Genomic DNA, 72,089 nt, shown 5'->3' on the forward strand with positions numbered 1-72,089 from the left:
AACAACCACCTGGGCCCTCCAAGGGCTTGTGCTCGGCTCAATGATCCCCTCCCTGAGCAGCCGCTGCACCTCCGACCGAATGAAGGCCCGGTCCCCCGCGCTGTACCTCCTGCTTTTGGTTGCCACAGGTTTACAGTCGGGGGTCAGGTTGGCGAACAGCGGTGGGGGAGGGATCTTGAGAGTGGAGAGGCTGCAAGTGTCGGTAGCGCAGCTGTTGGCCTGGTTCTGGATGGGATGTGTGTGTCCGTGTGTGTGTGTGGTCAGTAGCGGGGTATGTGAAGAAGTCCCACAAAACTGAGGATTCTTGACAGTGAGTGGTGGGAGGGGCCCGTCGTATACCATAGTCACACTTTCGAGATGGCTCTGGAAGTCCAGCCCCAATAGCACAGGTGCACACAGATTAGGCATGACCAGCAGTTCAAAGTCCCAATATACTGTGCCTTGCACCACCAAAGTCGCTACACAACCCGCCCGGATGTCTGCGGACTGCGACCCAGAGGCCAAATGGAACCTCCGACTGACCGGCCGCGTTGCAAGTCCGCAGCGTTGCACCGTGTCCGGGTGAATAAAACTCCCAGTGCTGCCCGTGTCAAACAGGCATCCAGTCCAATGCCCCTCCACCTGGATGTCCATCATGGATCTTGCAAGCTGGTGTGGGGCGCTTTGGTCGAGAGTCACAGTGGCCAGAGTTGGATCGCCGTCGGGGTACCCGGTCAGCATCGGAGGGTCGGGGGCGGGGCGTGCTGACGCCGACAAAGATGGCCGCTCACATCCGGGGTACCCGGTCAGCATCCGAGGATCGGGGGCGGGGCGTGCTGACGTCGACAAAGATGGCCGCCCACATCCCGGCATGCAAGATGGCGGCCCCCACGTTTCACCCGCAGTGCTGCACTCCGCTCGAGGTTGAGACTTACAGACCTTGGCGAAGTGGCCCCGCTTTCCGCAGCTGGAGCAGGTCGCTTCTCGCGCTGGACAGCGTTGTCGAGGATGTTTCTTTTGGCCACAGAAATAACAAGGCACGAGTTTCTTACGGGCCACAGCTGTGGTCTGGGTCGGGGAGCTCGTGGAATGGCGACTGGCGGCGGCGTTGGCGAATTCGCTCCTGGGAGCCGGCGGTGGCGGGGTCTGAGGCGTCCACGAAACCGGCGGGGAATCGCGCGACTGGACAGCGTCGGCGTTATGCCGCGCAGCTTCTAGAGCGTTGGCCTTCTCTATCGCCGAGCTTAAGGTAAGATCCGAGTTCTCCAGCAGTCGCTGGCGCATGTACACTGACCTCAGTCCCGTCACAAAGGCGTCTCGCACCAGCAGCTCCGCATGCTGTTCTGCCGTGAGCGTCTTGCAGTCACAAGCTCGGACTAGTGTCTGTAGTGCTCGGAGAAACTCAGCGCACGATTCGCCAGGCCGCTGTTGCCGGGTAGCTAAGCGATGTCTTGCGTAGACGGTGTTCACCGGCCGCAGGTACTGTCGTTTGAGGGCGTCCAGTGCCCCTTCGTAGGTCGGCAGGTCCCGGATAATGGAGTAAACTTTGGGGGTGACCCTCGAGAGTAGGATTCTGTGCATAACGGCGGGTTCAGCCGCACGAAGCTCCGCCAAGTACGATTGGAAGCATGCAAGCCAGTGTTCAAAAGCGAGAGCTGCGTCAGGGTCTTGAGGGTCCAAATCCAACCGGTCCGGACGCAAAACGGGTTCCATGTTTTAAAACTTCCAGTCAATAAAATTGATGCACCATCAATAACTCACACTGAGACGTAGGCGAGATATCGGCTTTTATTGACTGGAAGAAGGAACCAGGAGTGAGTGTCTATCATACAAGGTCCTGGAGACTGAGGCCGATCTTCAGGCCGCAGGTCTCCTTTATACAGGGGCCTGTGGGAGGAGCCACAGGAGCAGTCAGCAGGGGCGTGTCCCGACAGGCACATAGTTCACCACACTAATATGATCAGGTGTGTTGGCGCGTGGCCTTGTGGATAAGGCATCAGTCTAGTGATCTGAAGGTCACAAGTTCGAGCCTCAGCTGAGGCAGCACATTGTGTCCTTGAGCAAGGCACTTAACAACACATTGCTCTGCGACGACACCGGTGCCAAGCTGCTCGGGTCCTAGTTCCCTTCCCTTGGACAACATCGGTGACGTGGAAAGGGGAAGGCTTGCAGCTTGGGCAACTGCCAGGCTCCCATACAACCCTGCCCAGGCCTACGCCCTGAAAACCTTTCAAGGCGCAAATCCAAGGTCTCACGAGATTAACGGATGCCGATCATATCATATCAATATGATCAGGCCCTTCTGAAGGAGACAACATGAAGTCTTGATGAAGTCAGGCCACAGAGTACGGTTTCAGGGCTCTAAAGCTGGGCATACAAGGTTGTCCAAGCTCAGCACATTGTAGCTGTTCACATGAAGACAGTAGCCAGAGCCTACCTGTACTAGCTTGGTGTTGATCAGAACATTGAAATTCTGATAAAGTTCTGCATGGTGTGTCAAAGCTACAGGCCACTACCCGCTAATATGATGAACTGAGAAGTGAGGCTTTGGGCCTACTCTAGGCTGCTCTGGGCCTCGAATCTCAGGACTGAGTTTTGGGTTTAGAATGCTGTTGTTTGCTTCAATTGTTTGCATGATTTGTATTTTTTTTTCTTTCTCTTGCACATTGAGTGTGATCTTTTATTTTTTTTTTCTTTAATTGGGTTCTTTTGGGTTTTTTACTTTGTGGCTACCTGTGAGCAAACAAATCTCAAGGTTGAATAATTTATACATTCTTTGATAATAAATGCACTTTGAATTTTGAATCTTGAATATAGACATTGACCTTATTTCCATTAAGATCAGAATACTTCCTTCATCTGGTTTGTAGTCACTCAGATGCTTTCAGTGGAGCAGACCACAGAAGCACCAGATAGCTTTTGTCACCCATGTCCACACTAAGGAAACATTATTTGTAATATTTCCAATATTAGTCCACACTTCAGGTCTATGGGACAGTTTTTCACACTCTTCCCCTCCAGTGCAATCTTGCACAAGCTAACATCCAACTGCTATTGGGGAGATCGAACAATTACACAAGGAAGAAAGCAGTGAAGAGACTACTGTTGATTAATGACTCTAAGTGATCTGTTAATCACAGTTTTGTATTTCTTCTTCTTGTGCAACAGATCGTTCCTCATTCTAACAGTCCTCACTCTCTGCCCAAGGTGGGTTGGGAATGCAGCCTAATTTGCAGAGACGGATGGAGGGAAAAGAGGATGGCCCAGAATAGGTGGCACAGGATGTCTTCAGTGCGAGACCTGGTGAGAGTAGAATTCTATTCGGGAGTCAGGGCTTTGCACTTTGGCTCTTGGTAGGGTCACCAATGCCAAACATGTTAAAGGGTAAAGGCCAGACGAAGAGTGGAACCCTCCAGGTTTGGGGGGGGGGGGTCAGCTCAGGGCTAACAATCCTGACCGCTAAAACAAAATTGTTATGGAAACAGCAACGAAGGATCCTTCTACAACTGAGTGTGATGGTATCCCTGAGTCTCCAGCTGGGACCTACATGACTGAAAGTAGTGAAAACTGAGAGGAAGCTACTGACATGATGAAGGGAGCCCTGACACCGGCAGCAGCTACACTAAACGGCGGCAGCAAAACGGGCAGTAAGCCATGTTCAGATAAAGTGCTTCTGTTCTCAGTAATTCTCTGAGAATATTTCTTCTCATTTCCCCTCCAGCTCTTTTGTGAATTAGTTCACATCAGAGATCTTTGTTTATCCATACAGCTGCCAGAGGAATTGATTTTTCAATATTTTCAAAATACCTCTGTTACATCAGAGAAGGTTAGGGGGTTCATGACACCCAGAGAGATGGTGCTGGGGAGCATGAGGTACAAGATAAATAATGTTTTAAGGTAGAAGAGTTATTACAATGCAGAAGCAGTTGGACAGGAACTGGGTCATGAGGTACGTAAAGCCCATGACAAAAAAATTAGAGTTGCAAGATGATGTCAGAGCAGATATGCAACTGAGGAGATTTAATTCTTAAGAAACTGAATATATTAATTACTGAATGTATTATTAATTGAATACACATTTTCTTAAGTGTAGATAGTTCAGTTGATTGTACAAACTTCACAGTTCAAAGTATATTTAAATTAAATTTATTATCGAAGTATGTATAGCATATACAATCTTGAGATTCAGTATCTTGCAGGCATCCACAGGAAAATAAAAGAATACTTGAAAAAACACACGTAACAAAGACCGCCAAAAATCCAATTGCAAAAGAGGACAAATTGTGCAAAGAATAAGTAAACAAATCATATTGAGAACTTGAGTTGCAGAATCTCCAAATGTGAGACCACAGGCTGCGAAGTTAGTTCAGTGCTGAAGTGAGTGAAGACACCTATGCTGGTCAAAGAGTCCAAAGATTGTACTTTCTCTTTAAGGGAAGTGCTGTAAATTAGTGGATATGTGTATCTTACATTTAAGAGCTGATGTACCACGTGGTATGACTGAGATAATACTGCATCCTTGTTCAATAAAATATTTACTGCCTTCAGTAAAAGATGTTTTGTTTTCAGTGTGTGTTTGCAGCACCATAAAAGCAAACAACAAATACTACTTCCACTATATCCTTAATACCACAGATACTGCCTAAGAAACTAGGTACTGCAATTGGCTGAGACAGCTGTCACTGACATTTGGCCTATGTTAATATTTTTATATACAGCTCTATAATTAACGCAGACTTACTGAGCCCGCGACGATGGCTGAAAATGGCATTTCTTACAAAACTTCTAAATATACTTGTTCTGAATTACTCTCACTGCAATCTGCAGCCTGTAGTTTCCTTTTAAGCAACGTACCTTTAAACTGTCTTAACAAATCAGTGATTTCATGATCTTCTGAAGGGCTCAGTAGACTTAAATCTCAACCTTTAAGAGGACAAATGTACTTCACCATGGCCGAAAGAGAAGGAGGCGAGGAGAACTTCAAGCCAGTCTGAAACAGTGAGGAATGAAACCTCACTTCAGGAAGTCTGATTACCTAGTTGTGTTTCTACTCCTTGAGTATAGGCAGAGGCTGAAGTCTGCAGCACCAGAAGTGAGGACCAAGAAGGTATGGACAAGGGAAGAACAGGAGCACCTACAGGACTGTTCTGAATCGGTAGACTATACTGTATTCAGGGATTCATCTTTGAATCTGGATGAGTATGCTGCAGTTGTTACCGACTTCATTAAAACCTGTGTTGGATGACAATGTGCCCTCAAAGACTTACTGTGCATTCCCAAACCAAAAGCCATGGATGAATCAGGAGGTACATCATCTGCTGAAGGTTAGATCTGTGGCATTCATGTCTGGCAACCCAGGCCTGTACCAGAAAACCAGGTATGATTTGCGGAGGGCTATTGCAAGGGCAAAGAGACAATTTTGAACAAGGTTGGAGGCGATATCAGATGCATGGCAACTCTGGCAGAGTCTGCAAGACATTACTTCCTACAAAGTGAAACTCAATAGCATGAATGGCAGCGATGCTTCACTATCAGATGAACTCAGCACTTTCTATGCACACTTTGAAAGGGAGAACACAACTACAGCTGTGAAGATCCCTGCTGCACCTGATGACCCTGTGATCTACATCTCAGAGGCTGATGTTAGGCTGTCTTTAAAGAGAGTGAACCCTCGCAAGATGAAAGATCCTGACGGAGTATCTGGGAAGGCTCTGATAACCTGTGCCAACCAACTAGCAGGAGTATTCAAGGACATTTTCAACATCTCACTGCTAAAGGGAGAAGTTCCCACTTGCTTCAAAAAGGCAACCATTGTTCATGAAGAATAATGTGACCTGCCTTAATAACTATTGCCTGGTAACATTCACATCAACAGTGATGAAATGCTTTGAGAGGTTGGTCGTGACTAGACTGAACTCCTGCCTCAACAAGGATCTGGACCCATTGCAATTTGCTAATCACCACAATAGGTCAATGGCAGATGCATTCTCAATGGCTCTCCATACGGCTTTAGACCACCTGGACAACACAAACACTTACATCAGAATGCTGTTCATCAACTGTACCTCAACATTTAATACCATCATTCCCACAATCCTGATTGAGAAGTTTCAGAACCTGGGCCTCTGTATCTCCCTTTGCAATTGGATCCTCGACTTCCTAACTGAAAGACCACAACCTGTGCGGATTGGTGATAACATATCCTCCTCGCTGGCGATAAACACTGGCACACCTCAGGGGTGTGTGCTTAGCCCACTGCTCTACCCTTTATACATCCATGACTGTATGGCTAGGCATAGCTCAAATACCATCTCTAATGGTTAACGATACAACCATTGTTGGTAGAATCTTAGCTGGTGATGAGAGGGCGTACAGGAGTGAGATAAGCCAACTCATGGAGTGGTGCCACAGCAACAATCTGGCACTCAACGTCAGTAAGACAAAAGAGTTGATTGTGGACTTCAGGAAAGGTAAAATGAAGGAACACACACTGATCCTCATCGAGAGATCAGAAGTGGAGAGAGTGAGCAGCTTCAAGCTCCTGGGTATCAGGATCTCTGAGGATCTAACCTGGACCCAACATATTGATATAGTCATAAAGAAGGCAAGACAGAGGCTATACTTTATTAGGAGTTTGAAGAGATTTGGCATGTCAACAAATATACTAAAAATTTCTATAGTTGTACCATGGAGAGCATTCTGACAGGCTGCATCACTGTCTGGTAATGGAGGGGCTACTGCACAGGATCAAAAGAAGCTGCAGAAGGTTATAAATTTAGTCAGCTCCATCTTGGGCACTAGCCTACAAAGTACCCAGGACATCTTCAGGGAGCGGTGTCTCAGAAAGGCAGCATCCATTATTAAAGACCTTCAGCACCCCGGGCATGTCCTTTTCTTGATGTTACAATCAGGTAGGAGGTACAGAAGCTTCAAGGCACACAATTAGCGATTCAGAAACAGCTTCTTCCCCTCTGCCATCCAATTCCTAAATGGACATTAAATCTAAGGACACTACCTCACTTTTTAAAAATATACAGTATTTCTGTTTTTTCATGTTTTTTTTAATTTATTCAATATATGTAATTGATTTACTTGTTCATTTATTATTATTTTTATTTTTTTTCTCTGCTAGATTATGTTGTATTGAACTGCTGCTGCTAAGTTAACAAATTTCATGTCACATGCCGGTGATAATAAACCTGATTCTGGTTCTGATTCTGACCCATTCCTCCACTTCCTCATCAAGGTAATTTATAAACATCAGGACGAGAAGGGGTCCCAGAACAGATCCCTGAGGCACACCACCTCCATGCAGAATATGACCCATCTACAACCACTCTTTGCCTTCCGTGGGCAAGCCAGTTCTGGATCTACAAACCAAGGTCCCCTTTGGATCCCATGCCTCCTTACTTTCTCAATAAGCCTGGCATGGGGTACCTTATCAAATGCCTTGCTGAAATCCATATACACTACATCTACTGTCCTTCCTTCATCAATGTGTTTAGTCACATCCTTAAAAAATTAAATCAGGCTCATAAGGCACGACCTGCCCTTGACAAAGCCATGCTGACTATTCCTAATCATATTATGCCTCTCCAAACGTTCATAAATCCTGCCACTCAGGATCTTCTCCATCAACTTACCAACCACTGAAGTAAGACTCACTGGTCTATAATTAAAAGTCTGTTGTGTTGCTTTTTCTGAGCTCTGCACCCAAAGAGTTGGCCCCAGGGCTCAGGTCTCTGGACACACAGCCCCCAGCAGTTAACTTGCTCCCAATCTTCCGTGTTCTCCCACAACACCTCAGTCAGGAGCACCAGCCTTGAATCAGCCTGTCCCAAGAGCCTCAAAAATCGGGCACCCTGAAGGTGCGCTAGTCTTCCAGGCCGTGTCCATGGGATATCAAAAAGTGACCGGTCATGAACCCCTGAGAGTGGGTTCCATTCCCACAAAGAACTGAAGTCAGAGTGTAACTCCAGGTCAGGGTCTTCAAAGGAATCTTGAAAAGGAAACAGAGATATCAAAGATAGAAATGGAGTTGCTTCTGAAGGTGCAAACAAAGGAGTCGCTGTTTAGCTGCCTGATTTCAAATAATCCACGTCATTGGCCTAAAAGGTTTCTTAATCTCTTCCATCACAATTCCAACCCTATTCCTCATCTCCAAGCTAATATTTGCCAAACTATCCCCACTGTGAGCACCTGCCATGTGTCAGAAGCCACTTCTCAACAAGCAAGAACTTCTTAACATAATGACATTCACTTTCACCTTCAGTGAATCACCACAATTCTTGGCAGTCTAAGGAAAAGAACTTCTGAAGATCAAGAGCCCAAACTCAGTATGAATGCCCATGACCACTGAGCTGCAGCAATTTCAATACTCTGCACACATTTAAAGCATTGACAATCCACAGCAGGTATCATGTATTAGGGAGATATATTAGCAATATAAACTCATCAAAAACTGCTGGCTTAAAGAGGGAAGCAACAGCAGAGACTTCTTCCAGGCCAACATTCCTAGCCTTGAAAGACTTACTCCACTCATTTGGCTCAATTAAGCTGCTCACATCACTTGCATGGCCAACAGCAGCTCCCAAATCAGTTACACCATACTGAATTCTGACATGGCAATCGTGAGGAGCAATGGAAAAGTTTCAGTGTGTTCCCAGAGCTTCGCTGAGGAAGTGCAACTGTACCCTCAACCCTTAGCAATGCATAATTGCTCAAAATGGAAAAAGGATATTTTATGATGGAGATTCTCCAGGAGCAGATAGAAGTCTGATGTATATCGTGGTGGGAACAGGTCAACTCCCTAATTACCCAGTCATCCACCCGATCAAGCACTGACGCTTCTCTCACCCGTATCTCCTCCACTTCCCAAACATTCGCTCTCACCCCATCTTCCCGTTGCCATAACAGGATAGAGTTCCTCTTGTCTTCACCTACCATTCCATGAGCCTCTGCATTCAACACATCATTCTCTGCAACTTCCACCCTCATCTACAGGATCTACCACCAAACACATCTTTATCTCCCCTCCCCCCACTACTCTTCTGCTTTCTGCAAGGATCACTCCCTCTATGATTTCCTTGTCCATTCATCCCTCCTCATGAATTCCATCATGGCACATAGCACTGTAAGTGACTGAAATGCTACATCTACCCATTCACCTCCTCCTTACGTCCATTCAGGGCCATAAACAGTCCTTCCAGGGGAAGCAACATTTCATCTGTGAATCTGTTGGGGTAGTCTATGGTATCTGGTTTTTGGGACTGCTTTTCCAAGCACCTCTGCTCCATCCTCCAAGAACAGAATTTACCAGTTGTCAACCACTTTCATTCCGAAAATGACAATTAAGGTGCTTGGATATAGGTACCAAGGGATTGTCAGGGGTAAATTTTCCACACAGAGAATGGTGTTTGCATGGAATGCACTGCTGGTGGCGGTGGTGGAAGCAGATACAATAGGGTCTATGTTCTTCCGCACTTGTGACAGAGCCAGCAAGTTCCACACTGACCTGATACTGTACATTTCCAAAAAAATTAACTAAACTACAGTGGAAGCAAGTTATCTTTGACCTCAAGGGTTTGTCTACACAGAAGGAGCAATATTCTAACTTGTTTTTGCTATAAATGAGCATGTTGTTGGAGTATCTGATAATGTTGAGGAATAATTTTGTTAAATAGTGAAAAACTAAACTACACACATAGAAGCATGAAATGTTGAGGTAATTACATTTTTAATATATTCACATCAAAAGACAGGACTGAGCAACTGTTAAGAAATGTTGCTAATCACGTTTCTGCACTTTGATTATCAGCAGTTCAGTTTTTGGAATTTTCTAATGTCCAATTATTGCATAAGTTTCTTCATTCTGTCAATTTAAGACAATACTTGAAGTTCACTTCGTGTATTAGTTATCTTTCATTATTCAGCATCTGAACAGGTTAAATGTTAACAATTTTGGAAAGCCATAAAAATATTCAAACCTTTAGTTTTATTTTTGTCGTGAGGTTACAGAATGAACCAGCCTAATTGTTCTTTTCTTTAAGACCTACAACTTCAGTCTATATAACTCTTGGCATAGTATGACCACTATTTCATTAAGCACGGCAAAATTTACAGATTCCACAGAGGAAGGTCATTAGACAAATATGGTTTACCAGCTGAGAAAATACAATTCTTCATTCATCCTCAGATCAGCATTCCTTCCAAAATTGTGATAGAAGTGCTGCACACACACACACACACACGCACACACACACACACACACACACACACACACACACACACACACACACACACACACACACACACACACACACACACACACACACAATAATAGCTGGACCAACGCTATCTGTCGATGGCTAGAAAATAAAACTTGCCTGAATGGAATTTTAGAAGTCAATTATTCCATTAAAACATTTTTAAATTCCTTTATTAGTTTGTATTTATTCAAATGATCTTCAGTATGATGCATAATACAACTAGAACCGATATGATAGATAAAATGATGTAAGAAATTGTGAGAAATATGGAAAATAATTCATATGGAGTAAAAATCCAAATGCATTTGCATTGGCTCATTTAAAAGGAACATTGAAGGTTTGTTTGCTGAATAATTGAAAGACTGAAATACTTTTTCTTCACCTCAATTTATACATTCAAAGTATCTACTTGTATAATGTAGCATCTATGGTACCTCTGTCAGGCTTTTAATAATGCCACTTTGGGTTTTGTGTATCATTGAGGTCAATGATGAATTGCAATAAATTTCAGATGATGCAAGAAATGGGGATCTGCCTAGTAATGGAACTAGTTCTATCTAAGTTATTTATTGAGTGTGGACCATAACTTTACATGAGAAAATTACTAGTCAAAAGCATTGATCTTTGTTTGAATAAGAGATATTTAAAATGCATAAGGAATGATCCAGCAATATAAAAATAATTGCAAAAGATCACAAAGTCTAAATTGGCTCTTTAGTCATTGAAGTCATCATTAATTTTATTTACTGCTAAACTATTTACATATCATTTTGGAAATAACTTCTACATATAGCATATATATCATAACTTCTACATATTCTTGAGAAATGTTTCTAGCTTCATATTGTTTCCATGTTAAAGGAGATATGATCTCCTCTATGTCAAACAAAATGATTTAGGGGAAACCATATTTCCATTAACATGGAGACACTATGTAACAAGCATTAAAGTACCCTGCTGGCCAATGCAATATGAAGATTGGTAGAGGGGCAGGTGGTGTTGAGGAAACAGGTAGGATGCAGAACGACTTAGACAGATTAGGAGAATAAGCAAGAAAGTGGCAAATGAAATACAGTGCTGAAAAGTGCATGGTCATGTACTTTGGTAGTAGAAATAAATGTATGGACTATTTTCAAACAGGGAGAAAATCCTGAAATCTGAGATGCAAAGGGCCTTGGGAGTCCTTGTGCAGAACACCCTGAAGGTTATCTTGCAGTTTGAGTCGGTGGTGAGGAAGGCAAATGCCATGTTAGCATTCATTTCAAGGAGTCTAGAATACAAGAGCAAGGATGTGATGCTAAAGTTTTATAAGGCACTGGTGAGGCCTCACCTTGAGTATTGTGAAGAGTTTTGGGCCCTTCATTTTAGAAAAGATGGGCTGGAATTGGACAGGGTCCAGAGGAGGTTCACAAGGATGATTCCAGAAATGAAAGAGTTATCATACGAGGAATGTTTGATGGCTCTGGGTCTGCACTCACTGGAATTCAGAAGGATGAGGGGGGATCTCATTGAAACCTTTCAAATGTTGGAAAGCCTAGACAGAGTAGATGTGGAAAGGATGTTTCCCATGGTAGGAGAGTCTACGACGGGGGTCGGCAACCCGCGACTCCGGAGCCGCATGCGGATCTTTCATCTCTGTGCTGCGGCTCCCTGTGGCTTTGGAAAATAAATGATGAGTATTTAATTAAAATGTATTTTATGTTAGTTTGTTAGTTTTTGAAATGTAATTCTAAATTTGAAGATTATGGTGATCTTGTACAATCTAAATAAAACGTTGTGGCGACCCATTTCCTGACACATCCGAACCGGCTCACAATTAGCCAGCGTTCAGGCTAAGGGAAATAGCCTATGGGGGTTTGTGAGTACGTGTCTTTTGGAGCATCTGCGCCCATGGGGGGGCGGGTTGAGGGAGGCTTAAAAGCAAGTCTGTTTAGTTCGAATAAAGTTATCTTTGACTGCAGTTTACCGACTCTGTGTCGTTATTTTAGCACTGCATGTAGCACACCGCTACAATGTGTTTTTATCGCTATTAATATACGTCACCACTGCCAATGCCTGACACCCGCCAGTGTGCGATTTCTTTAATTTTTCGATCCAAGGTAGGCTAACTATGGAGAATTCTAAAAAAAGAAAAGTGACTGAAGAAAACAGAACGTTTAATGATACGTGGATAGATTCATTTGCTTTCACTGTTGACGAGACTGGTTTACCGGTATGCTTAATATGCAATGAGAAACTAGCAAACAACAAAAAGTCAAATGTCGCAAGACATTTCCAGAATAAACACCCAGCCTTTGCTCAAAAATATCCAGATGGAGATGAGAGAAAAAAAGCCATTTCGGAACTGATGCGGAAGGTTGATCTGAGCAAAAATCATTTCAAGAAGTGGATGAAGTCTGGAAAATCAACTACATACACTAGTTATGTTGCTGCTCAGGAAATAGTCAGGCACGGGAAGCAGTTTACAGATGGTGAATATATAAAAGAATCTTTCATTAAGATTTCAGAACATCTATTCACGGACTTTAAAAACAAGAGTGAAATTGTGCAGAAAATCAGGGATATGCCCCTCTCTGCAAAGACTGTCAAAGACAGAACCATAAAAATGGCAGAAGACATCACAAGACAGCAAATTAAAGACATCAATTCAGCTGTGGCCTACTCGATTTCCTGTGACGAGTCTAAAGACAAAGGTGATATTGAACAAATAGCGCTTTTCTGCCGGTATGTAAACTCTGCCAGGCCACGGGAAGAACTGATTTTGATACCTCTAAAAGACCAAACATGGGGGGAGGACATCTGTGAGGCTGTCTTGAATTGTTTAAGAGCCAATGGAATAAAGACCACCCACCTGGTGTCAGTAGCTACTGATGGGGCACCAAGTATGACAGGAGTGCACAAGGGATTTGTGGCTTTACTGCAGAAGTCGCTGGACAGAAAGCTGCTGACTTTTCACTGCATCTTGCACCAAGAGGCACTGTGCGCTCAAACATTTCCTCCGGATTGCACAGAAGTAATGGATGTTGTCATTCAGATTGTCAATAAAATAATGGCAAAAAGTTTAAATCACCGTCAATTCCGTTTGTTACTGGACGAGCTGGAAAGCGCATATTCTGATCTCCTGCTGCACAACAAAGTCCGGTGGCTGTCCAGAGGGGAGGTGCTCAAACGCTTTGTCGCATGTCTGGAAGAAGTGAAAACTTTCCTGGGCAGCAAAGGGCTCACCTTTCCTGAGCTGGAACAGCCAGAGTGGCTGGAAAAGCTACACTTCATGGTAGACATGACAGCGCACCTGAACACGCTGAACAAAGCTCTTCAGGGGAAAGGATGTACAGCCCTACACATGTTGGAGGATGTTTTGGCACTCGAGTGCAAGTTGACAGTGCTTGCCAGAGATTTACAGAAAGGCACATTGTCTCACTTCCCCAATTTGAGAGAGTTCAAACAAGGTCACAACATGATAAATTCGGAGTATTTACATTCTGCAATCATCGCAATGCAAACATCGTTTGGGAAACACTTCTGTGAGTTCAGAGAGGGAAAAAACACATTATCCTTCCTGGTCACTCCCCTAAGCATCAATCCATCCCTACTGAATACAACTGCATTGCCAGGTGTGAGTCAACCTGATCTTGAGATGGAACTGGCCGACATAGCCGACAAAGACATATGGGTGTCCAAATTTAGATGCTTGACAGCAGACCTTGAAGATGTTGCCCGTCAGAAGGCCGTTCTTGCTCAGAATCACAAATGGAGTGATATTGAAAACCTCCCCAAACTTGACAAACATGTGTTCGAAACATGGAATGCTATCCCCGACATTTATGTAAACATTAAAAAGTATGCGCTTGGAGTCCTGTCGATCTTTGTATCCACATATGTATGTAAGCAGGTGTTCTCCAACATGAACTTTATTAAAAACAAACATCGCGCACGCCTCACAGATGACAGCTTGAGATCCTGTGTAAAGATGAAGGTGACGTCATACAGCCCTAATGTGCAGACGCTGTGTGCTGAGGTCCAGGAGCAGAAATCCCATTAACCAAGTATGATAAATATTTTAATTGCCTATTATTTTATGTATATGCATATTTTTTCATTGTTCAGTGAAATAGTCCTTTTATTTTTCAGGTTGACAGCTGGCTGACGTTATTTTTGGTTTGCTGCTGACGGAAAATTTAAGTTCGGCGTTTTTCATAAATACAAGAAGGACTCAAATAGACATTGAGTATTTTACTTAAAAGTAACTTTCAACCCAACGTCTTTTTTTCGGAGTTCAAAATGTTTTTGTTGCATGCAGAAATGTAATTTTGTTTTCTCTGCAGGAGTTCATCGATTTCATAAGTGCAACACATTATAGTTTGTTTATAAATAGCATAAAAGCAAAAAAAATGTTGTATGCAGTGTTATTTCATTTTAAATGTCAAACGGGTTTTGTGGCTCCCAGTGTTTTCTTTTCTGTGGGAAACGGGTCCAAATGGCTCTTTCAGTGGTAAAGGTTGCTGACCCCGGTCGAGGACAAGAGGGCGCAGCTTCAGGATAGAGGGGTGCCCTTTCAAAACAGAGATGCGGAGTAATTTCTTTAGCCAAAGGGTGGTGAATTTGTGGAATTTGTTGCCACATACAGCTGTGGAGGTCAGGTCACTGGGTGTACTTAAGGCAAAGATTGATAGGTTCTTGATTGTACATGGCATCAAAGGTTATGGGGAGAAGGCTGGGAACAGGGGTTGAGGAGGAGATAAAAAATAAGGATCAACCATGATTGAATGGTGGAGCAGACTTGATGCGCAAGATGGCCTAATTCTGCTCCTATGTCTTAATACATTTTTAAAGGGCACATGACTCCTTCATTCTGTGGTAGATCACTGTGAAAATTTTATTCCAACCACAGATGGGACTAAAGCTTTTTGCCCACTGGCTCTGATATGTGCTGACAGGTGCAACTTCAATACGAGACAGAAACCACTAGGAAAGACGAGACAAAGACCTAGTCCTTTTACCGCAAGGTTCTCATAGTCACCGAAGACAGCCATTAGCCAACTCAATTCATTGCACGTGTATTCAAATGTTTGAGAGCACTGACTAATGACTGTGGGAGCAGGCAATATCCTTTCCGTAACATGCGAGCATACCTTTAGCTGCACAAACACAATTACTACACACACACTTAGCTAACAATGGGGAAAATTGCTCAGGTTTTCAAAGATCAGGACTTATTCAATCAACTAATTACCATTGCATCCTAATCTTACTCTTAATCAACATCAAGAAAAGAAGGAATAGTGACTACTGCTTCAAGGTTGTAATAACTTACAAGAACCTACTCATCAATGCTCAATTTGGTTTAGCTAGGACCGTCTGGTTCCAACCTCATCACAGCCTTGCTCAAAATGTGAGTCAATAAGCAAAATTACAGAGGAGAGAGTGATTGCTTTTGACAGCAAAGGGATGCCAACAGTCAAATCCATTGCCTCCTACTTAGAAGTCCTGTGTCACTGTTCTACTTAATATATAGTAGCCTTGAAATTGAATTGCAATGCTAGTTTTATATGCATGGTGGGAATTAGTGGGTAGCGGTGGGGGGTGGGGGGGGGGAGATCTGTCTCTACCAAAGGAGGTGTAAGACACTCCTTTCCTCTGCTAGCCCGCAGGTGACCCTTGGGCAAGGTGTAACACTTGCCTAAACACCCCCCTCCCACCGTGTGAATGAAGTCAGTGGAGAAAAGTACTGGTAGCTAGGAAGCAACTTCTTTATTCAACAAGACAAGATCCAGCAGGTATCATATAGAGATCCTTACAGTTGAAAGGTCTGGCTGGCCCATTGCGGGGCTTGATATTTTATGTGCTAAACATCAAAGGACAATTCCATATTTACTATGTATCTACAGCGCTTTAGTTGAAACTACACACCTCCTGATTCGCACCAACACCGCAGACATCTAGATGAATTTTAATCAGCATTGTGTGGTCTAGGATTCACAGCTTTTTGGAACCTGTGTTCAGAGTTGCACTCCAAATTATATCCACAATTTATACTCAGATGCAAAGACTGGTGGCCGAAGTCATTTACTAAATGTAAATGTGCTAAACCCAAAAATCGCTCTAACAGTTCTTCCTTTTGACCCACGAGGACAAAAATAAATTTGTACCAGGAAAGGCCAACCTCAAGGAGGACCTACTCAAACAGGGCAGCAAAACTGCCTTGCTGAGGAATTCCCCCCAATTACTTTATGTGCACCTACATCTACCCTATCATCCCTAATCCCTAATCCTCTGCTCCGTCTGTGGGGGCAACAAGAAGGTGAGTCGTACAGTTTAACCTGAGTTTCCACTGGCTGCCTCACCGAGTCTGCACACAGACATAAGTGTCACTTGTTAAAAGTACCACCTGTGGTCCTATCCATCTAGGAGCAAATCCTGCCTTCTCAGGTAGCACCCTCACCATGACTTGGTCATCCGACTTTGAGAGGACTGTCTCCACCCCCGGCTCTCTCTGATCAACAACGTGCTGCCATTATTTTGCTCGATCCTTCAACACTTTAAGATGATTTCAAATGTAACATTCGCTTTACCTAGTGGTATGATCGCAGGGTGATAACCCCCTGCCCGGTCAAACCTTAGCACTCTCGTTTCGGTGGATGCTGTGTGTGGTGTCCCCTGTGTAAAATCAGTACCCGGAAATAACCAGCAGTACACACACATATTTACAATCTATCTACAATGCTTTCTTTGAAGCTACACACAAACTTCACACCTCCTGATTCGCACCCACACCACAGACATCCAAATGAATTTTAATTAGCATTCTCCGGTCTGGGATTCACGGCTTTTAGGAACCGATTGTTCAGAGCTGCACTCCAAATTAAATCCACAATTTATACTCAGATCCAAAGACTGGCGGCTGAAGTCATTTGCTAAATGTAAATGTGCTAAACCCAAAAATTGCTCTAACATCCCAGTCAGGGCCATGTGAAGCCATGGGAGTAGGTGGTGGATGGTCATATGGGCAGCTGGTGTGTATCATGTCCTGGTGATGTGATCACTGATGCCAGGCAGACAATGTCTGAAGAGTGTTGGTAATGGCTGGGGTCAGCCATCTGGTAGAAATATTTGCCAAGACCAATCATGGACATGGATAGAGAGAAGACTATGATTGCCATGTCATACAATACGGCACAAAATTATGATGATGGTAGTTGGATTAAATTGCAGTGTAAATTGGTAATGAGATTTGAGGCTATATAGCACATGTTGTATTACACAATTCCCTGTACACATACACCTATGTGCAAGGATACAGACCATCTCACAGTGGCATTGACTGTGTAAAGCATAGTTAATACCCCATTTAAAACCTTGGACCACATGATCCTCCCTTTGGGTATCTCAAAGTGTGAGGCAGAGCTTTTGCTGCCGGTAACCACCAGGAATTCAAGAAATGCAGCTAGGAACTACGCAAAGTCATCAAGGCATCAAAACAACAATACAGGGACAAAATCCAGACAGAGCTCTCCACCAACTGCATACGCAGCTTATGGCAATGTCTACAATAGCCACAGCTCTACACACTGTCCTTACACACCTGGAGAAGAGGGGATGTTTATGTGAGAATGCTGCTCTTGGACTACAGTTCAACAGTCAACAGCATAATTCCCTGAAGGCTCAACAAGAAGCTCAGGGACCTCAGCCTTCACCTTGCCTTGTGCAGCTGGATCCTGGACTTGCAGTCAGATTGCCAGCAGGTGGTAAGAGTGGACTCCCTCACCTCAACACAGGTGCCCCTCAGGGCTGTGTCCTAAGCCCCCAACTTCACTCTCTATACACCCGTGACTGTATTGCCACCCACAGCTCCAATCTGCTAATTAAATTTGCAGATGATACTGCATTGATTGGCCTTATTTCAAATAATAATGAGGCAGCCTACAGAGAAGAAGTCATCACCCTGACGCAGTGGTGTCAAGAAAACAACCTCAATATCACTAAAACAAAGGAGCTGGTTGTGGATTACAGGAGGAATGGAGACAGGCTCACCCCTATTGACAGCAATGGATCTGGGGTTGAGAGGGTGAACTGCTTTAAGTTCTTTGGTATACACGTCACTGAGGACCTCACTTGGTCTGTACACACACAACTACGCTTCTTTCACCTTAGACGGTTGAAGAAATTCCATACGAGTCCTCAAATCCTAAGAACTTTCTACAGGGACACAATTCAGAGCATCCTGACTGGTTGCATCACTGCCTGGTGTGGGAACTGTACTTCCTTCAATCGCCAGACTCTGCTGAGAGTGGTGTGGACAGCCCAGCATATCTGTGGATATGAACTTCCCACTATTCAGGACATTTACAGTGACAGGTGTGTAAAAAGGGTCCGAAGGATCACTGGGGACCCAAGTCACACCAACCACAAAACTTTTCCAGCTGCTACCATCCTGGAAATGGTACCACAGCATTAAAACCAGGACCAACAGGCTCTGCGAAAGCTTCTTCTAACAGGCCATCAGACTGATCAATTCACACTGATACAATTGTATTTCTAACCATACATAATACTTATTGCAAATTACTATAATTTCCAAGTCAAGTCAAGTCACTTTTATTGTCATTTCGACCATAACTGCTGGTACAGTACATAGTAAAAATGAGACAATGTTTTTCAGGACCATGGTGTTATATGACACAGTACAAAAACTTGACTGAACTACGTAAAAAACAACAACAAAGAAAGCTACACTAGACTACACACCTACACAGGACTGCGTAAAGTGCAAAAAATAGTGCAGGCATTACAATAAATAATAAACAGGACAATAGGGCAAGGCGTCAGTCCAAGCTCTGGGTATTGAGGAGTCTGATAGCTTGGGGGAAGAAACTGTTACATAGCCTGGTTGTGAGAGCCAGAATGCTTCGGAGCCTTTTCCCAGACGGCAGGAGGGAGAAGAGTTTGTATGAGGGGTGCATGGGGTCCTTCATAATGCTGTTTCCTTTGTGGATGCAGCGTGTAGTGTAAATGTTCTTGCTGGCGGGAAGAGAGACCCCGATGATCTTCTCAGATGACCTCACTATCTGCTACAGGGTCTTGCGATCCGAGATGGTGCAATTCCCGAACCAGGCAGTGATGCAGCTGCTCAGGACGCTCTCAATACAACCCCTGTAAAATGTGATGAGGATGGGGGGCGGGAGATGGAATTTCCTCAGCCTTCGCAGAAAGTAGAGACGCTGCTGGGCTTTCTTTGCTATGGAGCTGGTGTTGAGGGACCAGGTGAGATTCTCCACCAGGTGAACACCAAGAAATTCGGTGCTCTTAATGATCTTTACCAAGGAGCCATCAAAGTTCATCAGGGAGTGGTCGCTCTGTGCCCTCCTGAAGTCAACAACCATCTCTTTTGTTTTGTTCACATTGTTGGCTCTGCACCAGTCCGTTACCCGCTGCCCCTCCTCTCTGTAAGCTGACTCGTCGTTCTTGCTGCTGAGACCCACCACAGTCGTGTCATCAGTGAACTTGATGATGTGGTTCGAGCTGTGTGTTGCAGCACAGTTGTGGGTCAGCAGAGTGAACAGCAGTGGACTGAGCACGCAACCCTGGGGAGCCCCCGTGCTCAGTGTGATGGTGTTGGAGATGCTGCTCCTGATCCAGACTGACTGAGGTCTCCCAGTCAGGAAGTCTAGGTTCCAGTTGCAGAGGGAGGTGTTCAGGCCCAGTAGGCTCAGCTTTCCAATCAGTTTCTGAGGGATGATTGTGTTGAATGCTGAACTGAAGTCTATGAACAGCATCTGAATGTCTGTGTCTTTTTTGTCCAGGTGGGTTAGGGCCAGGTGGAGGGTGATGGCAATGGTGTCGTCTGTTGGGCGGTTGGGATGGTACGCAAACTGCAGGAAGTCCAGTGAGGGGGGCAGCAGGGTCTTGATATGCCTTCATGACGAGCCTCTGAAAACACTTCATGCTGATGGATGTGAGTGCAACGGGACGGTAGTCATTTAGACATGACACTGAAGACTTCTTCGGCACAGGAATGATGGTGGCAGCCTTGAAGCACGTTGGAACGGTGGAGCTGCTCAGGGAGATGTTGAAGATGTCAGTGAGAACATCTGCTAGCTGGTCTGCACATCCTCTGAGCACTCTACCAGGGATGTTGTCTGGTCCAGCAGCCTTCCGTGGGTTGACCCTGCACAGGGTTCTTCTCACATCAGCCACGGTGAGACACAGCAACTGGTCATTTGTAGGAGGGGTGGACTTCCTTACCACCACATCATTTTCCGCCTCAAAATGGGCGTAGATGTTATTCAGCGCATCTGGGAGGGAGGCATCACCCGCACAGTCAGGTGATGTTGTCCTGTAATTGGTGATGTCCACATTGCACATTCAGACGTGATTAAAGATTTTATACTCCTCAGCTATGTGAAGGATGTAAGAAATAAAGTCAATTCAATTCAATGTCACCATGATCTTCTAATCGTCTGTAAAAACAGAACATGCCTATCTCCATTTTGTTGTTCTTTCAGTCACTTCACCCAAGTTATCCAGTGACATGCAGCCATGAAAGTATTTGTACCCTGCTGCTTTAAAGCAATCCAGCAATTAGATCACCAGAAATGATAATGGGGTTCCTGCATAACTTCCTCTATCTGATATTCACAGAAGCATAAACATCTAAAGGCGGAGCCCAGCAGGATTGGAAGCATCAATGGAGTAAACGGATAATTGATATAATGGGTAGAGAATGAAAGATCCCTCTGAGAAATGCTTCTTTATTGAGAATGATAGATAGGATAAACAGTGAGAGACTGCTTCCTCTAGCTGGAGAATTTGGAGTGATGGTGCATATTCTGGAGATGAGAGGTTTTCAGAGGGAGGGAGATAATTAACATGGTGTGTTGGTGTTCCTCTCCATACCTTGCGATGCAATGGGTGGCAACCTTACTGTTTCTTTAGCATCTGTGTGGTTTTTAAGATGCCGAGTTGCTAGCTCGGCACTCAACCCAGCACGGATGGATAGCGTACAAGGAGCCGGCTGGATTCGAACCTGGCACTACTCACCTTGAGGTCCACTACACCTTGGTGGGCTAACATGGTGTATAGTAAACATCTATTATGCAGTTTTCAGTGAATTGATTCAGCTTTCAATATAGTTTTGAACGCTAAGGGAATTGGAAAATATAGAGATTGGACAAAAATGTGAATAAGGCACAAGATCTAACTGAACAGGCTGGAGGGCTCACTGTGATACTCCACATTCTAACAGCATATAAATAAACTCACACAGGCCCTCTGGTCAATGCTTTTCCAGGTCACATCCTTTTTCATAACCTTTTCTACTGAGATTTTAAATGTATGCACATTAAATTGTACATGACACCCATTTGCACAGTTGCCTAACAGCCAACATTACATAGAATCAAATTGCACTGGTCTCATGATTCCCACTCTCTCCTATCTCTGCAGTATTTGAAAACCTGACTGCATCTAACCCATCATCTGAATTACTCTGCCTCGGGAAAGGTTCTTGTGGACTTTAATGAGTAAAGGAGATTTGGTATTATTACATTATCATACTATTGCTTCATCCATCACCTTTTAAGTAGACGAGATCTTATTTTTCCATATTGATGTATATATATATTTACGAACATTAATATCTGATATCAATCATTAAATCATTAATTGTTAATTTATAATTGCATAAATCATCAGGAAGAAGATCATAAGACCATAAGACTATAGGAGCAGAATTAGGCCATTTGGCCCATTGAGTCTGCCCTGCCAATTCATCATGGCTGATCCAATATTCCTCTCAGCTTGAATCTCCTGCCTTCCCCCTACATCCCTTCATGCCCTGGCCAATCAAGAATGTATCAAGCTCTGCGTTAAATATACGTGAAGACTTGGCCTCCATAGCTGCCTGTCGCAATGAATTCCACAGATTCACTATTCTCTGGCTAAAGAAATTCCTCCTCACCTCCATTAGAAAAGAAAGCCCCTCTATTCTGATGTTCTGTCCTCTGGTCTTAGACAGCCCCACTGTAAGAAGCATCCTCTCCACATCCACTCTAGCTAGGCCTGTCACCATTTGATAGTTTCATTGGGGTCACCACTCATTCTTCTGAATTCCAGTGAATACAAATTCAGAGTCATCAAAGTCTTTGTATGACAAGCCATTTAATCCTGGAATCCTGGAAGATAATATTCATTACATCAGTATGCAGTGAAGACTGCATGAACCAATTTTTGTAATGTATAAAAATTGGTTGTGACCTTGGCCCAGAAATACTACTTTGCAAAGCAATATTTTTGTGAGCTCTAGACTGGAATTCTGTACAAAACTAATATGCAATTTAGCAATTTCAGTCCTGTTCCTGCATACAAATGCTGCTCAGTCACAGCTGGGCATATGCAGTGATGCCAAAGAGCATGCATTGCTCAATTTGATTTCACTTATGCAAAATTGCAAAGCACAGACAGGGCTGAGAAGCACTATAGACCCTGGATGTTAAAGCAGATCCCAAGCAGTGGGTTGAGGTCTGTTTAACGTGAGGTATTCCTTTTTTTTGCTGAGGTACTCAGGTTTCCCAATCATTTTCCAAATCGATGTCCTCCCTACCTTCCTTCCCACCATCCACCAGGAAATTTTTCTTGCCTATTCCCAAAACCACTCATTTGACTCCACAGCAGGTTCTTCTCTCTATCCCCCAGTTATCCTGACTGACTCAACCTTCCCTTTCTTTCCACCACATTCCCAATCCAGTGCTCAGTTCATTTCAGCAAGTCAAGTCTTTATGTATATTTATGGCAGAGTTTGATAGATTCTTGATTAGTTAGGGCACGAAGCAAGATAGAGAGAAGACAGGAGGTTGGCGCTGAGAGGAAAAATGGATCAACCATGATGAAATGGTGGAGCAGACTTGATGGACCAAATGGCCTAATTCTGCTCTAATAGCTTGTGGTCTGATGGTGTTGTTTCCGTTTCTACTCTCTGTTTTGGTGGAGAAATGGCAGAAGAAAAGACCTTTTGTGCAAGTTTCTTTATGCTAGGTATCATTACATTATAGAACACTGCTGATTAAGGACCTCTCACAAAACTAGCACGAGCGATTTGTGCAATGTTACTTTAAAATTGCGCATTACAAAGTTGATGAACCAAGCTTTGCAAGCCAGTTTTTCGTGACCTATGATAATTTGATTAAAGTCTTCTTCTCCAACTGCCAGCTCTGTGATAGTCACTGCAATGAGACACTTAAAAGGGGATTATAAATAATGAGACATTTTACCATTTCAGACAGAACATTGCGCTTGATTGATCTACCTCTATACATTCTCTTACAAAGGACTGTAACATTCCTGCTGGCAAGCCTGACCTACTCAGATAGTAAGTGCATGGCTGGGATGTCTAACGGGGAATCCCTTTTGCAAAATACACATCCAATTTACACAGCATGTGATCATCCAGCGAGCTCTTTAACCAGACCTAACTTACTGTCATACAAATGTGTAAAAAATTTTTAAATTATGTTTCATTTAAATGTATGTGAATGGAGCATAGTGTGATTTCCCATCAGTTTAGGACAGACCGTGCTGTGCAGTCTGTTCATCCATCTGGATAGGAGGCAACTGAAGAATGTACTTGCAATTAAAGCTCTTAAAGGTGCAGAAAACTGTGATTTCTTTTCTACGACAATATTTTTTGTTGTGACAGGAAATTTGTATATCATAAAAGAAGAAAATGTCACCACAAATCAATTAAAATGTTACACAAATTTAAATGAAGAACACTTAGAAATACCAGCTATATAAAACAGTATGACCATGAGGGTTTTGTTGCAGTCATATCTTCTAGCATGAATTTGCTTTGGGGATTTGGAATAATCGAGCCATTTAGTAGGGCTCTTTAGTAGTCACCAAACTAAGTTTGTGCTACTAATTGGAGCACAGTAGATCTCAATTATAGCATTTCATGGTTGACTTGAAACAGGAGGAAAGGAGGTTTAATCAAGCAGACTAACTCAGCCTACAAACAATCACATCCACAGCTTCAGCACAACAAAATGCCAATGACTAAAGGCCGCACACAAAATGCTGGTGGAACACAGCAGGCCAGGCAGTATGTATAAGGAGAAGCACTGTTGACGTTTCGGGCCGAGACCCTTCCTCAGGACTTTTTTGTTGTGTCAGGACTTTATTTCCAGCATCTGCAGATTTCCTCGTGTAATGACTAAAGGCAATTGCTTGTCTGGTGTAAAGGTTGGCAAGTTAGTTGCAAAGCTGGGCCATCAACTGCAACCAGACTTGTAGTCAACTGGCAACTTAAACAGTGTTGAAATGATGCTTCAAGTCAGCTGCACGTTCCCTTCTCTCCCTCTCCCAGGCAGGTTAGCACAGGGATCAGCTTTGGTGCCATTTGCAGACATTTTGTTTAGCCTTCTTATCTTTTTCTATGACTTTTCAATCTCCAATCTTATTCTTTAGTTTTTCACTGTACTGGAGTCAGGACACATCCACACATTCAACAATAGGAAAGTTAAAAATGAAAATGTCCTTACCTCCTGCAATTTTAACTCTCTCAAACAATTTTCAGATCTTTAAGATCTAATGATGATTTTCTGATTTAACCAGCTGTCTTTGTTCAACTTTGGTTTCTTGCACTGTGAACTTCAGTCCTTTACCTGACACTCTGAATAATAAAATATACAATAAAGTATACAATAATAAGTATACAATAAGTATACAATAAAAGTATACAATAAGTATACAATTTTGCCAAAGCAGGAAAACACCCAGATAAAACATAATTCATTAACGTCCTACAAAATCTTTCCTTTTGAAAGTGCACTTTACAAGACAAGTAAATAATACCGTATCACATTCCTAATTAGGGAAAGAAAAATAAAGTGCATTAACAGTTTGTATGCATATCAGAAATATTACTTACTAATATTTTAGCTGGACAATTTTAGAAAACCTTTACTATTAGTTTTGACTTGATTTAACCTCATGTTTTATCCTGCAAAGTTTGTTGCAAATCATCAATGTGAACAGGAAGAAGAAAATCTCTCATTTCCATCAATCACAAATTAATTTCTGAAATGATGCCCAGATGTTTTTCAATCCATTTCAGACTGAATACACAGCCAAGGCACAAAGCTGCTTAAATTCAGTACAAATCTTATCTGATCATTATTAATCATGAACACCAAAAGTTTATTCATGCTCAGAAATTTAATGTCACCTTGCATGCTGTGGTAGCTCTACTACTTCAGACAACTCATTATGTCTGTATCAGAATGGGCATGGTCAACCACTTGTAATATTATCTGAGCTTTTCTCTCTTCATTAGCATAGCCTGATCTGCAGGGCACATTTGGCAGCCCTACGTTTGCAACGCCTGCATACTGCTGCATGTATTCTCATTCTCTCACCAAGCTTTATATCTCTAGCCAAGATAAGAGCACCCTCACTGATTGTCTTGATTAACTCACTAATCAGAGGATCTCACTGCAGCTTATCCCCAGGGCAACCAGAGCATCATGGAGCTTAGAAAAATAGAGGGCTATGGGTAACGCTAGGTAATTTCTAAAGTAAGTACATGTTCGGCCAGCATTGTGGACTGAAGGGCCTGTATTGTGCTGAAACATATCTGATCCTTTTTCCTACCCATCCCTCCCCCATCCTCATACATCTTGATACCTACTTGTTTTTTTTCTCTTTCCAGTTCTCATGAAGAGCCTTCAACCAGATACACTAACTCTGTCTCTTTTCATCGATGCTGCCTGACCTTCTGAGCATTTCCAGCATTTTTTTGTTCTGAAGCAAGAATCAGTAGCAGGGAAGCAACGGAAACACAAAATGCTGGAGGAGCTCAGCAGACTATAGAAAAGAGAGCAGTAAACGTTTCGCCGAGACCTTTTGGTAGGACTGGAGAAAAAAAAGCTGCAGAGTAGGTTTAAAAGGTGGGGGAGGAGAGAGAGAAACACACGGTGAAATCTGAAGGAGGATGGATGAAGTAAAGAGCTGGGAATTTGATTGGTGAGGGAGATACCAGGCAGAGAAGGGAGAGTCTGATAGATGGGGATAGAAGGCCATGGAAGAAAGAAAAGGGGGGAAGAGCCCCAGAGGGAGGCAATGGGCAGGCAAGGAGGTAAGGTGAGAGAGGGAAAAGGGATGGCGAAGGAGAAGGTGGGGGAGGGATGCATTACCAGAAATTCAAGAAATTGACATTCATGTCAACAGGTTGGAGGCTACCCAGATGGAATATAAGATGTTGTTCCTCCAACCTGAGTGTGGCCTCATCGTGAAAGTAGAATATTGGAATGGGGATGAAAAGTGGAATTAAAATGGGTGGCCACTGGGAGATCTCACTTGTTCTGGCAGATGGAGCTTAGGCGTTTGCAAAGCTGTCTCCCAATCTACTTTGGGTCTCACCGATATACAGGAGGCCACATCGGGAGCATTAGATGCAGTATATGACCCCAACAGATCCACAGGTGAAGTGTCGCCTCTCCTGGAAGGACTGTCTGGGGCCCTGAATGGTAGTGTAGTCCTGCTTGCAAGGGTAAGTACCAGGAGGAAGATCAGTGGGGAGGGATGAATGGACAAGGGAGTCATGTAGGGAGCGATCCCTGTGGAAAGCAGAAAGTAGGGGGGAGGGAAAGATGTGCTTGGTGGTGAGATCCTGTTGGAGATGATGGAAGTTCATGAGCATTATGTGCTGGATGCGGAGGCTGGTGGGGTGGTAGGTGAGGACAAGAGGAACTGTATCCTTGGTAGGGTGGCGGGAGGATGGGGTAAGAGCAGATGCCTGAAATGGAAGAGATGAAGTTGAGGGCAACGTTGATGGTGGAGGAAGGGACGCCCCTTTCTTTGAAGAAAGAGGACATCTCCATAGTTCTGAAATGAAAAGCCTCATCCTGAGAGGAAATGAAGCAGAGATTGAGGAATTGATAGAAGGAGATGGCGTTTTTACCAGTAGCAGGGTGGGACGAGGTATGGTCCAGGTAGCTGTGAGAATCCATTGGTTTATAATAGACTTTGGTGGATAAGCTGTCTCCAGAGATAGAGATAGTGAGACTGAGAAAAGGGAGTAGGTTATCAGAAAGGGACCAGGTAAATTTAAGGGCAGGGTGGTAGTTGGAGGCAAAGTGGATGAAGTCAATGAGTCCGGCATGGGTGCAGGAAGCAGCACTGATGCAGTCGTCAATGTCCTGTATGAAAAAGTGCAGGACAGTCATCAGTGTAGGCTTGCCACCCATTTTATTTCCAATTCCCATTCCCATTCCAATATGTCCATCCATGGCCTCCTCCATTGTTGTGATGAGGCCATACTCAGGTTGGAGGAACAACACCTTGTACTCTGTCTGGGTAGCCTCCAACCTGATGGCATGAACATTGATTTCTCAAACTTCCAGTAATCTGCCCCCACTCTCCTTCACCCTTCCCAATCCTCTTTTCCCTCTCTCTCCTTAGCTTCTTGCCTGCCCATTGCCTCCCTCTGGTGCTCCTTCCCCCTCCCACTTTTCTTTCTTCCATGGCTGTCTGTCCTCTCCTATCAGATTCCCTCTTCTCCGCCCAGTATCTCCTTCACCAATCAACATCCCAGCTCTTTACTTCATCCCTCCCCCTTCAGGTTTCACCTGTCACCTTGTGTTTCTCTCTCCCCTCCCCCCCCCGCCTTTTAAATCTACTCCTCAGCTTTTTTTCTCCAGTCCTGCTGGAGGGTGTCGGCCCAAAACGTCAACTGTACACTTTTCCATAGATGCTGCCTGGCCTGCTGAGTTCCTCCAGCATTTTGTGTGTGTTGCTTGGACTTCCAGCATCTGCAGATTTCCTCTTGTTTCTAATCAGTAGCATGGGTTAGTTGATCCTAAAGGGTTCTCTTTCTTATGATCTGTATTGCATTGTTACATTACAGTAATTGCTTCAACTTATAGATTAGTCAATCTCTCTTCATGTAAACTAAACAATCCCACTGTAATTTTAAAAAGGACAGGAAGCTGTATAACTGTTTATTTAATAAACCATATAACCAGAATAATGGCTGCTCCAATAATCCATCTAAGTTGTTGCGTATTAAATATTCATGCTGCACGTACAGGGCGGCACAGTGGTGTAGTGGTTAGCAAAATACTTTATAGTACTAATGGCCCGGGTTCAATTCCCACCGCTAACTGTGAGGATTTTATATTTTCTCCTCGTGGCCATGTGGAATTCCTCCGGTTTCTGGTTTCCTCCCGCACGCCAAAGACATATCTGTTGGTAGGTTAATTGGTCATTGTAATTTGTCCTGTGATTAGGCTAGGGTTAAATTGGTGGTTGCTGGGCTCAAAGAACCAGAAGGGCCTCTGTCAATAAAACAGAAAAAAATCAAGTGGTTACACTGAAGATGTGATAAAAAATGTATAAATGGAAATGATCTTTTACAAGGTAGGAGTTAGGAAATACATTTTTTAGATTTCAGCTATGAAACACATGAGATGACAATATCAAGAAAAAATGCCATTAACAAACGCTTATTGTTTTCTCTCTACAGATCCTGCTTATCCTGCTGAGCATCTTCAGCATTTGCTGTCTGTGTTTCCTTTCACAATTGTCCTGTTGAGAGTGGAGTTATTAATGTAATTTGCCAGAAAAATGGATAAAGCAGCAATTTTATAACTGCACCAGCAGAGAAAGCAATTTTATATGTGAATAATTGTTTGAGCAAGATAACCAAGATTGCCTTATATGGAGATACTGCTATTAGCTCTTTCATTCTGAATCCAGATATACGAAACTGCCTGATAGCAAAGGGAATATACTAGAATTTAAGCAAATTAAATAATGGAAATTGTCAATCTCTGCCTGCAATCTTGTCAGGCACAGACAAACCTAATAACCAGTGTCAGAATATAATGCTTCCATTGAAATTTTCCTTGTCATTTACTTCTGCTAATTTATCCAAAGAGGGTGCCCCAGTGACTGAAGATCAGCAGCAAACCCAGAATGTATTTATAATCAAGAGAGATATTTTTAGAAATTCCCATTTATATTGATGAGCGGAGCAGATATCAGTACTTCTGCAGGAATATTCTGACCTTGATAGACTGATATCTATAATAAATAATATCACCGCAACAAATCTATTGCAATGTTGGGATCTTATTACATAAGGTCAAATGCTGAAATAATATGATATATTTAATATGCCATCATCATCAGATAAATATACACAGTATCGTGCAGTGTCTACTTGAAGTGAACAGTAATTTGAAATGTCTGCCAGCTGCAGTGGAAATTGTCACCACTTAGTTGCTTGTCATCAACAGAAATCCTAGCCTGCAACATTGCATCTGGATATTCTATTTTAAATCAAACTTGATAAATGCATGAACGCATGAGGGCTGCTGTGCTCTGAAGCCACGTGACACCGCAGGTCGGCGTGGTGTGTAGTGTTCTATTTTCGGATACCCAGTGCTTTGACTGAGACTCTAATAGCTGTCTGAAATGTCAGTCTTTTACAAATGATACCCAATGGTATCATTCGGTATGGCACTAATAAGATCTGCTAGCAAATAGACTGTTACAAAGAAATAAATAATCTGCTAAAATGTCACCATTTTGTGGGGTATTTTGTTCAAACCTTTAACAGGTTAACAACATTGATGTATTGTTCCATTAAGGGAATGATTCTTATACAGGCATCACTCTGTGTGGAATATTTTACATAATTTGGACTATCTAGAGAAATGCCTCTTATTTGAGAAACTCATTACAGTTCCCACAGACAACTGCACAGCTTGAGTTACATTTTTTCTCATTCGTAAGCAGTACGCTGAACTAATTATCTTTGTTCTTTAGCTATAAATTCTGCAAATGTTCAGACATTCATGATGGCTTTTAATAACTACAATGCAAGTGAGGTAATACAGGTTATATTTTTAATTTATTGCAATTTTCCATGTTTAGTTCCATTATATAAGCGTGCATTTTTTTCTGAAGTAAGACCAAATTGAATCCAAATCACTGCTGAATTCCACTCATGTGAACCATATTGTATTTTATCTACTTTTTTTAGATTGCTATTACATGCAGTATTCTAAAACCAAATGCTAAGTCATGACCAGCCTAGTTTCTCTTGAGACAAATAACATCCCTTAGGCATCCATTAGTCTCGAGAGACCATGGATTTGCGCCTTGGAAAGTTTCCAGGGTGCAGGCCTGGGCAGGGTTGTATGGGAGACCGGCAGTTGCCCACGCTGCAAGTCTCCCCTCTCCATGCCACCGATGTTGTCCAAGGGAAGGGCAAGGGCTGATACAGCTTGGCGTCGCAGAGGAATGTGTGGTTAGGTGTCTTGCTCAAGGACACAACACGGTGCCTTAGCTGAGGCTTGAACTAGCGACCTTCAGATCACTAGACCAACGCCTTAACCACTTGGCCACCCGCCAACACTGGTGACATCTGTCAGTCTCAAGAGACTATGGATCTGCACCTGGAGTTTCCAGGGCGCAGGCCTGGGCAGGGTTGTATGGGAGACCGGCAGTTGCCCAAGCCATGCCACTGATGTTGTCCAAGGGAAGGGCACTAGGACCCATGCAGCTTGGCACCAGTGACATCGCAGAGCAATGTGTTGTTAAGTGCCTTGCTCAAGGATACAAACACGCTGCCTCAGCTGAGACTCGAACCAGTGACCTTCAGGTTACTAGTCTGATGCCTTGCCCACTAGGCCACACGCCAACACCCACCAACACTAACATTCCAATATATGTTTCCTATTTAATATACATATAATTATGATAAACTTTAGTCCTTTGGCAAGATAATTTATTTGAAATAATTTGTAGCCTTTATCATTTCAGGAGATTTTCTGAGCACAAATAACCACCAACTATTGGAATTGCTAAATCAAGCTATTGTTAAGACCAAATTTCTAAAATTTCTATTTCCCTTGTTTTCCTAAATTAATCCACGGTGATTTCTAGGTTAGTGAAAGAACTAGAGCCAACTGTGTAAGCATCATTAAATTCTTATCTAAGAATTATCTAAAATCCAACATCTCACTCTATCACACTGTGAGCAAACGTTTAAATCCAAAGAGCACTTGCTATGGAAACTGGTAGAATCTCTTTTGATAGAAAGAGGCTGGAGTATCCCAAGAGCCCTCCCTTGGTAAACTGCATGTAATGTTTATATAGATACTGCTGTGGCAAAACGGGAGAACCCTTCCTCTCTCCGAATTCCCACTCCCACCCTCCCACTATCCCATGGAAATTCACAACAATATTATCAGCAGCACACTCAGAACAGCAGAATGGATAGTGTCTTCCAAAGTTATCCAGGGACAAAGTGTCCAAGTTAATGGAAAAAGAGAGGATAGAGGAAAAATATCATTAACCTAATTTTTTCTTCTTTTTAAAAAATGGAATTGAAACTGGTTTATTATTATCACAAGTACTGAGATACAGTGAAAAGCTTGTCTTGCATACTTTTCACAGAGATCAAATCATTACACACTGTATTGAGGTAGTACAATGTAAAACCATAGCAGAATAAAGTGTAACAGGTGCAGAGAAAGTTCAGTGAATTGAATTGATTTTGTTACTTTCATCCTTCACATTGGTGAGGATTAAAAATCTTTATGTTATGTCTCCGTCTAAATCTGCAATGTGTAATTTATAGTAATTTGTAATAAAAAGTATGTACAACAGGACAGTCAATATAACATAGAAATACAATTGTATCAGCATGAACCATCAGTCTGATGGCTGGTGGAAGAAACTGCAGGTCCGGGGTTTTATGCTGTGGTAGCGTTTCCCAGATGATGGTGTTGGAATAGTTTGTGGCTGAGGTGACTTGGGTCCCCGGTGATCCTTCGGCCAATAAGGGAAATAAGTCAGAACCAGGTAGGTTATGAGGTTAAGGGTCCATCTTATCATACTAGGCAAATAGTCAATTAGAACAGTAGGGTAGAAGCTGCGCTTGAACTTGGTGCTATGTACCTTCAAGCTTTTGATTCTTCTGCCCAATGGGATAGAGAAGAAAAGAGAATGTTTGGGGTAGGTGGAGTCTTTGTTTATGCTGGTTGCTTTACTGACAGAGTGAGAGGTATGGATAGAATCCTTGGAGGGAAAGCTGGTTTCTGTGAACTGTGCTGAGCCATGTTCACAACTCTCTGCAGTTTCTTGTAGTCAAGGGTAGAGCTGTGGTGCATCCAGAAAGGATGCTTTCCATGGTCCATTTATAAAAATTGAGGAAGTAGAGGCATTGGTAAGCTTTCTCAGCTCTGGTGTCCACGTAGTTGGACCAGGACAGGCTATTAGTGATGTTCATTCTTAGGAACTTGAAGCTCTCACGCAGCACTGCTGATGTAGATTGGAGTATGTACACTGCCCCTGCCCCATGAAGTCAATGACAAGCTCAAGCCATTTATTTTGCTGTCATTGGGGAAAGGGTTGTAGCTATGACACCATGTTGCTAAGTTCTCTATGCTCTTCCTGTACTCGACTCATCATTATTTGAGATGCAGTCTACTATGGTGGTATTATCTACTAATTTAAAGGTGGAGTTAGAGCAGAACGCAGCCACACAATCATGAGTGTACAGGAGTAGAATAGAGTGCTATGAATAAAGACTTGTGGAACAATCATGGTGGGGGTGTTTCTGCCTATCCTTACTGATTGTAGTATTTTGGTCAAAAAGCCAACAATCATTTGCAGCGGGACATATTCACTCCCAGGTTTCAGAGTTTGGTGATGAATTTCCTTGGAGACAGACTGAAGTCAGTGAACAACCACCTAATGTACAGTAGGTATTTTTATAGTTCAGATGCATGAGAGATGAATGTAGGGCCAGGGAGATGGGGTCTGCTGTAGACCATCTCTTTAATACTATAAGATTTTTCAATGGTCTGTCCATCGTCAGCCCAAGTTTCTGACTCATAATCAGCATTCCCAAACTTTGAGTCTTGGCATGAAGGTTAGAAATATTCCCCCTTCCTCTCTGGAAACAGCTCTGACAATGCATATCCTGATTACTCTTTATAATGTTACCCTCATAGATAGAACAATGGCTGGACAAATTGAGTTTAGTCACTCAATTGCTGCTGATTTGCTAATTATTTGGAGATGGGGAACAAATTGCAGCCATCACAGAATCATAGAAGCTTGAAAGATGCTAAAGCAAAAGATCTGGGCTGATCTGTGCTTACAAGCCACATCAACAACAATGGTTACATACACAACGCTGGAAGAACTCAGCAGGTCAGGCAGCATCCGTGAGAAAAGAGTAGCCAACGTTTCGGGCCGAGACCCTTCATCAGGAATGGGGGGGGGGGGGGAAGAGAAGGCTGAAGCCCAGTAATAGAGATGGGGAGGGGCTAGGGCCTAGAGACACCAGGTGGAAAACCAATCAGAGGAAAGATAAAGTGGGGAGGGGGAGGGGATAAGCATGAAAGAACTGTAGAGATTAAGAAGCAGAAAGTTGGAAGGGGAGAGAGGCAGAGAGGGACCTGGGATAGGGGAAGGGGGAGGGAGAGGGTATTACTGGGAATTGGAGAATTCAATGTTCATACCACCAGGCTGGAGGCTACCGAGACAGTAGATGAGGTGTTGCTCCTCCAACCTGAGTTTAGCCTCATCATGGCAGTAGAGGAGGCCATGTATGGACATTTCTAGATGGGAATGAGAGGCAGAGTTGAAGTGGGTGGCAACCGGGAGGTCCTGTCTATTGTGATGGACAGAGCGTAGGTGCTCAATGACAATGGGTTGGTGGTTGGCAGATTACATTACATTTGCTGCGTGTTTGTGACGTTGAGGGTTGCAGAATTATAAAGAGGAAGAGTAAGGTTTTAAAAGTGTGGAATATTAAAAAATTGATTTTCATAAGGAAGGCAGCGAGTTGATCAATAGATCTCTCATCTATTGGGTCCTCTCTATTCAGAGTTGGAGAAAGGGCCATTAGCTAAGAGCATTTAAGAGTGCTTAAACCCCAGCCTATCAAGTCCTCTATGGCTGTGCTTCCATCAGTATGTTTTGAAAGCTATACCTACTGTGATCATCGATAAGATTAACCAAGTACCTTGAAAAGCCCCAGAACTTCCATTTGAACTTTTGTCCTCCTAACTGCCCAAATACTAATAAATGTGGATTCCATAGGGTGAAGAGGGAGTAATTATATAACATATGCACAACTTATTGCAATTTCTTAACACCCAATTCCACATGTAACCAACAATTTTTAATGCTTTTGCATTAAGTGAACGTCCTGCTAATCAGACATACAACTATTTGGAGGAATATTATTTCAAATTTTCAATTTTGCATAAACTCTTTTCAATATTAAACTCTCACCTTCAAGTTCTGTAGCCACTATTCAGACCCATAAGAACTACAAGATATTGATGTAGCAAAAATAGATATAGTGTTGGAGGTGTTTTCTTCATAACTCAAATTTTTAACATTTTTAACATCATCTCATTTCTCTAAGCCCTTCCCAATGATCTGACACCCTTTTAAAGGATATTTAAAATAAACTGCACTCATTGTCACCAATCAAGTCTCTAAGGCCTTTGCTAAGGTCACTGACCAAGAGGTATTGATGTGAGAGAAGGACAATTTGCTTGCTTTGTAGTCCTGGAGATACTCAGTTCTGCCTCCATAAGATACTCTAATATATGACATATTGCATTATTCATAAATAACAATAATAGAGCAGAAAGGCATGTCCACAACTATTCGATTCATGTGATTGCAATAGCCAACAGCTCCAAATAAATGTTGGATTTCATACTTCTTTTATATATATCGTGAATCACTTTTTTGAATACACTTAAAACAAACTGACAAAAAAGTATTCGTAAAAGTCAAATGGATGAGAAAACAGTGAATATATGGACAAAACTCATTGTAAGTGGTTTCTCATTCATTGATAACAAGCTACATTTATGTAGCATTTTCAAAGCAGTAAAGGTACAAAGGTACTTTATATCTATAACATCCAATAACTTTTGATGCTAAACAGACGAGAAGATATTAGATTGAATAAGCTTTGGCAAAGAGATAGTTCTGACAAGAAAAAAATTGAATTGAGAAGTAGTAACATGAATTCTAAAACTAAGCTTGGCCATTTATATTAGACCAATGATAACTGGGACTGCACAGGGTTACACATTTGGAAACTTGCTTCAAAACAAAAACAATCTTTTTGAGCGTTGAGTGTGAAGGAATCGGGACAACCACTACAGTACTTTCTGATGCTTTGAATGAAAACAATGCAATTATTCGTACACTTGCTTATATCACTTGGAATATAATCACCTGATCACAATGGCTTATCATTTTTTAATATCACCTAACATTCTCATTCTGCAGAAAGTGTTGCTTTTGTGGGAAGTGTGCAACTTATATAACTATTTTTTGTTGCATCTTGCGTCAACAAACCACGGCAAATTCCTAACACACTGTTATGGAGAATAATGGTGACACTGGATTTTTTTTTCACAAGAGCAGTTTGGTTTTCTATCCAAGATTTCTTTGCTGCCACCTTGTGGATTGAATTAAACTTAACCAGAACTTTTTCCAGCAATGGAGACATGAGAGACTGGTGATGCTGGAGCAAGAAAAATCTGAAGGAACTCAGCTGATCAGATGGCCCCTGTAGAGGGCAATGGACAGTCAAAGTTCCAGGTCATCTGGACTGAAAAGGGAGTGAAGATAGCCAGCATAAACAGATGAAGGGGAGAGGTGAGTCAAGAGCTGGCAAACAACAGGTGAGGAGGGGGAGGCTGGCAGATGGGGAATGGGTTACCTAAAATTGGAGAATTTACTGTTAATAATGTTGGGTTGTAGACTACCCAGGCAGTATAGCCAGATGTAGACTACCCAGTACTGTTCTTGTACGCTTCTTCCTGGCAGTGCAGTAAGCTAAGGACAGACACATTTTTGAGAGGATGGGAGGAGGAATTAAGGTGACTGCAAACCAGAAGCTCCAGGTAGCTCTTGTGGACTGGGTGCTGGACTTGTCAAGGCAGCTGCCTAGTCTGAACTTGGTGTCAACAATATAGAGGAGGTGGCCTTTACTGTCGGGATGAGGACAAGCACAAACTAAAAGAACAACACCTCAGACTTCTCTTGGCTAGTCCATAATTTGACAACATGAACAATGAATTTGAGTAACTCACTCTCCCAGTCTCCTTTTGGACTCTGCAGTGAATTACTCCAGAGGGTTTTTTAAAATGTTTTCAACTTTTCAACAACTTTGCAGTTTCAACAACTTAAAAATACTTTGTTGGTCTAAAATTTTTTTAAAGTATCCGTGCACAATGATTCAATTTCAATTTTCTAGATGAAGTAAAAAATAAACCAGCCCACTTCAGTTGCAATTAATAGACCGCAGAGGTCAGAAGTGCAGGAAATGACATTATTCACACCACAAACTCTTCTGCCCATAATATAAATTAGATCTGAAAACATCACACTGTAAACATTGAGCAATTAGTCAACCCAAGGATGCATTGTACTAGTTTGCTGCTTTCTCATTATTAAAAGGACCTTCTGCTAATAAGGTTATACCTGACTGGGTTGCTTCAGAAATGACTACAGATTATTGAATTGTCTTCTAAATTCCACCTAGTATGCTCCAACGAACAGTGGGCATTTCCAGCGGCATTTAGCTGCAGAGATGCTTATTCCATAGGTGGTGAAATAGTGATCATTCTCCATTGTGAGAGGAATAACAAGAGGTATGGCTGGCTATAGGCTGATCTGGGATACATTCTTCAGCAAAATGGCTATTCTCTGCTAATTTACAGAGACACCAGTCTAACTTTCCCCTTCTAAGAATATAGGGGCATCTTTTTAGAATGGAACGAGGAGGAATTTGTTTAGCCAGAGACTGGTGAATCTGTGGGATGCATGCTTTGCCACAGGCAGCTGTGGAGGCCAAGTTTTTAAGGCAGAGGTTGATAGGGCATGAAGGGATACAGGCAGAAGGCAGGAGATTCGGGCAGAGAGGAAAAATGGATCAGCCATGATGAAATGGTGGAGTAAACTCAATGGGACAAATGACCTAATTCTGCTCCCATATCCTACTGTCTTAGGTGTAGTTTATGTTGCTCATCACTGAAACAGATGGCGCTTTGTAGGAAAACTTCCAGCAAGCTTGTGTTTGAACTATATCTTCCCTGGAAGTTACAGTCATGTTGAATGTCTTTGTTGCTGGATCATTCCAAGCAGCCTCAGCAGACCTGGCTACTTATTCTAATGTGCTGTTCAATACAGTAGCAATCTATACTGTAAAGTCCCAAATGAACTGTCCTCATGAAAGAATGAATTTTGCTAGTGTGATTTAAATGAGGGAAAAGGGGCAGCCTAGCTGGCTTCTCATGGGTTCAAGCAACCATTAGTTGTGCACAAGTGCCCATATGGTTTCCTACAAATAGGTTGGACATTTTCATGAGTAGAAAACTTGTTCACAACTTCAATGTGCTGGTCGTTCAGAATTTTCTGCCAGCGAATGTGATGTTTGCTGTAAACACCCATGGCTTGTTCATCTTGAGGTAGTTCACATCTCCAGGAACTTTTAGTGACAGGTGCTTCCATGAGGGATGGATCCTGGGAGATCCACAGCCTCATTTCTAGTTAAATGTGTGAGGCTGATGTTGCCCAGATAGATTTCCTTTTTGTCTCATGCTCTGGTGTACTGAGGTAATCGCTTCCATTTGTAAGGCATCCCTCACCAAGCTTGAGGCAATCAAAATTAATTGGCAGGAAATCCATGATATCATCATACTTACCATTCCAGTAGCTGAAAGAACACTGAGCCTCTCTCTACAAAAATGTTAACATTTTATAAGCTTGACCTCTAAGGGATGAGGGAGAACAGCAGTGGTGAAAGTAGTACATTCCAGTAAAGAGGATCTGGATGAATAGGTTATTTTCTAATTTGTGTGTCTGGATCTAATTCTCAATTGCAGTGTGCTCAGTGGTACTTTATTAGGTACACCAGTTTGTTAATGTAATTATTTAATCAGCTAATCTTGTGGCAGCAACTTAATGAAAAAAGCATGCAGACATGGTCAGGAATTGTTGTTCAGACCAAACATCAGAATGGGGAAGAAATATGATGCAAGTTACTTTAACCATGGAATGATTGTTGGTGCCAAATCAGGTGGTTTGAGTATCTCAGAGGAAAATGGCCAGATTGGTTCAAGCTGACAGTAACTCAAATAACCACATATTACAAAAGTGGTGTGCAGAAGAACATTTCTGAATGCTCAACATGTCAAACCTTGAAATGCAAGGCCTACAGTGGAAGACCATGAACATACATACACTCAATATATTTTCCTTCATTACTCTACTGCATTTATTCTCTCACCTCTAGGAGATGATCTGAACCAACTCCTGTAAGGTTTTTCTTTTAAAGCCCAGTATGATACAGTCTTCATTCCTGACTTCTAGCTCTGGTGAAGCATTTGTGTGTGTCTTGGGGTAAATCTGGTATCTCTTTACCTCTCTGGTGGAGCTTCTCTCTGCTTCAAGGAAACAGTAAAATGTGATGCAACTGATTGATTGTGATGGGAAATGCACCTTTAAAAGGAGCAATGACCTTCCCTGATTGCTATTAAGTCTCAACTGAATGAGGTTCCTTTGAGAAATGCACAGGTTCCACATTAGCACATATTTCTGGGTATGAAATGCCCAGGTTAGATCTTCAGTGTTCTTTTTGGCCAAGATTACAATTTTTTGAAGGAAACTCATTAGGCATTAACATTATTTATTCATTTCCATAGATGTTGCCCGATTTGCTGAGTTCCTCCAGCATTTTGTATGTGTTGCTTTGGATTTCCAGCATCTGCAAACATTCTTGGGTTTATGATTAGCACAAAGTGTTTAGCACACCAGTGAAAAACATTTTAAGTTCCAGGCATGTTTATTTTCAAAGCAAAAGAAACACAATGTACTTGGAGGAATAAAGAATAAATGGTTAAGACATTAATGTATTTGTAGATGAACATTTTTAATGCTTAATATTATCATACCTAGCTTAATCTATCTGTTACATGACAATGTGTTAAGGTATTTCGAAGACAATGTTGGATGCATTACCCATTCAGAAAGGGGAAGAAAAGAGGTCAATGTCCAGATTAAAATAGCAATGAAAGGGATATCACATGGATGTGATAAGCATTCAAAGAGGCATGGATTTTTAGGTGTATATCACAATCTGAAGAATGCATTTCATCTTTAGTTATGTATCTGAACTCAATTCAGAAAATTCAAGTATGGTAACAAATCTAAATTTTATATGGGAAAACAGATATTTTAAAATGAATTAGTCATTTTTAAAATAGCTTACATGACCAGGAGTAAAAAAAACCCAGACTGAATTGCAGTAATAACCCAATAATGAAATGTTGATTTGTGTCTATTTTTGCTTGTTGATTTCACTTTATCTTTTAACATTTTGTGACACCATCATTTGTGATTTTGGGAATATGCAGAAGAATGAATGAATAAACTAATTAGCTCATCGACAACCTTTGTTCAAATTTCAATTAAGTTCCTTATTTATTCGGCATCTGAATATTGAAATCCTTAGCAACAGATTGCATTTTTCCCTCTTAAAATGATCAGCAATTTTCTCATTTAGATGAACCGACTTTAAATGCAGAGCTATTTCCAATAGAAATTTGGAAATAGAAGCCGTGCTAGTCAGTTGTATCAGCGCATTTGCCATACTATGGAAGATTAAATGTCGTAGCCAATAAACGAAATAGAGGGAATGCATCATCTATCATGAAATAAAAAAATGCATGAATTACAACTGACAGATTCTTAAATTTCAGCTATATTTGCAGTGTTAACAATACAAATGGAAGATAAATAGCCAAGAAATGCTGTTGTATGTAATATGTCTTTGAAGTTTAAATAACAGTATTATGATTAAGTTGATATATATTTTACTACTATTGTTTAAATTGATTAAAGAGATACCAGATACATTCTGGTGAAATTGAATGGTGACTCTATTTAGTACTCATCAATCTTACTATTCTTTCACTTTATGAAGCTTCACGATCTCTTCCAACCACTCTTTTACAATTATCAGTGGTTTTCTGAACAAACTATTCATTCCATTTCCAGAAATGTTACAAATGTCAGGAAAATAACTCTTTTAGAGTTGTGGTCAGAGATGTGAATACTTCAAACAGCTATCTTGAAGGCAGCCTTTTCTTCAATGGTGACATCCTGCATGTTTTAATTAATATTTTTGAATTGTTTTTGGGTTTTATGCAAATTTATGTTTCAAATTCTTTGGTTTTCTTCTTTTAAGAATGTAATTTAAGGTTTATATAATAGTTTCAATATTTTGGTAAGTTTACAATGTTTTTTGAATGATTGTCAGTATCTGTTGTTTGCTTGGCTTTCTTACATGAAAGTAGTGAAGTGTGAAAGGTTCAGCTGGTGCGTAGGAGTTTGCCATTGGGGTTTGCAGAGCAGGTTCATGTTGAGGGATCTGGATGTAGCTATTATGTTTAGATATACAGCAAATACAAACTCTGGGCCATATTACATTTATAAATACTGTATTTGCAAACTAATCACCTCAACCAGGAGTATTTTGCTCTACTAAATGAAAACTAAATAATGTTAAATGGGATATGTTAAATGATGTGGCTAGGAGAGTAATAAATAATAGCAACCCATGTTTTTTTTAGATGCCTTCTGCTGGTTTTTAAAAGCTTCTCAATACTCTAACTTGCAGCTAATTTTTGCTATATTATATGCACTATTGGTTTTCAGCTGTCTTTCTTTGACTTCTTTTGTCAGCTATAGTTGCCTCATTCTCCCTTTAGAATACTTCTTCATCTTTGGGATGTATCTCTCCCGCACCTTCTGAATTGCTCCCAGAAACTTCAGCCATTGCTGTTCAGCTGTTATCCATGCTAGTGCTCCTTCCAATCAACTTTGGCCAGCTCCTCTCTCATACCTCTGTAATTCATTTTACTCCACTCTAATACTGATACATCTGAATTTATTTTCTCCCTCTCCAACTATAGGGAGAATTCTACTATATTATGATCACTGGCTCCTAAGGGTTCCTTTACCTTAAGCTCTCTAATCAAATCTGGTTCATTACACAACACCCAGTGCAGAAATATCTTTCTCCTAGTGGGATCAACAACAAGCTGCTCTAAAAAGCCATCTTTTAGGCATTTTATAAATTCTCTCTTGGGATCCAGCACCAACCCGATTTTCCCCAATTTACTCACATATTGAAATTCTCATGACTACCGTAACATTGCCCTTTTGGCATGCATTTTCTAGTTCCTAATGTAATTTGTAGACTATATACTTACTGCTATTTGGGATTCTGTATATAACTCCCATCAGTGTCTTTTTACCCTTGTAGTTTGTTAGCTGTACCTATAATGATCCAACGCATTCTGATCCTAAGTCAGCTGTTTTTAATAATTTGATTTCTGTTTTTTTGAATCAACAGAGCTATGCCACCCCCTTTGCCTACCTCCCTGTCCTTTTGTATCCTTGGATATTAAGCTCCCAGCTATAATCTTTTTCAGCCATGATTCAGTGATGCCTACAACATCATACATACCAACCTGTAGCTCTGCTACAAGTTCATCCACCTTATTCTGAACATTGTGTGCATTTAAATACAACACCTTCAGCCCTGAATTTACCCTTTCCAATTCTGTCCATCTTTTACATTCCAATTCATCTCGGTGACTGCAATTTTGCCCTGTCATCTGCCATTCCTTGTCAGCAACCTCTCTACACACTGCCTGCTTGTAAACCAGCAACCTTATACTCAGCACTATGATGCTGGTCTGAACCCCTGCCCCCTGCTCGAGTTCCTCAGCCATGCATTCATCTGTTGAGTCATTCTACTCTTACCTTCATGCGCAGCAATCCAGGGGTCCTGCAATTCTGCTTTTTACCTGGCTCCCTAAAACCTTTCTTTATGACCTCAGAGTCTAAGCAGTGAATTTCTACCAACTGCCCCATCCATAGCCCTATCACTCCAGCTCTCATCCCCCTGCCAACTTTGTTTGAACCCCCCCCCCCCCACCCCCAACAATTCTAGTAAATCTGCCTGCAAGGATATTGGTCCCCTCAGATTCAGGTGGAACTTCTTTTGTGTGTGCAAGTCATACCTTCCCCAGAAGAGATCCAACTGATCCAGACATCTAAAACCCTGCACCCCAATCTATACATAGCCATTCATTCGTCTCTGCTATCATTCTATCTTTCTCTATTAGTGCATAGGTAGTGTGGTGACAATGGGTCCAGGGTCAGTGGTGTTTTCCTTCGTGTGAGATGTGGGAACTCTGAGAGGCATCCAGTCTCCCTGATAACTACATCTGCATGAGGTGCACCCAGTTGCAGCGCCCTGGAAACTGCTAGTGAACCGGAGCTGCAACAGTTTGACCTTCAGCTCGTACAGGGAGGTAGTCACCTCTCAGTTACAGGAGACAGGTAGCTGGGCGACTGTCAGAAATGAGCAATAGGCAGGTAATGTGGCTTTCCTCCTCAATAGCAAGTGTACTGCTTTGGAGAGCAATGTGGGGAGATGACCTACCAAGGGAAAGTCACAGCAGCCATGTCTCTGGCACTGAATCTGGCTCGATAGCCCAGAAGGAAAGGTGGGGGAGGAGGGAGAAGAATAGTTAGGAGTGATAAAGGATTTTGTAGTTAGAGGAGCAGACAGGAGTTTCTGTGTACATAGCAAGACATACGGATGGTATGTTGCCTTCCAAAAGGCAGGGTGAGGGGACTTCTTGGACCAGGTACATATCATTCTAAAGGGGAAGGATGAGCAGCCAGGTGTGCTAATATTGGTATCACAACATCAGTAGGAGAAGGGATGAGGTCCTGAAGGGGGTACATAGGGAGTAAGGTATAAAGCTGAAAGGCAGAATCTCAAGGGTAGCAATCTCTGGATTGCTGCTTGTGCCATGTGCCAGTGAGGGCAAGAATAAGATGACTTGGCTGATGAATGCATGACTGAGAAGTTGGTATGGGGGCAGCGTTTCAGATTTCTGGAGCATAGGGATCTCTTCTGGGGAAGGTATGATCTGTACAAGATGGACGGATTATACCTGAACTTGAAGGGGGCTATATCCTTGCTGGCAGGTTTGCTTGAGCTGTTAGGAAGGGTTTAGCCTAATTTGGTAGGGAGATTTGAACTGGATTGATAGGGCAGAGGATGGGGCAGTTAGTATACAAGTATATGCAGTGTAGAATTCAACTTCCAGTAATTGAATTGAATTGACTTTATTTCTTACATCCTTCATATACACGAGGAGTAAAAATCTTTATGTTACGTCTCCATCTAAATGTGGCATGTGCAATCATAGTAATTGTAAATAAATAGAACAGTCAATGTAATATAGAGTCCACGCAAACCAGCGTGAGTTCATTGGTCTGATGGCCTGGTGGAAGAAGCTGTTCCGGAGCCTGTTGGTCCTGTCTTTTATGCTATGGTACTGCTTCCCAGATGGTAGCAGCTGGAATAGATTGTGGTTGGGATGACTTGGGTCCCCAATGATCCTACGGGCTCTTTTCACACACCTGTCCTTGTATATGCCCTGAATCATGGGAAGTTCACAACTACAGATGCGCTGGGCTGTCCACACCACTCTCTGCTGAGTCCTGCGATTAAGGGAGGTACAGTTCCCACACCAGGCAGTGATGCAGCCAGTCAGGATGCTCTCAATTGTGCCCCTGTAGAAAGTTCTTAGGATTTGGGGGCCCAAACCAAACTTCCTCAACCATCTGTGTTCACCACACAGCTGGTGTGTACAGACCATGTGAGGCCCTTGGTGATGTGTATGCTGAGGAACTTGAAGTTGTTTACCCTCTCAACCCCAAATCCACTGATGTCAATAGGGATTAGCCCGTTTCCATTTCTCCTGCAGTCCACAACCAGCTCCTTTGTTTTTGCGACATTGAGAGAGAGATTGTTTTCTTGACACCACTGTGTCAGAGAGATTACATCTTCCCTGTAGGCTGCCTTATTATTGTTTGAGATAGGGCCAATCAATGTAGTGTCATCAGCAAATTTAATTAGCAGATCGGAGCCGTGGGTGGCAACGCAGTTATGGGTATACAGAGAGTAAAGGAGGGGACTCAGTACGCGGTCCTGAGCGGCTTCTGTATTGAGAGTCAGAGTATTGGAGGTGAGGGAGCCCACACTTACCACCTGCTGGCGATCTGACAGGAAGTCCAGGTTTCACCTGTACGAGTCAGGGTCAAAGCTGAGGTCTCTGAGCTTCTTGTCGAGCCTGGATGGAACTATGGTGTTGAATGCTTAACTGTAGTCCAAGAACAGCATTCTCACATAAGCATCCTTCTTCTCTAGGTAAAATTGAAAAGAGTGATGAATACAGGATTGCAGATATTATATTTGAATGCAAGCAGTATAGAGAATAAGGTAGATTATCTATTAGTGCTGTTAGAGATTGACATTGTGGGCATCACTGAGTCATGGCTGAAAGAAGGTCATAGCTGGGAGCTTAACATTCAAGGATATACATTGATTCAAAAAGACCATGCGGTAGGCAGAAGCGGTTGAGTGGCACAGTTGGTAAAAAAGTGAAATTAAATCCTGAGAAAGAGGTGACGGAGGAACAGAGAATCTAGAATCCTTGTGGGTAGAGTTAAGAAACTGCAAAGGACCCTGTTAGGAGCCACATACAGGCCTCTGAACAGTAATCGGGATGCAGGGTACAAATTACCAAGGGAAATTGAGAAGGCACATAAAGAGGACAATTTTACAATGGTCGTGGGGAATTTCAATATGCAGATAGATTGAATTAATCAGGTTGGTACTGGATTACAAAAGGGGGAATTTACAGATTGCTTTTTAGAGCAGCTTGTGGTTGAGCCCACTAGGGGAAAGGAAATATGAGACTGGGTGTTTTGAAATGAACCAAATTTGACTAGGGGGCTTAAACTTAGAAGGCAGTGATCATAATATGTTAAAATTCACCCTGTAGTTTGAGAGGGAGAAGTTAAAATCTGATGTTTTAGTATAACAATGGAGTAAAGGGAATTGCAGAGGCATGAGAGAGGAGCTGGCAAGGGTGATTGTAAGGGGGCACTAGCACGAATGATGGCAAAACAACAATGGTTGGAGCTTCTGGGAGCAATTCAGAAGATACAGGATAGATACATCCCCAAAGTAGTATTCTAAAGGGGAGATGAGGCAACCATGGCAGATGAGAGAAGCCAAGGACAGCATAAAAGATCAAAAAATACAGCAAAAATGAATGGGAAGCTAAAAGGATTAGGAAGCTTTTAAAAAGCAACAGAAGGCAACTAAAAAAGCAATAAGGAGAGAAATAAAATATGAAGGCAACATAGCTGGTAATATAAAAGAAGATACTAAAAGCTTTTTTCTTCCAGATATATAAATATTAAAAAGAGAGGCGAGTGTGGATATCAGAGTGCTGAAAAATGACCCTGGAGAGGTAGTGATGCAGGATAATGAAATGGCAGACAAACTTAATAAATATTTTGTGCCAGTCTTTACCATGAAATGCCAGCAGTATGCCAAAAATTTGAGTGTCGGGGACAGAAGCGGATGTAGCTGGTATTATCAAGGAGAAGCTGTACAGGGTACTGAAAGGACTCAAGGTAGATTAGTCACATGCAGCAGATGGACTACCCTTACAGGGTTCTGAAAGAGCTAGATGAAGAGATTTCAGCGATGTTCTTTCAAGAGTCAATGGATTTTGGAATAGTCTTGGAGGACTTGAAAATAGCTAATGTTACACCACTATTTAAGAAAGGAGGCAGACAAAAGACAGGAAATTATAGACCAGTTAGCCTGACTTCAATGATTGAGAAGAGGTTGGAGTCCATTATCAAGTCAAGTCAAGTGAAGTTTCTTGTCATTTAGCTACATACATGTACAGTATACAATGTATATAGAAATGAGAATTTTCTTTGAACCGGGGTGTAAAGCACATAACATGATAACTTATTAATATAAGGATACAATCTACAGATGCATCACACATAAATAGCAAACTGAAGTTCGTTAATATTAACATTAATATTAAATATTGTAAGGTATGGAACAGGTTAACCACTGATACTTCAAATATGATGCAGTTGGGAGTTCAGAAGCCTAATGGCTTGGGGGAAGAAACTGTTTCTCATCTTAACCGTTCTTGTTTCTATGAATCATAGTCTCCTGTCTGATGGTAGAAACTCAAAGAGGATGCTGGGTAGATGGGTGGGATCCTTAATAATACTAAGAACCCTGCATACCCAGTGCTACTGATAAATATCCCTGATGGTTGGTACAGAGACCCCTATGATCCTCTCAGCTGTTCTTATGGTCCTTTGTAGGGACTTCAGGCCCGATGCTCGACTGCTCTCATAGCAGATGGAGATGCAACTTGCCAGGATGCCCTCAATTGTGCTCCTCTAAAATGCAGTTAGGGGAGGGGGATGGTGGGAGCCTTGCTTGCCTCATTCTCCGTAGGAAGTGGAGGTGTTACTGTGCCTTCGTGTTCAGGGAGGTGATATTAAGGGACCAGGTGAGATCATGAGTGATGTGAACTCCCAGGAACATGGAACACTTAACCCTCTCTATGGAAGAGCCATATATTCGCAGGTGGGGATGGTTTGTCTGCACCTTCCTGAAATCCACAATGATTTCCTTTGTCTTCTCCACATTCAGAATTAAGTTGTTCTTCTCACGCTAATCCACCAGCTGCTCCACTTTCTCTCCATACTCCATCTCGTCATCGTTCTTGAAAAGGCCAACCACTATTGTGTCAACTGCAAACTTGATGACACAGTTTGAGCAGGATCCTGTGACACAGTCATGGGCCAGCAGTGTGAACAGCAGTGGGCAAAGCAAACAGCCTTGGGGCGCACCAGTGCTCAGCACAATGGGATGAGAGACATTGCTGTCCACATGGACTGACTGTGACCTTACTGTGAAGAAGTCCAATATCCAATTGCAGTAGGAGGTGTTGAGACCCAGCGAGGACAGTTTCCCCACCAGTTTCTGGCATATGATGGTGTTGAATGCTGAACTGAAGACTAAAAACAGCAGTCCAACATATGAGACCTCATTTTTCAGGTGGATAAGACATGGTAGAGGGCAGAGGCTATTGCATTATCAGTGGATCGATTTGAGTGATAAGAGAACTGGAAAGGATCCAGTGTAGCCAGGGGAAAGGCTTTAATGTGCTCCATTACCAGCTGCTCAAAGCATTTCACAACAGTTGATGTTAGTGTCACCAGACGATAGTCATTTAGGCAGGATACTGTCACTTTCTTTGGCACTGGAATGATGGTTGCCACCTTGAAAACTGAGGGGGCAATAGATTGCCCCAGAGAGATGTTAAATATATCTGTCAGCTGGGCTGTGCAGTCTTTCAGAACCTAGCATATTATCGGTATATTACCCCTGCAGTTTTGCGTGGGTTGACTCTGACCAGGGTCTTCCACACCTCAGCTTTAGCCACACAGAGTGTCTACTCTCCTGGGGGAAGGGGTACCTCCCTTGCCAGCACTTTGTTCTGTACATCGTACTTGGCGTAGAAGATATTCAGCCCCTCAGGGAGTGAAGCATCCTGGTCACTGCTGCACGGGTAGTCCAGGATCTTCTGAGTTCCCTGCCACATGTCTCTGCTATCACAGAAGTGACTGTAAATTCTGAGAATGCTCCCGTTTCACATTCCCAATGGAGCGGGAAAGCATAGTTTGTACTTCATTGAGAGATGTCACATCTCCTGATTTAAAAGCAGCTTTGCAATCCCTCAAACTGGCACAGACTTCTGCAGTAAGGCATGGCTTCTGATTTGCCCTCACCCATGTGATTCAAGATCGTTCTCTATGTAGCTGGTTACAGAATCCACAAATTCTTCAATGTTAACATGGTTGCCGTAGGTAGCATTCTCCAGTTCATATTATCAAAGCAGTCCTGCAGTGCAGAGATTGCACCCTCAGGCCAGGTTTTCACCAACTTTAGAACTGGGTAGATCAAGGATGATGTTTTGGGGTACCAGGAGGCACATGATAAAATAGGAATCATCAATATGGTTTCCATCAGGGGAAATCTTGCATGACAAATCTGTTGGAATTCTTTGAGCAAATAACAGGCAGAATAGGCAAAGCAGAATCAGTGGACATTGTTTGCTTGGATTTTCAGAAGGCCTTTGACAAGGTGCAGCTTATAATGCTGCTAAAGAAAGAAGCACATAGTATTACACAAAAACTCTAGCATGGATAGATGATTGGCTAACTAGCTAGCAGGAAGGAGTTTAAGAATGAAATTAGGAGAGCAGAAGGGGCCATGAGAAGGTCTTGGCAGTCAGGATTAAGGAAAACCCCAAAGGCAGTCTACAAGTATGTGAAGAGCAAGAGGATAAGACGTGAGAGAATAGGACCAAACAAGTGTGACAGTGGAAAAGTGTGTGTGGAACTGGAGGAGATAGCAGAGATACTTAATGAATATTTAGCTTCAGTATTCACTATGGGAAAGGATTTTGGTGACTGTAGGGATGTCTTGAGGTGGACTGAAAAGCTTGAGCACGTAGATATTAAAGAAGAGGATGTGCTGGGGCTTTTGGAAAGCATCAAGTTGGATAATTCACCAGGACTGGATGGGATGTACCCCAGGCTACTGTGGGAAGTGAGGGAGGAGATTGCTGAGTCTCTGGCAATGATCTTTGCATCATCAATGGGGACGGGAGAGGTTTTGGAGGATTGGAGGGTTGCAGATGTTGTTCCCTTATTCAAGAAAGGAAGTAGAGATAGCCCAGGAATTATTGAGAAAGTAAGGAGGCATGGGATCCAAGGGGAGCCTGCTTTGTGGATTCAGAACTGGCTTGCCCCTGGAAGGCAAACAGTGGTTGTAGATGGGTCATATTCTGAATGGAGGTCGGTGACCAGTGGTGTGCCTCAGAGATCTGTTCTGGGACTTCTTCTCTTTGTGATTTTTATAAATGACCTGGATGAGGAAGTGGAGGGATGGGTTAGTAAATTTGCTGCTGTCACTAAGGTTGGGGGTGTTCTGGATAGTGTGGAGGGCTGTCAGAGGTTACAGCAGGACATTGATAGGATGCAAAACTGGGCTGAGAGGTGACAGATGGAGTTCAACCCAGGTAAGTGTGAGGTTGTTCATTTTGGTAGATCAAATATGATGGCAGAATATAATATTAATAGTCAGTCTCTTGGCAATGTGGAGGATCAGAGGGATCTTGGGCTCCGAGTCTAAAGGACACTCAAAGCTGCTGCACAGGTTGACTCTGTGGTCAAGAAGGCATATGCTACATTGACCTTCATCAACTGTGGCATTGAGGTTAAGAGCCGAGAGGTAATGTTGCAGCTATATAGGACCCTGGTCAGTCCCCACTTGGAGTACTATGCTTAGTTCCGGTCACCGCATGACAGGAAGGATGTGGAAACCATAGAAAGGGTGCAGAGAAGATTTACAAGGATGTTGCCTAGATTGGGGAGCATGTCTTATGAGAATAGGTTGAGTGAACTCAGCCTTTTCTCCTTGGAGTGATGGAAGATGAGAGGTGACCTGTTAGAGGTGTATAAGATGAGAGGCATTGATCATGTGGATAGTCAGAAGCTTTTTCCCAGGGCTGAAATAGCTAGCAAGGGAGGGTATAGTTTTAAGGTGCTTGGAAGCAGGTACAGAAGAGATGTCAGGGGTAAGTTTTTTTTACACAGAGAGTGGTGAGTGTGTGGAATGGGCTGCCGGTGGCAGTGGTGGAGTTGGAAACAATAGGGTCTTTTAAGAGACTGCTGGATAGGTACGTGGAGCTTAGAAAAATCGAGGGCTATGTGTAACCCTAGGTAATTTCTAAGGTAAGGACATGTTTGGCACAGCTTTGTGGGCCGAAGGGCCTGTATTGCACTGTAGGTTTTCTATGTTTTCTGTCTCAATGAGACAAACCTATCCAGAACCCCATGCACATGATCCCTAAACAAACTGCATATTTCTATTGTACATTTCCCAGTACACCTGTTGCCAATTAATGCTCCAAAGTTCCTATCTAACAGCATCATAATTTTCCCTCCCCCATTTATTCTTTTTCCATCTTTTTATTATCATTATTAATAACAACAAAATAAAATTGGTACATAGATAATGGGATTACAAACGTACATATTTCAACTAACTATAAAAGATTCCAAGAACAATGATTACAGTATAAATGAGTACTCCCACATCGTAAATGATGCAATATACAAATAGACAAGGCAAACCTAGGTGTATCATAATATAGAATAAAAAGAAAAAAGATAAAGAAAAAAAGAAAAAAATCATTATGCAAAAAAACTAATCTAAAAATCTAATAACTAATAGAAGAAAAAAAAAGAGAAAAAAAGAAAAAATAAAAAAGAGAGAAAAAAAAGGGCTGTTTATAATATCTCACAAAATCAGCCCAAATGAAAAACCTAAAAAATAAACTGGTAAAAGAAATATAGAATTAGAAAAAAGACCACCCACCTCCCACTCAAGAGAGAGAAAAAAAAACCACAGCCAAAAATAGGCTGGGAAAAAGAAAGAATGAAACTAACTCTACCCCCATATCAGCGGAAGACCACTCCGTATATAAAGGATATATATTAAAAAAATCCACCCAAACTTTAAAAATTATAATTACTATACTAAAACCAAACTTCTTAATTTAATTGGTAGTAGAAAAAAAATGAAGAAAATATAATCACTAGAAACTTATAAATCGGGTTAAAACCCAAACAAATCAAAAAATATTTAAACTGTGATAAGCGATGCATTGTAGGAAGAAGACAAGAGAAAAAATAGCGCCATCTTAAAAAAAACAACAAAAATGTTTTTTCAAAAAAACCACCATCTTAGTAAAAAAATATTCACCTTCGAAGGGTTAAAAATACACCTTCGAAGGAACAGAAATAATAGCCAGCGATATAGTATAATGGTTAAAGTGTGTAAAACAAAACGATTAATATGTCGAAAGAACACTTTAACTTGAGTATAAAGTATAGAGTAAACCTACACCAATAACCAGAAACAAAATCTGGTTTGGGGAATCAAAAACCATCTTACACGATCAAAATCACTCATTCATTAGACATGAGAGTCTGTAGCAGTAGGGAAGTTCTCATTCAGAAAACTTCTCGCTTCAGATGTAGAAAGGAAAATCCGTTGTGGAGCGTTCAGCGGTGAGATTCTGAGCTTCGCAGGGTATAAGAGCGCTGGTTTTAGATTTTTCTCATAACATTCAGACATCAGCGGTTTAAAAAGAAGCCTTGCCTTCATTACTTCAGGACTAAAATCTTCTACTAAATGGAAATTGTGATCCTGAAATTTAACCATTCCTACACGCCGAGCCACACGAATAAGTTGCTCTTTAACATGTATGTAATGAAACCGGATAATTACAACCGAGGGTTTAGCTGAAGCACTCGGTGATCGACGCATAATTCTATGAGCGCGATCAAGTAACGGAGGATTATCTGGAAGTACAGACGGGAACGCATCCTTTAAAAGTTGAGCAAAGTACTTCATGGGGTCGCCTTGTTCAATACCTTCCAGGAGACCAAGTATATGTAGGTTCTGTCTTCTGGACCGATTCTTGAAGTCGACACTCTTGGCTTTAAGTGTTTCCACCAGTTTGGTGGTCGAAAGTAAGTCCTGTTGCAATTTTTCAATTGTCAAATCTCGTTACCGAGCGTCTTCTTGCAGAGATGCGATAAGAACTTGCTGCTGGTTAATTACTGAATCTGTATTATCCATATAATCTTGAAAAGCCTTTATATCTTGTTTAAAAATTTGTTGTTGTTCATCAAATTTTTTATCCAAAACCTTCAATAACAATTCATAAGTTAATTCAGTGCGTTGCGGATGAGCTTGCTTCTTTCCATTACCGTTCGGGTTCCACCCAGGTTCTCGTCCTTTAGATCTAAGAGCCATTTCTGAGTACATATCTTCAAAAATTCTCAATAAGCTCTTAACGATAAGTCCAAAAAAATAGCAAGAATCTTTTGGTGTAGGTAAAAATAAGTTGAATAAGGGTGATCAAAGGTTAAAAAAAGTAAAGGTTATGGAGCGAATCTAAAACAGTACTCACTCCATGAGCGTCTCCCGCTGACTCCCTCCCCCATTTAAGTACCTTTCCATACCAGATGCTATGTCCAGGGCTATGGTGAAGTTCAGGGAGTCACGGTTACAGTTCCCGTTCCAGGAGATCTGCCACCAGGTTCATTTCCTAGTATTAGATGCAGTAGGATCGTTCGTTCAAATTGTGTCAGAAATCCTTCCTCTATATACCTAACAAATTCTACCCTGTGCAAACCTTTTTGCACTGGGGAGATGCCAATCAGTATTAGTGATGCACCATCAATAACTCTCTCAGAGACATAAAGGCGAGATATCGGCTTTTATTGACTGGAAGAAGGAACAAACAGTGGTTGACCACCATACTACATCCTGGAGACAGAGAGGCCAGGCTCAGACCTCAATTGCCTTTATACCGGGGTCAGTGGGAGGAGCCACAGGAGCAGTCAGCAGGAGGCGTGTCCAGACAGGTATATGTAGTTCACCACAATTAGGAAAGTTGAAGCCACCCATGTCAACAACACTTTTGCACCTTTCCAAAATGTACCTCCTGATCTGCTCCTGTGTCCCCATTTTTATTGGTAGCGGGATGCTATATAATCCTTCAAATAGAATAGTTGCTCCCTTCCAATTTCTGACCTCTACCCAAACTGACTCAGTTGACGATCTCTCCACAACGTCCTCCCTTTCTGTAGTTGTGATACTATCCCACTATAGTAATGCTGATCCCTTACCTTTTATCTCATTCCCTATTCCTTTTGAAAAATGCAATCCCAGTACATGCAACTGTCTTTTCTGCCCTTGTGACAGAGCAGAATCTGTAACGGCCACAATATTGTAGTTTCATGTCCAACCATTGCTCTAAGTTCATCACTCTTGTATACTACTAGATGAATTGGTAGCATTTCTCTACTCTATATATAGTAAATCAACAACGTCAGCTATGTACTTGCATTCACCATAGACTGCAGGAAACAGATGCAGCATGTTATCTTTCTGACTTATTGATCTCTTTATAGACCTTTGAGTTTAACAATGCTTAATTTTCAATTATAGTTCTCTGTACTAATGATTACATCCTTGTCCATCTGTGGTCCCTGTCTGAGACAAAGCAGCTGGGACATTACATTTACATTAAATCTGTGACACGTTGCAGGGTCAGAAAATGTAACAACTCATGGACTCCTTGCTGTGCTCTTTATGCAGCCTGCTTTTTCCATTTTCCCTTGCTGCTGAATTCTGCTCCACTTTGCAAGGTTTTCCTGCCTCCAGATCAGATCAGTCTCACCCCAATCTGTCAGAGCCGCACCAGCCCCATCGCTGCAGCTACGCATGTGCTGTTCGAACCACATAAATGTCCTTGTTTCCTTTAGCTGTTTCTTCCTAACATCTCATACTCAGCACCTGGTCCTCTCATTTTCCAAGCCAAATGCTTACAGGCCAGTTATTCTTCCTGTTTGTTCATGCTCTTCCTTCTAACCTTGTTCCTGTTGTCAAATAATATTTATCTGCAATTATTCTTCTGCAGAATAAATGTTTCCTTATCTAATTTGCTGTGGATATTGAAACAAAAAAAAAGAGTACTGGATATGCTCAGCAGATCAGGTAGCATATGTGGAAAATGGGAGAGAGGGGGCTTTCAGATCAATGTCACCATCAAAATCTGAATGTTAACTGTATTAGTCTTAACTTTTAATCATTTGGAGAGGCTAGGCAGCTGGAGGTTTTGCCCTTGGACAATTAATTATTGCTTTAACAAAGCATTACATCATATGCTCATTCTACTGATGATATAGAATGTGCATTGAGATACAATGTCATAATTCAGGATGGGCAGAAGAAGGTACTTGGGTTCTTGTATATTGCATAGGGTTTCCAAGGACTCCAGGGGGAATATTCAGAATTTGTATCACTGGGGCAATAAGAAGTGGTGTCCCCTTCAGCAGTTGCTGCATGTTACCCCATCTCCTTCATCTTTTCCAATGAGGATCTTCAGTAATATACCCGCAACCACACATTCCTTTTAGAAGTAACTCACAGTAAGCCAAGTAACACTGCATTTGTAGAATGCATGTTGAGAATGCTGGTCAAGTCCAGATGTGCCCCAGGGAGCCTCATGTTTCAAATTCAACCTTCAAACTTTATGAAAATATGAACTTCAAATTCAAAGCAGTGACAAATAGCAAAATTGAAGTCAAATAAATTTATTTAATTATAGTAAAAACTATTTTCATCAACAATCTTTAGACTGTCCATAAGTAGTCCAACTGTTCACTACCTCTTTGCTTTTCACATTCAGTGAGATGGATGGGCTTGGTGCTCTCTCAACATCAGGCTGAATGTCACTCAGGAGTCTCAGAGCCCCATGTTCAGTAATCTGCAGTCTGTTACATTGCTCTGAAAGATCTTGGGCAACTGCACTGAAACTGCACTCCACTAAGTACGTTGAAAAGGCAATAATATTTTAATTCCTGATTACAAGTGTATAGGAATGGATTTATTACCCAATCTGGAACATGGATCGACAGAAGATTGTGAACTCTCTGACATGTCATTACATAGTAGCTCTCCCAGGTGGGCACAGTATACTTAAAGATCATCATCTGGTATTCTTTCTTTCTCTTCTCAACTCAGAAATGCTCAGAAATTGGAAAAAGTTGTGACAGCCAACATTGCACAAATGGGGTTAACTTGGACAGAAATGTGGAGATTTGCACATAATTTCCTTGCAGTTGAATATTGATTTTTTTTAAACTTTGCAAGTAATTCTGACAAATAAGCAATGTCATGTCTAATATCCTCAAGATGATTACGGAATGAAGCACGAATTTTCAAAGAACTTTAGCACAGATTCAAAAAGAGTATAGAAGTGTCTCAGGCAGTTTTCTTTTGAGAGCCACCTGACTTGCGTGCAACAGCAATTGTTCAAACTGTTCAATATTCTCAATACAAAGCTCTCAAAATAGTTGATAAGTGAGAGCCTGGGAACTGATTTTATTTGCTGCTGTGATAGCAGTATTTAATAATTTGTGCAGCCAATCATTTAGATCTTTTGTGACAGGATGTTGGTTGTGAACAGTAAATGTTAGGTACAGACCTCATCAAGAAAGAAATACCTCCTATGGTTATGTCATAATATCTCAGACAAAACCTGACCACCAGAAGGTACCTAACATAGGACAGCAATATCTCAGTTGGGCTTTTGGGCTGTGGGCTAGAGAAGTGGTCAAGACCATTTGAAAGGGCAAATTCTGAACATGATCATATAACATGACCTGCTCAGTTTATACTTCATGATATGCCAAATACAGAAGCGTCATGTTGCTTTTCAACTATAACACTCTTCAATTCCAGGAGAATGGTGAGGTAACAGATGAGGTGATTACACGATCATTGTAATCAACTATGAGGCACCGAGGATCAAACGCTTTAATAAGTAATTCATTTCTTAAATTAAGCCCAGTGATCGACTGAGCACCTCCCCATCCATCAAGCCACTTTACCTTTATCTTCCGCTTGGAAATTCTTACTGCCTCCTGGGGTACGATATCACCCACTTTTGGAACCACCGATATGATGCAATAGTGCTGGAGAAAATGGGCACTTCACTCCAGTCTTCAGCCACATTTTGCGCTGTCCATTTACTTCAAGGCAGACCTGAGAATTCTGAGATATCACCATGAACTGATCGTTATGGATTCTGACTTGGGTTTTGCCATTAGATATGGGCACCAGCATGAAAACACATAATCGAGCACTCCTAGGTTTAGGTTAAGGCTGAGGGTGGGGGAGAGTGGGCAGTCAAGGGTTTATGACTTTTGAAGGCTGTAATAATGCATATGCCTATTTGGAGGCCTCTGTAGACCCAAAATGGTGCAGTGCCCTTCAGAGTCAGAAGCCAGTTAGGGTTTGTCAATTTACATTTAGGGTGCCAATGAAGTGTTTTCTCTTGTGTGCATCATGAAAGTTTTACTAAATCATTTTCTAATGGGATTTGCAACAAATTCATCAAGAGTACTACCTTAAGGAACAGAACTGACACAAATATGGACACAATATTGATCAATGTTGTGCATATTTCAGCTCTGCTCCAGCAAAATCAATATTCCAGAAACGTCAACAGTGCTTCTCCCTGATGCTGCCTGACCTGCTGTGTTCCACCAGCATTTTGTGTGTGTTGCCTGAAAATTATTGAATGAATTGATTAAGATGATGATCCAAATATTTTAGAGGAACTTCCAGATAATTTAAAATGAGAGAATGTCCTTTTCAGAAGAGTTTTCAGTTCATAGCTTTGTTAAAAAATGAATTTTTACTCTCATTTTCATGTAAAAAAAAGCTATTGAAGTCATATTTGCTTTACATAACCTATTAGTATGAACCAAGACACAAATATTCCAATCCATAAAATAGAAACATACGAAGCATAAATTTGCCCGTAAAAAATTATGCTGGTACCTGTAGTATTGTTGACTACTTCAGTCAATAACAATATCCTGTCACACTGGCGTAATGCTTAAAGACTAGTAATTACTGAAGGTAAGACTAAAGGGGAGTTGAATATAGGAGCAAAGAGGTACTTCTGCAGTTGTACAGGGCCCTGGTGAGACCACACCTGGAGTATTGTGTGCAGTTTTGGTCTCCAAATTTGAGGAAGGATATTCTTGCTATTGAGGGAGTGCAGCGTAGGTTCACGAGGTTAATTCCCGGGATGGCGGGACTCATATGTTGAAAGATTGGAGCAACTGGGCTTGTATACACTGGAATTTAGAAGGATGACAGGGGATCTAATTGAAACATAAGATTATTAAGGGATTGGACACACTAGAGGCAGGAAACATGTTCCCGATGTTGGGGGAGTCCAGAACCAGAGGCTACAGTTTAAGAATAAGGGGCAGGCCATTTGGAACAGAGTGGAATGCTCTGTCTCAGAAGGCAGTGGAGGCCAATTCTCTGGATGCTTTCAAGAGTTAGATAGAGCTCTTAATGATAGTGGAGTCAAGGGATATGGGGAGCAGGCAGGAATGGGGTACTGATTGTGGATGATCAACCATGATCACAGTGAATGGCAGTGCTGGCTCGAAAGGCCAAATGGCCTACTCCTGCACCTATTGTCTATAAACAAGTAGCAGACAAGTGAAATCCAAACAAATACAGAATGAACCAAGAAATGGGATTGAGACTTTGGTCTGGATTATGGGAAATATTAGGCTATGCTTTTTTTAAAATGACGTGTTTAAACCAGTGCATCTAAACCAGAACACTGACTCCTTAATTGTGTTACTTTGAGTTTCAACAACATAAATATAAACTATGATATAATCGCACAATCAACTCGCCCTAGATCTCTTTTTCCATGCTAAAGTGCAAAATGCAATATAAAGTATTGCTTCCAAAATATTTCATCATAATAATGTTTTCCAAGTACCTGGTGCATTCTGGAATACGCAAGTTGATTTTGACCATCAGAATCCCATTTTAGCTCTGACAGGATGGAACCTGAAGAATTATGTAAGCAGCTGGTTTCTGCAAAGTATGGCCCATAGCATACCTATAGAGCATCTAGGATATTATTTTCATTGGGAAACTAATACAGGTGCAGTATATACTAGGTGTAATTGGTCAGACTTCACAATCATTAAAAACTGAATATATTTCACCTCCAGTATTCCTTTATTTTAGTAACACATTTTCTGATCAGTGATTTATTAATAGGGCTGTAATTATATTGAAAGTGTTTGCAAATGTGTGTAAAGTAAAATTCTACAACCAAATTGCTCTGCAGTCCTGACAAGAAGCAATTGGTTCATTAAAAAAGACTGTTTGTGGCCAATTTGGCAATGTGAAATATTTCATGCTTTCATTTGAAGTAGCTGTATTGGTTCCAATCAAACAAGTTATTTCCTCAAGTAAATTTACGAATTTACAGTAGAAGAAGTCAGCATGTAACATAGTAATAAAGAAATGAACTGCATTTTTTCTGTCAGATCTGAAAGTAAACGTATCTTTCCATTCCATTTAATGAAGCCACTAGGGAGTTTCAGGAGAGTGGAACTGATAAAAATTAATGCCAGAAATGTACTCACATTATGAAACTGCTGGCAAATGCTGCATATTACGGGATTAATTGGTTCCCTTGGGCGAATGTAGTACTTACTTTTAAACAGAGGAAAAAAATGTTTAATGTCTTTCATTTGCCATTTAGTCTGCTTTACACAACAGGATCCTAGCTAACTCATTAACTCTACCCACAAAATTGTTCTTGCAACTGAAATCATTACATATTCCTCTGAAAGGTTTCTTTGATTATTCATTTAAAGCTGAGAATACATTTCTCATTCAAATTAGAGTGGATAAAATGACAACTTAACAATTATGCACAAGATGTCCAATTTATGAAACATAGTCCCAAATTCCATTAATGCACATTTTAAGTGCATGCAGATTAGCAATCATAACTCATCACCCCGTTAGTTTAAATTTTCCATAAATTGAATCCTGAGAAATTTGACCCAGTTTGGGGGTGGTGGGGGGGGGGGGGAGGGGTGAAAGTTGCCTGAATAAATTCCTATCTACTGACATATTTAACTCTAAGTCCATTCAGAAAATCAGAATGAGTTTATTATGACTGACAAGCTGTGAAATTTGTTATTATGCAGGAACAGTACAGTATGTTCAAACAGAAATTAAAAATGATACAAAAAGAGGACAAAATAGTGAGGGTAGTGTTCATGGATTTTGGAAATCTGATGACAGAGTGGAAGAGTTGTTGCTAAAAATGTTGATTGCGTATCTTCAGGCTCCTGTACTTCTTCCTTGATTGTAATGAACAGAGGGCATGTCCTGGGTGATGGGAGTCCTTAATAATGGAAGTCCCCTTCTTGAGGCCTTTTGAAGATGTCCTCGGTGGTGGGAGGCTAGTGTCCACAATGGAGATGGATGCATTTGCAACTCTCTGCAGCTTTCTTTGATCCTGTGAATCAGCGCCTTCATGCCAGATGGTGATGCAACCAGTTAGAATGTTCTCCACAGACATATAAAATTTGCTAGTTTTTAGCATCACACCAAGTCTTCTCAGCCTCCTAATGAAATATGGTTGCAGGCATGGCTTCTTCAAAATTGTATCAATATATTTGGTCCAAGACATCTTCAGAGATGTTGATACCAGTGAATCGAGATCTACTCAACCTAATTTCCCCTCATGATTCTTCTGTTATATCAGGAATTAGACTAGTAAGTCACTGAATCAGAGTCAAGTTTAATACCACTTTATGATAAGATTTTTGTTCTTTAGCAGCAACAGTACAGTGCAAAGACAAAATCTATTATGTTACAAAATAAATAGTGTGAAAAAGCCCAAGGTAGTGTTCGTTGGTTCGTGGATCATTCAGAAATATGATGCCAGGAGTAAGAGGTTGCTTCTGAATTGTTGAGTGTCAGTCTTCAGGCTCCTTCGAAACAAGAGGAGATTTCCCAACAGTGAGGGTTTCTAATGATAGATGCCGCCTTCTTAAGACACTGCCTCAGTAGCTGGGAGAATTGTGTGAAGATAGAATTGACTAAGTCTAGCACTCTTTGCAGCCTCTTGTGATCTTGTGCATTGGAGGCAAATCAAGCTGTTATACAACTAATCAGAATGCCTTCCAGAGTACATCTACATAAATTTTCAGGAGTCCTAGTGACATTCCAAATCTCTTCAAACTCCTAAGTAGAGCAGGTGGCGTGCTTTCGTGACTGCAATGTGTAGAGCCCAGGACAGATCCTTAAATGTTGACGCTCAGGAAATTGATACTGCTCATCCTTTCCACCACAAACCCGTCAATGAGGATTGGTGTGCATTTGACTTTCTCTTCCTGAAGTTCACAATCCATGCTGCATATTGTTCATGGCAAGAGCATTGTTGCCAACAAAGAGACGGAAACTGCATGCAAACTCAGGATAGGGATTCCTTCAAGGCCCTCCACAGCAAGATATCTTTGCTCCTATACTCAAATCTTCTTGCAGTGAGAGACAATGTCACTTCCTAATTTGTTGCATCTGGATGCTTGCTTTCTGTGTTTGGTGTGCAAGAATGCTGAAGTTTTGTTTTGTTTTCACTTTTTCTAAATTATTGTTATTCAGGTAATTATTTCCATTTACAAAACTAAAATGGATAATCTCACGTTCATCAATGTTAAACTACATTGGACATATTCTTGATGACTTACTCAACTTGTCCAAATCACAATGGAACCTCCTCGTACCCTCGTCTCAGTTCACATTTCTGCGCTTGACCCCTTCTGGTTTTGGGCTGTTTGAAAATCTAGAGTTATTAATTTTAATTACCTCATCCAAGCAGTGATTATCCACTATCTAGTTACAAGAAACATTTATTCCTAGTTTGTGAAGTCAGTACCTTATCCTGAAAGATATTTCAAGTTTGCACATTAACTTCTTAGGTTGTGCCTTACTAAAAGTTTTCCGAAAATCTGAATACACCATTCAGTGGCCCTCCTTAACTCACTCCGCGAATTACATCCTTAAAACCCCCATGTTGACTTGATCAGATGTTGCTTATGCTTTCCAACTGTTCTGTTACATCTCTAGTCTTTTCCACACTATATTAGGTTTACTGGTCTACAATAATCCAACCTTTTCTATCATTTTTTTTTTAAATAGTAGGGATATATTTATCACCATACTGCAGCACCTGGTTCAGAGTCCAAAGAACTACAAAGACCACTGATGTTTCTACTATTTCTAGAGTCAATTACTTTGGTAATCTTCCTGCAGTTTCATCTGCTCTAGATTTCTTGATTCACACTTAAGAGAATGTGTTCTTTTTGAACACTGAATGTTTAATTGTTCTGCTTTATTTTTTTGATTTCATTTACAATGCCCATGATTATAGGGAATGTGCAGTTGTGTTCATTTTCTCTTCACATAAAACATTTTATAGTCTGTTTTCATGTTCTTTGCCAGCTTAAAGCTGAATTCCAACTACTCCCTTAATATTTGTGTCCTCTTGTCAAATTCCAAAACCACTCCCAACCCTCCAGTCCGCATTTATTACTCTACTTGATGCTTTAACTTTATTATTCTTATTTTGGTCAGTCTGTCTTTGAGTGTTACAAGATTATACCAACTTTGATGGTGGGGTGTTAAAGGTTATGTAGTTTCCTTTCATTCTGTTGAATAGCTGCACATTTTCTGAGAAGTTTGGTAACAAGGGGCAAGATGAGTTAGAGTCATCACACGGCCTTGCTTGATTCCATTGTGCAATGGTGTTGGGTCTGTGGTAAACTGGTTGTCTAGGATGATACTTTTCATTTCTTCAGATAACTGCACAAAATGGAGACAAACTTTTAGAACAGACTGTTTAGAGAAGATTTCTAGAGAGTTAAACCTGTAGAGTTAAACACTATAACAAGGTCAAAGAGGCCAAGTAAGTGCAGCTCCCTGCACTTATCTTGGACACGACAGTAGATTATATCCCTTGTGTAATTTGCTGGGTGAAATCACACTGCAGCAAAGGAGGTATATTTTTTGACTAGTGGGTGATGTTCAAAGAGAACCTTTGCAATATTATTCTTTGTAGTAGATAAAAATCAGATCACTTGAAGATGATCAAGATCACAGCATTTTACAAGTCATTTGGTGCATGATAAGACAACAAAGTACCTTAAGGCTAAAACTTGGGAGAGGGATTTCAGTGGCAATTAAAGGGTAATAAACAGTTATTCAACATTTAGTATACCTGAAGAGACTGGATCAGATAGCATGTGTAAATGCAGACAAATGCAGAAGAGTCCTTTGGACTAGCTGTAATTGGTCTTGATTGCCTATCTTTGACAACATGCTTATCCATCCAATCTTAACTCAGTGGGGTTGACTTCTGTACATGTTCAGGGCATTATTTGTCTTGACAGCACTGTCGAGAGTCCATGAACATCAGCAAGAACATCAATTTACTGGATGCACAGGGGTCTTTCCATCTGCCATTCAATTGATCAGAAGATTCTGTTGCTACTCAGCCCTCTCATGCCTGAATAACTTGAGCTTCCAATCAAAGCTGATCTTGCTTTTGGTGCCTTTTGGTTTCCATATCTCCTGGTCATTGTTTCAAAACCAATCCTAGCATTTCAAGTTCCGGGAGGCAAACTTTAAGGCAGTCCACAATACTGGTGGAATCTACAGTTCCTACTGGTTAGCAATTACTGGATAGTCTCAGAGATACTGTTTGAGAAGAGTATTTTATTAAAATGGGACAGACATCTTCTGCATTAATTTCCTTGGATCGTATATCTGCTACAACTGTTGTTCAGAGGTCTGACTTTAAATGGAGTAGTTAGACAAAGCAGGATGTTGTTATGCTAGAGGGTGCTCCAAGAATTTTGTCAAGAAAACTCCAATGGATTTAGTTTCCCCGTCTCTTCTTTGCCAATTATTTTCTAGAGGTTTTTATTATTTCCAACAGAAGCAAAAGTCATCCAGGAGACTCCATTCTTTGCCTCTAAAATGCAGGCAGGTCAGGCTTCCCCCACCTACCAAAAATTAGAATAGATATTCTTATCTGCACCTTCTAAGTTTGAGGAGTGAGCTAATGAAAGCAGCAAAACCCATCTCATGAACGTGGAATTCTTCTGATTTGCCACCCAGTATAATCACTACCACGTGTCCTGCCCATTGAGACTCACTCAGGGCAATGATGTCGGTTTCAGAGTTCAAGGCCATGAGAGTGAAATGACACTCAGAGCAGTCTCTGCTGGAATATTCCACATCAGGGATATTCCACATCATATTGAGTTAAGGATGCTTGTACATACTCTTAATATGGTGTTGCCATTACACACCATTTAAAAAGCCAGTCTTAAGTTACATTGAAATTCTATACCACATTTGAAAGATGCATCTCTGCATGATTCATGGAATTAGGGTTGATATTTTTATGAAGTAAAATGATAGAGGTTAATTTATCATTTACTTTGAAGAAATCAAAGCAATTATGGTGTAAGATGCTTAAAAATGCATTAAAATTCATAATATAAAGTCAAGTAATATCAACACCATTTCTAAAATCAGTTACTTCAATTGCAACACAATACTGGAGGAACTGAGCAGGTCAGGCAGTCTGCTTTCCAGCATCTACAGAATTTGTATTTATTATTAGTTATTTCAATTTGTTGTTTTTGTATTAATTCCAGTTTTGAAATATTTGAAGTGGTTCCTGTGATCTTGAGAAAATCTGCCAAAGCTGGAAAATCCAAAGCAACACAAAATGCTGGAGAACTCGGCAGGCAAGGCAGCATCTGTGGAAAAGAGTAAACCGTCAATGCTTCAGGCCTTGACCCTTCCTCATACATTTCTGCCTGTGACTGCTAGAAGTTGCAGAGTTATGCAGAGCTTCATCCATATCGCAGAAACCAGCCTAGCCTCCATGGACCTAATCTATACTTCTTGCTGCCTCAGTGAAGTATCCAGCACAATCTAAGACCCCAGCCACCCTAACATTCTTCCTTTATCTCCCCCCCCATTGGGCAGAAAACACAAATCTGAAAGCACACCACCAGGCTCAAGGACATCCTCTAACCTGCTGTTATGAGACCGTTGAATAGTTTCTGACTGCAGCAAGTTGGACTCTTGGCCACACAATCTACCTTATTATGACCTTGCTGCTTATTGTCTACCTGCACTACCCTTTTCCTGTATTCTGCAATTTATTCTGTCATCTTTTATTGTTATACCTGGCACTACCTCAATGCACTGTGTAATTGATCTGTATGAACAGTATGCAAGGCAAACTTTTCACTGTACTTCAATACATGTGACAATAATAACCAAGTCTGATGACACACCTCTGGATAACATTGTTTAAACTTGTTATCGCCTACGTACCGTTGAATGATGCGTGGAACAAGCCACCCATCAGACATTGGCCAATGTAAACCTATATTATTTTAGGTGTTATTTGCAGTAATATCCAAACCAACCATTTTACTCCTTAAGTGACAGCGTTACCTGCAAGCTGGTTAACATACCATCCAAACTCAAATATGGCGTGCCAACCAGGGACAGATTTCCAAATTCCATTTAATTAACGTTATGAAATGGGCCAATAACATTCAAATCCAAAGATTTTTCTTCAGTTATGTAACAAGCAGAGATAGCAAACTTTAATCAAAAACAAACAAAACCTTCACCAAGATAAAACGTTCTGCATGTTAACTTCTTTGGTAACAAGGAGCACTCCAAGGTCCTCAAAAATGTTGAGATAACATCTACCTTCAACGTATTTTTGTTCCCTAAGACCATCAGCACCCAAGAAAAGAGACAGATCAGTCTTCTAACAAAGTTTTAAAAACAATTCATAAGTTAGTCTACAAGTTGGTAAAAAAATGGTAGCAACTTCATTAACAAGAAAATATTAAGATTGGAGAGAAACCCAAGCTCACTTCCAAGGTTATGGAACACTCCTTTCTCACATTTTGGTACATTGCTACATGAAATGAAATATTAATGTAACCATTGTACTTCAGAGAAGAAGATTAAGTCCGATCTTCTATTATCATTTTCAGAATTCTCATCTGGCATCCTTCTTCGAATAATCATTCCTTGACTGGGTTTAGAGTAGGGACAGAGTTGTGGGGCTCACTTTTTAAAAACTTGATTTTGATTTGAATCAAGCTTATCGTCATGCTCCAATTTTTCAAATATACAGAACAGAATAGATGATTACAGATTTGCTGAGTTTCATCAATAATCAATGGATTAAAACATTGCCTGCAAGTAAAGCAACAGGACTGGCAGCATTAGTTAGAAAGAAATGCCCAGTGATTTTGTTTTTAAATCCTGCAGTAGAACACCAAATTTAGGAATGCTAGTAAAGAAATCTAAAGCTAGGGAGCAGAGGCAAATCAATAGGAAATGACATGCCTTGCCAAAAACAAACAACTGCAACATTTTGAATCTATAAATAATAGATATTTTGAGGAGTAAACACATTACTCGAAGGAAGCTGCACAAGGTATTTGGGATAAAAGTAGAAATCTAACAAAGCACAGCTACTGCTCTGATTACTTTCCTTTTCAAGCAAGCCTTCTTATTAGGAGAATCGAATTATTAGGCTCTAACTGGAATGGAGAATTAAACAGCTTGGCCTGTTGCTGCAAGAGGTGAGAGTAGAATATTAATGACTTGTGTTATGGACACACAGTGATGTTTCCATTTTGTGACAGCTAGATTAATGAGGTCATACACACCATCTAGTCAATTATAAAGCCAAACATAGTGGAGCAGCATACTACAGCAAAGATGGCAGTAAATACAGTACTTAGAAGCAAGATACAAGACAGAAGATGTGTTTTATGAAATCTACTCAAGCAAAAACAATTGTGACATTGTTTAGTGGTTTATACCAGAACAACAGCATATAGTAGCAAACTGAAATGCAACATTTCTTCCATCATCTTAAATTGCATTCCTGTTTCCTGCCTGTTTCATGCAAGGAGTCAACAGCTCACTGCAATTTGGCCCTACTTCTTTGATCTCTATGCTTGCCGGTTAAAGTGAAAACTGGTGGTGAGAAGGAGGCACCACGGGAATCAAGGATTATATCAAGAGTGAGGGAACTCAACTCAAAAACTTTGCTCATTATTTTCTAATTGCTTATGGCTCCTTCTACATACAAATAGGGTGCTGGGTTCTTAACCTAGAAACATTTCATTGACAGCAAAGTTTGGCAAATTGCAACTTACAAAATTGTGATTTGTGGGTTTAGCAAAGTTAGCAGATAACTTCAGCTGCCAGTCTTCAGTTCTGAATATGGATTGTGGATTTGATTTTAATGCAGCTCTGAACAACAGGTTCACAGACCAGGGTACAGGCACTTCGCTGATTGTCTGCGTATGCACGAGTCCAATCAACACTCCAGCGCACGGATGCAACCTGATTAACACTCATTTTGGGTGTGACTGTGGAATATGGATTTGTTTGACTTCTCCTGAATTTACTTTGATCTTTAGCACATAAAATGTGTGTAGTGCTGGGCATAGGCAGACCTTTTGACTGAAAGTGTCTCCACATGATGCCTGCTGCATCCTGCTTCTCCGAATAAAGAAGCTGCTTCATATCTACCAGTACTTTTCTTCTATGACTTCATTCACGTAGCAGCCTCAACACAGAACTACCTTCACAACTTATAGACTCACTTTCTGGGACTCTACAACTCATTATTTAATTATTTATGTATTATAATTTTTTGTCATTTGTAATGGCATAGTTTGCCTTCTTTTGCACATTGATTGTCAGTCTTTGTGTAGTTTGTGATTTTGTTGCATTTGTTCTATTGTGAATACCTGCAAGAAAATTAATCTCAGGGTTGCATATGGTGTCATATATACTTTGATAGTAAGTTTACTTTGACTTTTTGACTTGGAAACAAAAATGTTTATGTTTTAATGTAGCATCCAATCTTACCGTGAAATAAATAGGAGATTCCTCCTCCTCTCTCACCCACACCAGTTGGAGTGAATTGAGGTTTGTATTCTTTGGCCTCATGAACCAGTGGCCCTGTTTAAGAGTGGTCTTAACCTTGCATGTGTGAAGGTAATGTGTAGACATTGCTGACATCTATACTAGAGACGTGTCAGTTTTATCCAGGACACAGAGAATCTATATGATAATGATATACAGTATTGCTTAACCAAAAAGTACTCAATTATAAAACTGTAAAATCATTGAAGAAGTTTGGACCATCAAATCCTTATCAGCTTCTGCAAGAGCAAGTTACATTCCTCAGCCTTTTCCTTACAGACCTACAATTTTCTCATTATTTTCCCTATGTATGAGTATCTATCCATTTTCCTGTTTAAAAGTGTGATTAAATCTATATTCCACCTTACTATCGCACAATAAAGTTTACACCGACTGCTCATACAGAAGAGATTTTTCAATATTTAAAAATGTCACTAATTTCTTAGCCATTCATACTTCAATCAACACCCTCCATTCCAAATCTTAAAGTCAGAACAACTCCAGATGCTGGAGATCTGCTTTTCCAGCGTTTTTTCTTCATTCCAGCCTCCAATTCTCAACCCTTTGGTCAATTAAAAAGGCTTTTTCTCCAATCGCTTTGCATAAATGCTTCATACCCAGCTCAATTTTCAATCTAACCTGTTCAAAGAACAATTCTCATGGTCTACATAAAGCTCAAATTAAATTTATTAACAAAGTTCATCTTAGCAAATTTTAACTTCAGACTCATTTTCTTGCAGGCATTTACAGGAAAAATCAAATTCAGTGGAATTTATAAACTATATAAACAAGGGCTGACAAACAAGCAATGTGCAAAAGACAAATTAAGCAAATAAATAAATACTGGGAACATGAGTAATAAGGAGTCCTTGAAAGTTAGTCTGCAGGTTTTGGAAGCTGTAGAGAGAGAAAAGCATGGTCTGGATGGTGGAAGTAATTGATGATAGAGATTATTTTCTTCTGGCAGTGCTGCATGCCGATACACTCAACAGAGAGGAGGGCTTTGCTTGTAAGTGGCATCCGCCGCATCCTATAATCTTTCATTCTTAGATTTTGATGTTTTCATACCAGGCCCCAAGACAAGCTAGGATACTCTCCACTGTGCATCTACAGAAACATGTTAAAGTTTTCAGTGACATGCTGAATCGACACAAACTTCTAAGGAGGGAATCATGCTGTCATGCCCTCTATGTGATGGCACTTGCCTGCTGACCTCTGGGTGAATCCTATATGTTAACACAATCCTATGTTAACACATAGGATTAAACAATCCTATATGTTTAAAGCTACTGACCCACAACACTTAGAATTCCCTAATGAGGCCTGGCTCATGGACATTCAGCTTCTTCATCTGTAGTCAATAACCATCTCTTTGGTTTTGCTGCTGTTAAGTATTTTTTAAGGCAGATCGGCCACCTTTGATTCAGCTAACAGTGGTATCGTCAAATTTAAATATGGCATTGGAAACGAGAGAAAGAAATCCAAACAACACACAAAATGCTGGAGGAACTCAGCTGACCAGGCAGCATCTATGGAAAAGAGTACAGTCGACGTTTCAGGCCAAAGATCCTTCAGCAGGTTGGCATTGGAGCTGTATTTAGCAACACACACAGGATTAATCCCAGAACCATTCTACCAACAGGTTAACTCACATTCCCCTATCTATTAAAGCTTACAAACCTATGAAGTATTTCCAGTATTTTCTGTATCTATTAGTCTCTCTCTGATGATATATAGATGAGAGCCAGACACTGTACTCTTACTGATGCCCATCCAGTTTAATACCTCAAAATAAACTGCATTTGTAATCCATGCCTCTTAATTATAAAAGTCCAGGATGTGGTATGCTTTGTAACCATAAAGACTAAAGTTCTACCGGTCTTTTATACACAATTGTTCTTGCAATCCTTTTAAAATAATTTCTTTCATATTAAACTAAATTGCTTATCCTTCCTGTAAAATAAAGCATCACATCTCACTTTTTCTCATCAGATTTCTGTAACCTACAGTAAATTTATCATGTTTACCCATTACATACCATCTGCCATTTCTAAAATAGCTCTTTCCATAAAGTATTGTGTAAAAGTATGAGCACTTAAAAAGATTCTATAAAGCAAAGATGCTATAAAATAATGAGATGAAAAGCTTCCAAACATCAAAGCATTTATTATAATTCAATATAACAGTAAGCAGTAAGAATCTAAATCAAACCAATATTTAGTGTGACCAGCCTTTGCCATTAAAACCACATAAACTATCTTAATTACACTATCATGCAGGTTTATAAGAAAATTGACTGGAAGGTTGCTCCAACCATCTTAGAGTACTTGCCACAATTCTGCAGACTTTGGCTGTCTCGCTTGCTTGTCTCTCCAAGTAACCCCAGACATCCTCAATGAAGTTGAGATCAATGGAAGTCATCCCATCTGAAACCATTAGGGTGCCCAACACATTTTCACTGAACGCAAATTAAGAATCAATACAAGGAGAAAAAAGTGAAACTAGAACTAACCCTTAGGGAATGCCAGCCTGAAGATCAACCATTCACCATGACCCTCCCTACATTCTGTCCTAAAACTAATTTTACACTCATGCAACACACACAAAATCCTGGAGGAACTCTGCAGGCCAGACAGTATCAATGGAAAAAAAAAACTTTCATGCTGCCACTGTCTTTTATAAAGATGAGCTCCATTTCCATTGATTAGTTAATTAACATGGTATCTCAACAAATGCCTTTTGGAAGTGCATGGATACATCACCTGTAATTAGTGGTTCAGTCTCTAATTTAATAATCAATCATGTTATTTAAACACTATTTGCTGCTTTCAGTTACTAATCTACAGTTACCTAAACAACTTTAGATTCTGTCACTAGATATTGTTAGATATTGTCTCCTGCTGATTCACTATCATTATGATGAAATTGATGGACCTGCATAGCTAGACTTAATCTTTATATTCTTTTTCTGAAAAAGTGCATATAGTTTGCAGCTATCCAACTATGTGACACTACTGCAGTTCACTAAAAGGATTAAAGACTGTGACTCTTAATTCTATTTGGTCCTTAGTGCATCCTGATGACATACCTCTCTGAGTGTAGTCAATCTTTCAGACACATTCCCTTTATCAATTTTAGCCAGGACTGTATCACATCCACATCCTCTTTTGCTAACATTTGGAAGAATTTTCTTCCTTGGTAAAGCGAGATTAAAAAGCTTGACTTAGTATTTCCATCATGGTTTTTTGGTCCCTTATTTGATCTATGGCTCCTTGTGCCATGATGCACCATCAATAACTCACCCTGAGACGTAAAGGCGAGATATTGGCTTTTATTGACTGGAAGAAGGAACAAGCAGTGAGTGACCACCATACTACATCCTGGAGACTGAGAGGCCGGGCTCAGGCCTTGATCGCCTTTATACAGGGGTCTGTGGGAGGAGCCACAGGAGCAGTCAGCAGGGGGCGTGTCCAGACAGGTATATGTAGTTCACCACATGCCATCCATTCATTATCTATGCACCTATGAAGCTAATGGATTTCCTTGTAAATTGATTGTTGGTTTACTCATATTGCTTGCCTTTTTGCACTATATCCATATCTTTCCGTTTTGGCATTTTAATTGTTCCCTGCATCTGTGGGAGTAGTGATGAAAATAAACGGTTTTGACATTTTAATTTGCAGATTAAATGGGGAAGCTAAACTGAATGGAGCATTTGTGCCCTTTGTTATACGATGAGATGGTCCTGATTTGTGCAATAAAGATTATTTGTGATTGCCTGGAAGAGCCAGTAGTTAAACTAAAAAATATCACAGCAGCTTGCTATTTCAAATGTATAGACAAGCTGTGCTTCAGAACCTCTGCAGGAGATTGCAGTATTCTGAAACCTTGATGAAATCTTCAGTTAAAACTTCAAGATTTATGCACAATGCTTCAGTGACAGAACAGTTCAATCATGTCTCCATCTTCTCTTCAGCTTTATCTTTCTGCTAGGTGGAGTGCATCCTACTGGAAAACTAATTTCATCATTTAAATTAAATCTCAACAGTTGCCCAGAATAAAATTATATCATACAATCACCACCCTAAAGAATTGATTTTAGAAAATTTCAGCAAAGAGTATCAAGTGTTGTAACATCTGCTTCTTGGATAATGTCATTATTTTGAGAGAAAATTATGGACACAATTTGTCCCATTCATTCTTATTTGCAGGCAGTGGATAAGCTTCAGACTGGTGTTTCTTCTTTGGACTGAGAATCACCAACAAATAAAAAATAGTTTGTGTTTGGCTCCTCAATTACCAAGAGCAAAATTCAGTCCTATATATTCAAGGACAGAAATATAATAACATAAATTTTAAACATAGAAAAGTATGCTATAGAAACTGTTATCAAGCTGTTGAATAAAAAAGGCTACACCAGATTTCAAACTGAGAAACACTGGAAATTATTTTAGTTTTTTACTTTGTATAGTTTTTCAGGTATTTGAGATCAGATTTTTTGGATTTTAGATGCTTTATATCACATTTTTAAAGTCAACGGTGTTAACAGTGGTCTTCCTTTATAGTTTTTTCAAAGGACTTCAATTTAAATTCAATGGTCTTCCTTTATATTTTCTGAAAGTGAAACCTTTTACAATATGTTCAGTTCTTGAAACATGGACTCGCTTTCAGAAAGTATCACTGTTTCTGCTTTTATATTAAAAAGTCAATTATTTCAAGCTGAGATTTTGATGTCTTTGCTCTATTGTAGAACAGTAGAAGGAAACTTCCTATCATTCTCACCTTTAGTTTATGAAAATTGAGATGCATTCAGCCCATGTCTGATTTAGAAGACTTAGAAGTACCAACTCAGTTGGAATTAACTCTATATTAACTTCATAAAAGATTTTTGCACAATTGATAACCAGTCTTGCCAAGATGAACAATAGACTCACTAATAGTTTTTGGGCAAAAGTAATAAACCAGGACAAAAGTTACATATTACTATGTCATGCTTCCTTGTGACACCTGAAGAAAGCAATAAATTTTAGGTCTATTCAGTGGTATGAATATTAAAAAAATGTAAATTTAACTCATCTGTTAAGAAAGGCATTCTGAAAGCTATTTTAGGAGAAACAATTAAGCAAGCACTATCATCTCACTTGTGCTCATGTTGGATATACAGTACTAAGTTCCTTGTTCTGATTTCAGTCCACTACTTCCAAAATAACCAGAGCTTCCTGCTATAAGTTGCCTGCTGTTTAAGGTACCTCAACTGTCAGTTG

This window comes from Hypanus sabinus, chromosome 13 (genome assembly GCF_030144855.1).
Source record: "Hypanus sabinus isolate sHypSab1 chromosome 13, sHypSab1.hap1, whole genome shotgun sequence".
Lineage (NCBI taxonomy): Eukaryota > Metazoa > Chordata > Chondrichthyes > Myliobatiformes > Dasyatidae > Hypanus > Hypanus sabinus.